Below are 60,218 nucleotides of genomic sequence, written 5' to 3'. Positions count from 1 at the left end.
TGAAATAAAAGAATTGACAGTAATAAATACAATATAAAACTTATTTAAAAAGAAAAAAAAATTATATTGATCAAGTAAATTATCTCTTTTATGCAATTGTTGAAGCATTCATATCATAAAGAGTTAGGTTGAAAGATTATACAGAAATGAAGTTTCTTGTATTAAGAATTTCCATTGAAGTCTTTACTTCCGCTGAATCCTCTGCTGTCTTTCTTCATCCGACTCGTTTCTATTTTCGTTGTCTGTTGGCATTCGCTACTTGATCCAGACGGATTTAGCCTATATTCACTTATCGAATTACTGTACTAATCACTGCTGTATAAAAATTGTCACGCGCCAATTATAAGATTGGGAAGAAAAGGAACACGGAATAGGGCGTGAGGAGGGAGGAAGAAAAATGACCATATCTATTAGTTTTTGCCAAGAAACTACAGAAGGATGAATATTATAATTTTTGACATAAATAAAAAATGTTTTTTTGTTCACTTTTATAACACATGGATGTACCTTAAGTTTGTCTCATAATTAAAGGATGTTTTTAGCCAAAAACTCGAGAAAACGAACTCTTCAAACTATTTGGAATAGGGCTAAAGTAATATTAGCGTTCGAATAAGCAGTTTTTTTTTGTACTTATTAAACTTCTTCTTCACTAAATAAATTTCTTTTTATAAAGATCTTGTTTTAATCTTTTATAATGTTCTAACTCATAAAGTATAATTTCAAAGTTCGTAACTTTTTTTATAATTTTCATATTTGCAAAGTACATCAGTTTGTTGTTGGATTGGACATACCTAACTAGAATTTGATCCCAAATTTTCAAATATTCTTGGCAAGTTATTTTTTGGTGAAGTTGGCTACAAATTCTTTTAAAAATATTTGACTGTTTTAAAAATTATCATTTTATACCCTTAAGTTCTAAAAATTATTAAAAATATTCATAAGTTTGTATTGTCATTTTATAATGAACATGTTCCATTAAAAGAAATTTTATAACATAATTGATAACAATCAACAACAACAAATTAACAGTATAGACAAGATCAATACATTAATCACATTAAAAACAAAATGTAGAAAGGAATAGTTTGGTTATTTATTAATAAATAGATATGTTATTTAATAGTGTTGGCTAACCACGTTAATGGAGTAAGTTGGTAGATAAATATTAGTTAGAATTATAAATGATGATTTTTTTTATAAAATATAAAAGTTTGGGTAATTTTAAAATTTTTAAAAAACTTCTCAAGTTCCCAAGTTCTAGTTTTTTTAAGAACTTGGGAAGTTGGATATTTGTCAAATATATTCGTCAGATAATGACAAATTATATGACCAAACACTAATTTTCAAATTTTTTTCAAAAACAATTTAGAACCAAACGGCACCCTAGAGTTGGATTGTTGGCAAGCAGGCCAAGCCCAATTTGATCTTCCCAATTACTAGATTTATTTGATTCTATAACGACCTGTTCCCTTTGTTACGGGTGAGGCAATAGAGAAGAAATATGAGCTAGAAAACTTTGGATAGTGACTTCGGAAAATTTAAGCCTAGGCTAGACTTGATCAAATTCTGAGTTAAGTGAGGTCTAGGGTGATACTGATATGGATGGGGATTGAATCTTTAGTTGATTGGGTTAGTTGATAGACAAGACGTTACGAAGCATGTACGACTTTACAGAATCACATTCGGGTGAATAAAACTCCCGGAATCGATCTTGGCGTGAAAGATATATTTTAAGGCGTCTTGGGACAATGGTGTGTTGTTAAAGGGAAGACTTTGAGACTCTTTACGAGCTCTCTGTCTCCACCTATCCCGCCAGGGCGGGGCCTCCATAGCGGAATAGTCCCGCTGTGGCGGGATAGAACGCGACTTAAGTTGGAAAAAAGTTCCATAACAGATTTATTCACTTCCACTTTGTTCTTAAGAGACCAGAAGCGACTTAGGGCGAATTCTTATTGATTCCCATCACAATTTGTGCCAAATGTAAGTAAATCACTCCCTAAACTTGTAATTTCATTCCTAGAACCCATAACTATGGTGGGTGATTATTGGGGAGGATTTTTGACTGAAACTAATAGTGGAAAATAGCCCTAGAATGGGGGTTAGGATCATGGGTTTGGCCTAAGAGGAAAATTATGTTATAACTCATATAAATTAGGCCCTTGTATTGATCTGTTGTATGTTATTACTGTTTTAGACCAAGAACAAGTTGAATGAACCCATAAGGGAAAAACTCTTGCACTTTAGAGTTGTCAAAGCTTGACTTTGAGGTAGGTGATGGTTTGTTTCTTGTATGTGATTAATATACATGCTAAATTACTCCACTGCATGTATATATATATATATATATATATATATATATATATATATATATATATATATATGAATAGAGAAGAATGCAGTGACCTATGTTAAATTAGTACTTACTGGCCATGACTTGTAATGAACCTATTCTTGATAGATATAATAATTGACTATTTACTATGATTGTGTCTGACTTGTATACTTGGATTGGGTGTCATATTCTGACACATATTTGAATCGGGTGTCACGTTTTGACAAATAAATAAGTGATTGTAGGTCCCACGAGAAGACTCTTATGTAAAATTGCATGATATTGAGACTGTTGAACTGTGATAATGTTGAGCACCGATTAGGAGATGAGATTGGTTAAGTTTGTTCTGTATAATTGTGCTTATGGTGCTGTATTTACTTATTCATGTCTCGCTTATTGTCTAATCGCGTGATCTTATCAGTATCCTATTGACTTTATGTACTTATATTACACTTGTTATATCTTTGTTGAGTATAGGGCATATTCAAACGGCTGTTGAGAGACCTAGAATAAAGGACCGTTAGCTGCTTGAGTTCAAAGAGTGAACAATTTCTTTCAAGTTGTTGTGGACTCTCCTTGTTATAGTCTTTCTTTCGGGACTTGGACTCTGAAACACTGTCTTTACTTTATTACTTTTTGGGGTTGCACCCCCTTTTTCCTAGACTTGATGTTTTGCTAGAATTTTCGCACATTCGACTTCCAGTTCCTAGGAGTTAATTTCCACATATATTCGAATTTATAACTAGATCTTTCTGATTTTATGGGAATTAAATATTATTTATTGGTTAAACCTACTTCCCCATCTTTAAATTGCTTATATCTGGTGAATGTTGTGAGTTTGGACTGTACTAATGATACTTCCATCGAAGGATTAGTATGGGTACTAGTTACGACAAATTGGGATCGTGACAGATTCACCGTCTACGTTTTTTGAAAAATATTGTGGAGTACCACAAAATTAACATGTCCAATAAATTGAAGGACAACTGAAAACGAGAAAAAACTTGTATCTTCAAAATGTGTGAGAAGTTAGTGTCCATTTTCTTTCAATTTTTATGAAATACGTACATTGCAAGTGTGTTTTACATTAATCAATAAAATAATATATAAAAATAAATATATTAGAAATTAATATTAAAATAAATATTATTTTATTTTTATAAGTAGCAATTGATATTGAAATTTCTGGACCTAGATAAAAATGACAATTTTGTGAGTAATTTTTTTACTTTAACAAAACAAGATAGATTAAATGTCTTCCTCTTTATAATTTATATTTAAAGTTGCACAAAATAATTACTACTCCCTTCAATCGAAAATAAGTGAATTCCTACTATTATCTTTGTTCAAAATAAATATATTTTCAAAGACTAAAGAAGTCATTAATTTAGGTCCAAAATGACCTTTTCTTTAATATAATTTTAATTAAATAATTTGAATAATTTTTTTAAACATGTGCCGGTCATCTATTGGTTACAATTTAATTATTTAAAATTAATTATAAATTAAAATTTCTTTAACATAATTTTAATTAAATAATTTGAATAATTTTTTTAAACATGTGAAAGCTATCTATTGTCTATAATTTAATTATTTATAAAAAAAAAGGGCAGCCCGGTGTACTTAAGCTCCCGCTATGCGCAGGGTCCGGGGAAGGGCCCGACCACAAGGTTCTATAATTAATTATAAATTAAAATTTATTTAACAGAATTTTAATTATGAAAAAGGGCCTAAAATGCCCTCGAACTATTGAAAATGGTACAAAAATACCCCTCATGCCCTTTTCCGTTAAAGAAAATGTCATTTTTGGATCTAAATGTGGATGTCAAGGGCATTTTAGGCCTAATAGATGGATGATGGACATTTTTGTATCATTTTTAACAATTTGAGGGCATTTAAAGCCTTTTTCCGTATATTTTATTGAGCAAAAATATATAATAAACTAAATTTCAAACACAACTATTTTTTCTTTTTTAAAAATATCAATAAAAGAAAAGGATAATATTATGAAATGACTTTTTAATTAGTGTAGTTGATTAGCTTTCTTAAGGTAATACACAAAAGTGTATATATGATATGTGGCTTCTGAATCTACACATCACGATATGGTAAATACAATCGCTAGAAATATTTTAATGACAAGTAAATGTTAGTACATTTCAACAGGTTACTTAGTTTGAATTGGATGGAGTGTCTTTTTAAGTCTTCCCCATCCCTAGAGAAATTATGTGAAACACTACAAAGTTGAAAATCCTAACTATCTTAGGAAACAAAATTTTTAAGAAGTTAGTAATAATTTTATTTGCATTTTATGCAATATACAAAGTTCAAGAACCGATAAATTGCTCTAAAATGAATTACTTTTATGTGTCACATCTCAAATATTTTAATATGTGATAGTAATAATTTTTTTGTGCGTAGACAAAAAATTTGCATTAAAAGATCAAATTTATTGAAGACTAGATCAACATTTTCCTATAGAGAATATTAGATATGCATATTTAAGTTTTCGAATTGAGAGAAATGTGATAACTTGATGAGTAACTTCTTTACTTGAACAAGACAACATAATATCAAAGTTTATTAGTCGTCTTCTTCTTCTTTTTTACAACTTATATTTACAGTTGTACACGACAAGTACTAATTTGTTAAGTCTTTTTTATTCTTTGAAAATTTTTATGAACAACACAAAATTAATTAATACGCTTAACAAGTTGAAAGATAGTTGAAATCGAGTAAAGTTATCATTATTTTGCCATTTATAACAGTTAGTAGTCATTTTATTTATGTTTTTATGCAATATACAAGAATTCAAAAATTGATAACTTTCTCTAAAGGAGATGATCTTTTATGTTTTTTCTTCTAATATTTCAATATGTGATAGTAATATATTATTTTTTCTGTGAATTTTTTTTAATATTAAAAGTCGATTAGGAAACAAGTAACTGATAAATTAAAATTAAAACTAGTGCAATGCATAAAATTAAAAATCTTTATAAAATTAACTTTTGATTTCGATAAAGCTACTCAAAATAATTGGCAAGAGATTAATGATTACGTGAATTGCGTAAATAATTTCAATTAACCTATCTCATGTAGAAGATCAGTTAATGACTATTTATACCGAACCAAATAACTATACTAATTCATTATATTGAAGATTATATTAACATTTTCTTGTAAAGAATATTAGATATGTATATTTTTAGTTCCTTATCCGTAAAAAGAGTGACAACTTGATGAGTAGCTTCTTTACTTTGACAAGATAAGATAATATCAAAGCTTCTTATGTCTTTTTCTTACAACTTATACTTAAAGCTGCATAAGTCATTTTACTTCCTCCGATAAGTAAATTTTTAGCCCTTTTTAAATCTAAACTAAACGATTATTTTTTAAATTTTTTTTAGAAAGATTAATAATTATTTTTTCTAAAATTATCCATTTCTAACTATTTTTTCTTTTAGCTATTTCATATTTTTAGTGGTATAAATAAAAAGGGAGTATTCACATGAATTGTACTAATTGTAAGTTAAATTTATAATTTTATATATTTAATATTAGTAATCATTGACAGTAAACTTCATGGAGAAAAAAATATTCAAATTGCTTCATTATATGCTAACAATTATAAATTTAAATCTCAACGTTGTTTATTGTACTTTTAAGAAGAGCAAATGAATAATATAGTCAAACGATCATTTAATTAATGTTTAAATCACTTTATTAAGAGTGTGCTACCCTATAAAAAATTTATTTGAATTGTAGGAAATATTTTGTTGAGTCTTCTCCATCTTCTAAAAAGTTTTATGAAACACTACAAAATTAATATATTTAACAAGTTGGAAGGCAAAGGTGAAATCATAACTATTTTGAAAAATATAAGAGGTAGTGCTCCTTTTCTTTTCATTTTTATGCAATATATTCAAGAGTCTAAGAATTGTTGTCCTGCATTACCTTTATATATATATATATATATATATATATATATATATATATATATATATATATATATATATATATTATGAAAGAAAGGTAGCGGATGTTTTATTTTTTATGGGCCCTATTTAATTGGTTGATGTAAATCCTTTTCTTTTCTATAGAAGTTCGGCTATAAATAACCTACTTGTTTTGTGTAATTAAACACATTGAAGAAGCATATTACTCCGTTGCCTCTTTCTTCCACTGCCACTGCTCCTCTTCATTTCTTTCTTTAGTTTTAATAGTGAAAGTTTTGAGCCTAAACGCGTCAAAGAATGTCGACGTAGATGTGATTGTACAGAATGGCAAAAGACAATTCAAACAGAATTACACTCACTTGCTAAACGTGAGGTTTTTAGACCTATAGTCCTAACCCTTGAAGGTGTAAAACCAGTTGGCTATAAATGGATTTTTGTGTGAAAATGAAATGAGAGAAATGAAATTGTAAAATACAAGGCACACCTTGTTGCACAAGGATTCTCTCAAAGACCCGGGGTCAACTATAAAGAAACATATTCACCTATTATGGATGAAATAACTTTTTGATATCTCATTAGTTTAGCTATACATAAAAATCTTAAAATACATCTAATGGATATAGTTACAACTTACCTTTATGGTTCACTTGATAATGAAATTTACATGAAAATTTCAGTAGGATTAAAATTGCCTGAAATATGTACTAAGTCTCGGGAGATGTACTCAATCAAATTGCAAAGATCATTATATGGTTTGAAACAATCATGGCGTATGTGATATAATCACCTTAGTGAGTATTTGATAAATGAAGGTCATATAAATGATGTCATTTGTCCATCTATTTTTATTAAGAAAATAAAATCAGAGTTTTGTTATACTCGCCGTTTATGTTGATGACATAAATCTCATTGGATTCCCTGAAGAGGTCAGAAAAACGATTAAATATCTAAAGAAAGAATTTGAGATGAAAGATCTTGAAAAGATAAATTTTTGTCTGGATCTGCAAATTGAACATTTAGCAGATGAGGTCTTTGTCCACCAATCTGCCTATACTGAGAAAATCTTAAAATGATTTTACATGGACAAAACACATCCATTAAGTACTCCAATGGTTTCGATCACTTGAAGTGGATAAAGATCCAGTTCGACCTCCAGAAGAGAATAAAGAACTTCTTGGTCCTGAAGTACCATATCTCGGTGCTATTGGTGTACTTATGTATCTTGCTAATGCAACCAGGCCTGATATAACATTTTCTGTTAATTTTCTAGCAATGTATAATTCATCCCTAACACGAAGACATTAGAACGGTATCAAACATATTTTGCGATACCTAAAAAGTATCATTAATATGAGTTTATTTCATACTAATAAAGGTTGTACAAACCTTACTGATTATATAAATGAGGTTATTTATCAGATCCATATAAAGCTCGATCTCAAACAGACTATCTATTTACATACGGAAGAACTGTTATATCATGGAGATCTACAAAGTAGTCTATTGTTGTTACTTCTTCAAATCATGCTGAAATAATATCAATTTATGAAGCAAGTAGAAAATGTGTGTGGTTGAGATCAATGAAACAATTCATTAAAAAAAATGCGTCCTGGAAAATGATGTCAAAGTACCCACAGTTATATTCGAAGACAATGATGCGTGTATAACTCATTTGATAGGTGACTTCATAAAATGAGACAGAACGGAAAATATTTCACCAAAATTATTCTTCACACATGATCTATAGAAGAATGGTGATATTGATATACACCAAGTTTGTTCGAGTGATCATATTGCAGATTTATTCACAAAGACATTACCTACATCAACTTTTGAGAAGCTAAGATATAAGATTAGAATGCGTCGTGTCCAAAATATCAAATGAAGTTTTCATCAGGGAGAGTAAAATACGCGCTATACTCTTTTCCCTTAACCAAAGTTTTATCCTACTGGATTTTTCTGGTAAGATTTTTAATGAGACAACACTCAAATCGTATTATCAGATATGTGTACTCTTTTTCCTTCACTAGAATTTTTTCTTCTGAATTTTTTCTAATAAAATTTTAACGAGACACAATATCTATGGGCGTTCAGGATAACTATGTACATTGTTTCTTGTAAAAATTTTAATGAGCCACATTACATGTGAACGTTCAATGGGAAGTGTTATGAAAGAAAGATAATGGATGTTCCACTTTCTTTATAGGACCCACTTAATTGGTTGATGTAAATCCTTTCCTTCTCCATAGAAGTTCGGCTATAAATAGCCTATCTGTTTTGTGTAATTAAACACACTAAAGAAGCATATTACTCCTTTGCCTCTTTCTTCCACTGCCACTTCACCTCTTCATTTCTTTCTTTAGTTTCAATAATTTGTTTTATAACACACACACATATATATATAATAATTTTGTATGTACAAATGAAAAAAATCACTTTAAAGAATGATTTGAGGAAGATTAAATCAAAATTTTCTTGCAAAGAATGTTAGATATTTATGTTGAAGTTTTTAGATCTTGCGGAAGGTGATATCTGCACGAATAACTCCCTTAGCTTAACAAGACAAAATAGTATCGGAGCTTCTTAAATTGTCCTTTTGCATTTTATATTTAAACAACAACAATATGCTCAGTGCAATTTCATTAGTAAGGTCTGAGGAGGGTAAAGTGTATGCAGACCTTACCATTACCTCATGGATGGAGGTAGAGAGTTGAAGTTGAAGATAATTATTATTTCGTTAAGTCTTCTCCATTTTCTAATTTTTTTTGTGAAACACTATAAATTAATATGTCTAATAAGTTGAAAGATAATTAAAAACAAGTAAAATCATAATGGTTACAAGTAAATTTTATGAAAAAATATTAATATTTATTTTCTCTCCATTTTATACAATATACAGAGTTCAAAAACTGTCCACTTGCTATAAAGAAAATTACTTTATATGTCATTTTTTGAATGTTTTATTATATAATAGTAATAATATATTTTGTTTGTGTAAAGAAAAAACTGTCTTAAAGGTTGATTTGCTAAAGCTCAAATCAACATTTTCCTATAAAGAATATTAGATATGTATATCAAAATTTCTGAATATTGACGAAGGTGACAACTTTGTGAGTAACTTATTTATCTTAGCAATATAAAATTATATCAGAACTTTTTAAGTCCTTCTCTCACAATTTATATTTAAAATTAAATAAAATAATTATTATTTTATTAAATCTTTCTTGTCCATCATCTGAAAAGCCTTATGGAACACAATAAATATCATAACTCATAAGATTATCATGTTTAATGACATGATCTCCCCAATTACAAATTTGATTAATAAGATATATACGATAAATTTGTTCAAAAAATAAATTTTATTTTTAGTATATTGCTGCAAAATATTTAATCATCTTCGATCATAATCTTCATGTGGTCATACTGTGGTATGTTAATCCGCTCAAATAATTTACTTTATAATGATCTTATTCCTTTTTAGCATATATAAATATATTTACATCATCTTCTAATATCTATTTAATTAAAAGAGTAACTTTTTTTTATTTCTTTCTCAATGTTAATTAGTTTGATGATCAGTAGATGACACATTTCATTACTAATTTTAGGTATATTTTTTGTTGTTGCTAATTTGAAGTGTTATTTGATGCTCAAATGTTGTAATAAGTCTTCATATAAATTTTATCTTTCTCAAAAATTTAATTGTCCATTATATTTATCACCTCTAAAAATATCTTTAAAATGATAAAATTTGAGAGAATATTAACATTTTTTGTATCTACTTTATGGAGAATGAAAAGATAAAATACAAAAGTTTATTATTTGAATTCAAAATTTGTTCAAGGATTATTTCAATTATTTCAGTAATAGTGTTAAAAAAAAATACCCGCATTTAATATTTACACGAATGAAAATGAAGATACATATTTTTCAAATTATTATTGAATTATAAATCATTGCTCTATGTAAATATCAATTGCAAGTAAATTTTGAAATATTATATTTTTAATTAGTCAATTAAAATAACTTTTATCCCATACTCATACTATTTATAGTTATCATTGATATATTGTAAGTCAGGCCCTTCCCCGGATTCTGCGCATAGCGGGAGTCTTAGTGCACCGAGCTGCCTTTTTTATTGATATATTGTAAGTACAATTATGTACAAACTTTTTTATACATAAAAGATTTCTAAAGAAATATATTGGTTGTGACCTTTCTTAGACTAATGTCTATTATAAGAAAACCTATAATTCTCAATTTCAAAATTCCACAATTGTTGTAAATTTGTGCAACTGACACCAACACTTGGACGCTTTCTCGTGCTCTGTGTAACAACCTTATCCACCCTCCCCACAAGGGTACTTTCGTCATTCTAACAAGGGCATTTTGTCATTAAACTAATTTATTCCCAAATAAACAGAATTAACTACTCTAAACAGATCTGTATTCTTATGTCAAATGCTGTCAATAACATTGAAGAAAGATCAAAAGACAACACTGTACACTAACTTCTTCTAATTACGTAATTTTGGTTGGGTCAAAATAATTTTTCTCCCAAACTTTAATTTAAAAAATCAAATTTCTTTCAACTTTTAACAATAATTATTTTTAAATCAAAGACTCTGATTTGAATTAGTGGACTTAACTAGTTCTCGTTTTAAAAAAAGAAAGTAAAAGCAATAAAAAAAATGATGTCTGCGTGTGTAGTCTGGAAACCCAAAGAAGAAGTAGCTGAAGAAAGTAATAAAGAAAGAAAGAAGAAAAGCAGCTTACTTCACGAGCTCCTTTGAGCACACAAAAAGATATTTATATATATGTTGATGAAGAACACGTCTTGCTCAATCAAAACCCTAACAGAACTGTAGGAGAGAGAGAGGGTAAGTACAGATTTCACGGGATTGAGCTTATCATCACTTGTTGTTTTTGCCGTCCTTGTCTTCAACTACCAACTATACTCAATCCTGTGATTCATCTTACTCCACGTAACACTTTTGATTCAATAATTTTTCCTTCATTTCAGATTAGTTTTTCTTTTCTTCTTTGTTTTATGCTGGTGATTTTTTATTTTATTTTGGGGCTTTTAGGTGGGTTGTAATAATGCGAGAGGTAGCTTGTTCAAGTTAAAAAGAGAGGTTGTGCCAAAGTATGGATCGGACGGCAGTAACAGTAGGACCAGGTATGGACGTACCGATCATGCACGATAGTGATAGATATGAGCTTGTACGGGATATTGGTGCTGGGAATTTTGGTGTTGCAAGGCTTATGAGGGATAGGCAGACTAATGAACTTGTTGCTGTTAAGTACATCGAGAGAGGTGAGAAGGTTAGTCGAGACTTCCCTCTTTTTTATTTTAAAATCAAGGTTTGTTGGATTTGTGAAGATTCAATATCTGTGTGTGTTCTTCCGCAATTATTACCTTTCAATTGCAGATTGATGAAAATGTTAAGAGAGAAATCATCAACCATAGATCATTGAGGCACCCTAATATAGTCAGATTCAGAGAGGTATTGTTTTCATCCAAGACAGTTCGTTTAACGAGAATGACTTAGGTCTTGAATGATTGATACTTGTAGTTAATCATGGGAAAAATTGGTTTCAGGTCATATTGACACCAACTCATTTGGCTATTGTAATGGAATTTGCATCTGGAGGAGAGCTGTTTGAGCGCATATGCAATGCTGGTCGTTTCAGTGAAGACGAGGTAAATATTTTTAAAAAATTAAACTTTGGTTGTCACTTTGTCCTGGATATATTTATAGGCTATTAGCTGTAAATTTCAGGCACGATTTTTCTTCCAACAACTCATATCAGGGGTCAGCTATTGTCATGCTATGGTAATTTCAGTGTTCTTCTCTGCTTTCAATGGGAATCGAAAATCTATTGAGTTTATGAAATTTTAATGATTTGCTTGGAATTGGTTCTTTTTATGAAGCAAGTGTGCCACAGAGACTTGAAATTAGAGAATACATTACTGGATGGAAGCCCTGCACCAAGGCTAAAGATTTGTGATTTTGGATATTCTAAGGTATTGTTATCTTCGCTCTACTATTTTCTGGGACGATTGTGCCACAAGGTGGTTCCTAACCTCCTCCACAAAAGAAAGAAAACAAATTATTGAGTATTGGAATAAAAAGGGTCCACATAGAGCAAAATGGATATTGAGGATTCCTATGCCGATCCAACTAGTTTTGGATTGAGGCATTGTTGTTGTTGTATATATACAGTTATTTCTCAATCCCGTGAAGTATTTGCTTCTTTCTTCTCTCCTCTCTTCATATGTCCTTCATGTCTTAATTACCGTCATTTTGACTGTTGTTGTATGCAGTCCTCAGTGTTGCATTCACAACCAAAGTCAACTGTTGGTACACCTGCGTATATTGCTCCAGAAGTGTTATTGAAGAAAGAATATGACGGGAAGGTACATCTTTTTCATTTTATTCTTACTCAGAGCAGATGGTTTCTTGTGTTATAATTTGGTCAAGTGGTGTGGTTGATGGAAAAGTACTCCTAATCTCATCTTCCTGACAGAAAATTCTAATTGCATAGTTTTGCCTACTCTTCTTAATAAATGACATCAGATTATATAGAAAACTTACAAGTATGTTTTGAATGTTCATTCTATGTTTACTTTTCCCCCTGTTCAATTTTTTTTTTTTGACCCCGGCATCAGACCAAATATGACATTAAAGAACAGCCCGGTGCATTACAGCTCCCGCTATGCGCAGGGTCCGGGGAAGGGCCCGAAAATAGAATTGTTTGCAAATGTTAAAAGGAATTCCACTTTTCCAGTGAAAACGTTAAAGTTTCAATGTCGTTGTTAATTTAGACGGTTACTAGTTAAAGTTCATGCCGACCTATTAAACTCCCATTGGCTCCTACCATATCTACTTGCAACCTTGTAACCTTTATTAGAACACTTTAGATGTTTACTAAATTTAATCATTTTTTGATTGATAAGATGTTTGCTAATTTATTTTTTTTGATCTGATATATTCCAAATTTTCTGCATTGATCTACTTATGAAAAAAAATATATTCTTGATGTTTCTTTTTCACCAGAAATTGTGGGTTATTTTTTCTGGATGTTCCTCTCTTTATTTCTAAACTGGAAAGTATTGGAGAGATAGACAATTTAGTCAATGTGAGGAGGCTAACTTAATGTTATTTTTTGGATAAAGTAAATGATATAGTGAACCATAAGACCCTAATGTGCAAAATTAACATGTCAATACTAATAATTGAGGGACTTGAAATAGTTAGGTGAAGTAATTTCAATCTTCAAATATGTGGTCAAACTTTTTGTTACTTTTGAACAGTGTCTTAGCCATTTTGCTTCTATTGTTGTTTGTAACAATTTAACAATGCTTAAGAAAACCTTTAGAGCAGTATTTATAGGTAGTAGAAAATTTCCCATCTTGTTACGGTTTTGATGATTTAACCTTTCCTTTTTGCAATCTATCTTATGCAGTTAACTTTTATATGCGTGATGATCTTTTTAATTGTTTTTCTTCATTTTCTCAAATTATTGCAGATTGCAGATGTCTGGTCTTGTGGAGTGACTTTGTATGTCATGCTGGTGGGAGCCTACCCTTTTGAAGACCCAGAGGAGCCTAAAAATTTTCGGAAGACGATACAGGTAACTTCTTATGCATATTGTTACTGCAAAATCCTCATTATCTGTCTTATTTGACTCAAATCCTTTCCTGTTATCCAGCGAATCTTGAACGTACAGTATTCAATTCCTGATTATGTACATATCTCTCCTGAATGTCGGCATCTAATATCAAGGATTTTTGTTGCTGATCCTGCAAAGGTAATTTCAGTGTCCTTTATTCAGATTTTCTTTGGTCATATTCTGTCTCAATATGATTTGAGAACTTTCTAGTAATTGTCGGTTGTCTTGTTCTAACACTTTGGTGCATTGTTTGTAATTATTTGAACTTCAATCCTGTCTTGGTCAGAAAGTTCTTATACTCAAGTCTTTCTGGAATTTCTTCCTCTTGCCCATCGTTTTTTACTTTTGGCCAACCCTCTTCGTTTCGTTTCTTATGTGAGGTTCCTTTATTTTGTTGGTTGAGTTGCCTGGTGAATGAGATAGTATTTACTTGTGATATTTAGATATTCATTTTTATCTTTCTTTTCAATTAATATATCATCATGCTCTCTTTTTTGCATTGCAACAGAGGATATCAATCCCTGAGATCAAGAACCATGAGTGGTTCTTGAAGAACCTTCCTGCAGATCTCATGGATAATACTACAAACAACCAGTTTGAGGAGCCAGATCAACGTATGCAGAGCATTGATGAAATCATGCAGATAATAGCTGAGGCTACCATTCCCGCCGCTGGGACCAACAGCCTCAATCATTACCTCACTGGAAGCTTGGACATTGACGATGACATGGAAGAAGATTTGGAGAGTGATCCTGACCTTGATATCGATAGCAGCGGAGAGATTGTCTATGCAATGTAAAAGATACGTGGATGTCTAAATTAACGGATCAAACATAACCAGTTTGAGTCCCACAGTTCTTTTAATCAGCTGGTTAATCTTTGGTATCCACTGTTTGTATATGAAATGCAAGTTTGCAGCAATTCAGGCTTTCCTCTCTTTGTTTTCTTTAGTGACTGTTGCTGTTATGTATTGCTTGATTTCACTTTCTAAATGTGTGTTCTTGCAAAAACTACTATGTAACGATATAATTTCACAGTAATGCTTACTCTGTAGCTGTAAATTTTCTTCTTTTACTAAATGTAAAATAGTTTTAACCAAATCTTGCATGCATTTGGCACTATTCTGTGAATTGCTTTTGCGAAATATGTTGCTCCATTGCTCTTGTTTTTTTCTAATCCTGAAAATTGTTTTCAAAGATATATAGTGGTAGATTCAGAAATTTAAGACTACACTCTTGATTTGTGTGATAGATAGTGATGGATTTAAAAATTTAACGTTACGGATATTCTCCATTGATCATTCCACTCATTTGATTTGGATGTCATCTACATGGTTAAGTAGGATATCATTGGTCCTCATTAGTTTAGACATCCTCCTCTTATTTCATGTTTCAACCATTAAATGACCTATAAATGCAATGTGAGTTTTTATCAACCTCCATTGTTTTGTAGATTTGTAATGTGATATATTCTTTCCTTAGTTATGATATTGGACTCGTCCTATTTAACAAATTCAAGTATTATTTTATTTGTTTGTTAAAAAATGTTAATAATAATCAAATAGTGTATTGAACAATGATAGAATATAGAACTTATCTATTTATTTATTACTGTAAAAAAAAAGGAAAAAGAGTTAATAATGCCCTTAAACTATTTGAAATAAACAAAAATGCCCTCCGTTTATAGTTTGGTCCAAAAATTTCCTTGCCGTCAATACTTTGATCCGGAGAAATGCTCAAAATATTTTGACCCATTAAATAACAATAAGAGCATTTCTGGACTAAAGTATTAATGACAAGGATATTTTTGAACCAAACTATAAACGGAAGGTATTTTTATTTATTTCAAATAGTTTAAAGATATTTTTGACCCTTTAATCCAAATTTCTTTTCTTGTTCAAAGTTTCTTTCTTTCATTGAAAAACAGGATTCAAATTAGGAAAACTATGTTAAGAATCAGTAAATTTCTAAACGAAAACTATATGTCTATTAGGAAACGAATTATAATTAACAAATCCTAATCCTAATCAATGTAGGAAACATGCATGTCAGCATCTATAAATACAGTATCTACTCTAAGTCACAGTTTTGCCTTACAAACCTAATCTCTTTAATTTCTTTCTCTGCTTCGATGGCTTCCCATTGCAGCAGCCGCTGTTTGTTGTTCTTGTTTTTACTCTCTTACTCTCTTCCTTCTTTCTCTCTCGCCAAAGAAGCTCTACTACTTGCTCCTTTTAATTCCATATACAATTTAGGGTCTTCTTCATCATCATCAGCCGTTAATCATATTGCTGCAACCCTCAATTTGCCTTCTCCACAATCATTCACCAAATTACAAGGCACCGAATTCTTCGACTCTGGTCTTAATTTTGCGACCCCTGGAGCTACCATCATGAAACCCTTTTTCTTCCTCAAGAATGGTATCACACCACCTCCTCAGTCTCATGAACTATCACAGATTGTCACATTCATGAAGTTCTTTTATAAACATTGCTTCAACTTTCATGACTGCGCCAAAAACAAGCTTCTTCAGAAAGCCCTCATCTTTATGGATCAACCCGGCGTCAACGACTACAAGCATACCTTCTTAAATGGAAAACCTATGTCAGAGGCATCCCATCTCGTGCCTGAAGTGGTGGAGACCATTAAGAATTCAGTTGAAAGACTCATCAAAGAAGCTGAAGCTACAACTATTATGGTTTCTGGAATTGTACCCATGGGCTGTTTTCCTGGTTATCGGACTCTGTTTCCAGAGGGCGATGCCATTGGCAAAAACAGATGCCACAGGGGACTGAATATGTTCTCAATGTTTCACAATGATCATCTCTGGCAAGCAATTCTGGAGCTGCGTGTAAAATACCCTGATGTTCACATCATATATGCAGATTACTACAAAGCATTCATGGCTGTTCTTAAAAACCGCGCGTTTCTGGGATTCAAGACAGAGAATTTGATGAAGGTATGTTGGGGCAGTGGAGCTGCTGCTACGTGTTCTGATAGGGCTTCTTATATACATTGGGATGGATTTCAACTGACCCCAGAGGCTTTAGAGAACTTGATTGATACGCTGTTCAGCGAAAAAGGATTCATATTTCCAGAATTCAAGTTTGGAGAAGAAACAACAGCAGCAGTGACAAGGCGGAATTAGAAACATGTCTTCTATTTTGTTAGGCATTTACTCTTCGTCTAAGACGGTTGTTTATATTCAGTTATGTCTATGGTTTTTTTCACTAATCTTTTGATACAAAGGGGCAGTCATATTTACAGGGTAATGCCCCTCTTAGCTTCTGCAACAACAAACTATACTTTTGACTCGTATCAAATAAAAATATCCTGATTTAATTCAAACATTATTCTAGAGATGATTTAAATGTTTATTAAGTAATCTGTTTATCCTGTTGTGTTATCTTTAAGCCTTATTCTTAAGCCTGAGATTAACAACAAAGGGTTTGACTGTCTAAGTAAGATTGTTTAATATAGTATTCCAATAAGACAGACTCGTTTGTTTCTTCCTTTTTGGGGCAAAAGCATTTAGGAACTATAGTAGTGTGACTTTTCATTTATGATTTGATGGCGGATAATTTAAGCAAACTCTTTACCAACTAATACTTGACTCTGGAATGATTATCCATTGTGTTGAACGCATCAGGTGATTTCATTAGTACACTAAGTTTAGTATATTCAGTATATTTAAGAAGATAAAGACTGAACACAACATTACCTGCAAACTTGTACATTTTTTCGTTATTAGTTCAGATATGCTCTACAATCTGAGAACATCTCCTCTCGTAATGTACTACCTTGCTCAACGCCTAAAGTAAATGCCACCTCCCAATCTAGAGAAAATGCAAGACCGGGGAAGGGGGTATTAGTTTAGTCTCACTTGTGAACATAATTTTTACCCGAAATTAACAATTCTCAGTCATGCAGGGGCATATCAAGTCAAGAGCAAGACATGGTCTTTTTTTTTAAAGGGAGAAGCACAAAACTCATAGTAATCCAATTACAATGAGAACAAAGTACAAGCAATAAAGAAGAGACACATCTTAAAAAGGATGAGTACATTGACAATTATTAACTGCTATACCTATTTTCTGATTGCATAGAAGCTTTTGTTTCTTCATTAGAACTAAAAACCAAAGCCTCCCTCAAAGCGAAAATCAAATATCTTCAAACTTGGTCGATCCAATAGCCACACAGTTGATTGCTGTGGTACAATTTGCCAAATGTAGTGATTTGCCCCTAATAAAAATAATTTCATCAGTCGACAATAGTGCCTTGCAAATATCTTATTTTCTAAACTATGAAAGAAACTTCCAATGGCAACACAATGATACCCAAAACAAAGAATTAAAGGCAACCAGTGTTTCTATTACCATTATTTTAGAACTTCATAACTGAAGAATTCCACATCAAAAGGTTAAGTCAATTACTCAAATGGTCAAATATTAAAGAGAAACCTTCATAATACAGACTATGATAAAAGGATTACAAGTATGCTTAAGCATACTTAAGAAACCACACGTTATTGGATGACCTTGTCATCACAACATTTACATTGTCTAAATGTATTTCAAACAGCCGTTGAAGTTGGAAGTTCAAATTGTTGCTGAACGAATTAAAAAGCTGTCAAGAGAAACCTCTTCTCTGAGTAAGCATTACAATCTAGACCTTACGTAGAGGACCTTCATTAAATTGGAAAGAACATAAAAAAGGGCACAAATCAGCTTAATACACTGCAGAAGGAATACGAGTTTTGTCTCTCAGAACTGTTTGTCATGCCCCGGGAGGGTACCCTAGACGTGGCCGACACTCAAAAACCATTGCTGGCTCTCAAGCGAACCACTTGACCTGATCACCCATCCTTCATTCATTCAATCAGCGAAAGACTTAAAATAAAGAGAATATTAGGTGGACAATTCAAATCAACAATCTAACTCAAGAGAGAAAGGCCATGGGTCAACAAATCAAACTCCAATCTATGTCATTAAAATAGTATGACAAGAACAATTCAAGAAAATAAAATACTCAATCGATCCATCACTATCTAGTCTATGAAGCCTCTATCACTACTATCTAATTGGTGCCAATGACAGGTTCATGGCTACCTCAAATCGGAATGGAAAGACTAAACTCGACGCAAGAATAACATAAGTGGTGTCCTCCGAATGTAGGGGAGGACTCCAATAAGCTGAGTGTGAATAGATCCTCAATGGTGTGCCTATTGATGATCTCTTAAACCTGTCTCTGCATCATGAAACGATGCAGGTCCAAATGAACGTCAGTACGTGGAATGTACGAGTATGTAATATGGCAGAATGAAACATGTGTCAAGATAGACAATACAGGTTCAAATATCTCTAGTCATAAAGATAAGAAAGACTCAATCAAGGTGTCATAAGTCTAAAGTAAGGACACATTTTAGAGAGAAAACAATCATATACAATCCAATCCAATCATTTACAATTCAATCCAATCCAATCATTTACAATCCAATCTAATCATATACAATCCGATCTAATCCAATCCAATCGTATACAATCCGATCCAATCCAATCATGTACAATCCAATTCAATAATATCCGATCCAATCCAATCCAATCATATACAATTCGATCCAATCCAATCATGTACAATCCAATTCACTAATAAAGTCAAAGGACTCAACTCAATATATATGCAAATTAGAATTTAGCAATGTTTTACAATCGAACTCAATCATCAACAATCTCAATTAACCAATCATATCATGCACAATCCATTCAAATTGAGAGTTTCTCTAACCGACAACTATCACCTATGAGCCAGTGATAGTACAACAAGCCGACGTTGTTGCCACGTCCGTTCATACCTTGCCAGAGTAAGAACGAATCAACAATCATGGATCCATAACCAATCAGGTCCTATCATGTTAGGACAGTAATTTGGGGAAACATCCGACTTTAACGATCCAATCCTCTCCTACGTTTGGCGACGTAGTTATTGGTTCGAGTATGGACTATACTCTTACCCAATTCGATGGTCAATACTCCTCCCAAGACTCAATATGCTCATATCTATCAAGTGAGTAAAATACTCATTTAGTCTCTTAGGACTTAGTTTCACATCAACTCATTTAGTCTCATTAGACCCTTTTCAAAACTGAATCAATCTGGTCTCATTGGACCTTCATTCACAATCAACTCATCTCAATCATCAAACTCTTCCTTTTTGAATTTGATACCATCTCAACTCAATGAATGCAGAAAATATTAGATGCATTTAAAACATAATTTCAACCCTTCAACTCAAACTCAAAATAGACATTTTTTATGTAAAAATGCTCAACTCGTTTATACTCAAAATATTTATGTTTAAAAAAAATGATAATTTAGAGACTTCTCAAACTCAACTCATGCTTAAACTCTTTTTAAATCAAAGATGAAAATAATCATTCTTTAAACTCAAAATGGTGTATAAATAGTTTATGCAAAAATGTTCACAAATTATTTATTTAAAACTCCTTCTCAAACAATCATTTATACTCATATGACTCCAATCAAATCAAATTATGCAAATCACATATCATGTAGTTACATTAGACTCAAATCTATTTCATCTCAAACATCATCATCAACATACCTCTTCATCAATCATTCTACCTATGTTAAAGATAATCATCATTCACATCATCATCAAACATCTTGCTCCAAAATTCCCATTTATCTCTATATTCAATTTTATTCACACTCACTAACAAAAATACATCATCTTCCTTTGAAAGCAATATTTACATAAAAACTATCAATCTCAACCTCAAAACAAATTATAACAAAAAGAAGTCTCATCTTGGGTTCATGTGAATGAATACATGAATCCATACTCTCAACAAAACTCAACTCGAGAATACCATCAATACATATGAATTTATATACAAAAAAATCATTGTAGTCAATATGTAATTACGGTTTGTGAAATAAATATGAAAAAAAATTATTCAAGAATTCAAGCCATGAAAATCATCAATCAATTAATAGTATGTGAAGATATTCTAGGATTTTAGGAAAATTCAAGAAAACGTTCATGGAGGGTTCAAGTCTTTCACAATTTCTATCCAACACATCTATAGGGCATATGAAAGAACTTAATCCATATTTTAGGTTAGCCTTACATACCTTAAAAGCTCCATAGTCTTGATGAAAAATCTTAACTTGAAGAAGAACAATCAAGAGACCCTTTCTTGAAATTCTTGGATTTGTTTTCTTGAAAACCCTATGGTTAGAATTTAAGATTTCTCTTAGCGATTCATGAATAGATGAAGAAGTTTGGTTTGGAAAGATTGAAATCTATGAAGGAATTACCTTGTTGAAGAATCTTGAAAAAGAACCCTAACTTGATGCTTTCTTGAAAATTCTTGAGCGTTGATGTTTAGAAGTGAATGAGAGGGTTTTTAATGAGGAAAACTGTTTTCTACAAGTTTAGGGATATTAGAATAACTCCCCAAAGGGTCATAGGACAAAAATACCCTTAAAAAATAAAGGGGGCGTCGTTCGTCTTAGGCAGTGGAGTCCGTGTCCTCTCCGCATCGCAGATCCATCGAGGACTTCTGCCAGGATAGATCGTCTCCAGTAAAATGGTCATAACTTTTTACTCCAAATTCCAAATGAGGCAAAATTGGTGGCGTTGGAAAGAAGACTCAAAGACCTTTAATTTGATAGGTCACGGGCCACCCAATTAGGTATACTTTAGGAGATATGGTCGTTTGAAGTTGACCCTTATACGGACTCATCGGAAAACTTAGCCGATAGAAATTCTTTAGAATCGACTTGGTGTTAGAGATCCCTTATGACCCTAAACCACATATAATACACTTCAAATACTTAAGAATTGATCCTAACTCATATACATAACTCAAAGTCACCGAGTTCGATCCTACACACACATAAAGAATGGTTCGAGTCTTAGCGGAAAAAAAATTTCGGGGTGTTACACTATTATCATTAATTGGAGTACCTTTTGTTCGGGAGACAGATTCAGTGCAGGCAGACTTACTACTACAAACAGATTGCATTCTAGATTCCCTTTGCCCCTTAAAATATGAAAAGAGCACATATGCACCTTACAATTGGCAAAAATATGTCTCAAACAAGTAAAACGGCCAGCAAATTTTTCTCCCTTTCTCATTCATAAAGCACCTTTGGTCCACGTATTGGCGCCTGTATTATTTTTCTTTTTTGATAACCAAAAGAAAGGTGTCTATCATTTTTTAGGGGACAAGTAGCAGCAAGTTTCAATATGTAAATGAATCTAATTATAGGAGACAAATATTATTACCGGTTCAAATACTTGTTGCCAAAAAGTTATAGACCCTTCTGTTCAGGATCAGCAACTAGTGAATTAGGCGTCGTTTCTACTGACTTCCTAGGCCTTCTGTACCAGAGGAAAGCAAACCACAAAGTTCTGAACAATGCCCCATTTGCAAGGTGTGGAATAAAAATTCGACCCCAATATGGATAATATGGTCCCGGCAACTTTAGCAGTGTGAAGAAAAGGCCAATGGCAATCAAATGCCAAGGAACTTCTGCAGTCTAACATTGTTAACAGAGCAAGAAACATGTCAGAATATAACCAGAATCCGTTCATGTTGTTTGAGAAATGATCTAATAGATGCATTTAAATTGGTAGCATTTGATATATTATTTATGTTGAAGACATAATTGAATAAAACGAAAGTGTGCTGAGTCGTTTGGTGTGAGGTACAAGGTATGATATAATAATCCCAGGGATAAAATGCATGACTATTTTATCCTGTGTTTGGTTGGAGGTGTTGGTTATTTATTCCACCATTTATACCTTAGTGATGGAATACGTTATCCCATATACATGGTGGGATAACTTATCCCGGGATAATTAATCCTGGAATAACTTGTTCCCAACCAAACGAACCCTAACAACTTAAACTTTAAGATGAGATGTTCACACACTTCACTAATTTACATGAAACAAAACTGTATCAGCACATGGAATTTAACCATCAACAATCTTCTACTGGAATTTCATGAACAATGTAGAGCAAAAAAGATCACCTTGAGATATGGAGATGACTCTAGAGCTGCTGACTTTAATATGCCAGCAATAGCAACACCAACAAGAAAAGGAAGCAGGGTGATATAAAGCTTCCGCTCATGTGCACAGTAAGACAACTCACTGATTGAGGTAACTACAAATACTGGTACATACAAGTATTTGGTAACTGTCAAAACAATGTCAAGAATAAGTTGAACAAAATTGTCCAGTGCTCTATTCCAAGGGAAACTCTTGACTGGTGCAGGAGTGTTGTCCCACAATTTCCCTGCCTGGTCTATCACGTTCTCCAAGTTAAATTTGTGAGGTTCATCTGCTTGTCCAGCTGCTATGCTCATATTGCATATTATTTTAGGTGTTGAAATCGGACGTGTTCCATTTGATCTGATGCTCAAAACGCACATATTAGACTTAGTCAACGATGGTAAAATCTGCCAAGATAGAAGGAGACTGTCATCCAGATTGAGTAAACAGAAGAAAAGAAGAAAGCGAGGAAAAAGATGAATAACAAGAACGACAACAATAACAATAGAGTAAACCAAAATGACTGACAACGGAAAAAGAAACAACAATAGCAGTTGTAGTAGTAGTGGGCACTGGACAACAAACAGCCACTAACCTAGTAATCTAAATGAAGGGCTACAAACTTTCTCAAATTAAGTTGTCAAACAAAAAGGAATGAAGTAAGTGTACATTCCCATTTGGATGTAAAATATAGAATTAGATGATAGCTTGGTTTCAATACAACAAGAAGCGGGACAAATAACTAAAAGAAGAACAAACAGAAGAGCCTATCAAGTTTCAACAACCAGCTCTACGTGGATATGAGAATATAGCAACAACAACCACATACCCGGTGTAATCCTGCAAGTGCGGATAGACTGTATTCAAACAATACAAAATTTCTCAACTTATGTCTAGAAATCCAATTCTTTAAATCAAGAATCATATACATGCTTAAATATTTCAAGAAACGCATAAATCTACGCTAAGAATTTAATGAATTAAAAAATAGCTTCTAAACTTATGAACATGGCAGAAAACAAAGTCTAATAATAATGGAAAAAAGAAAAGAAAAGAAAAGTGGGTATGTTGGTCACCTGAATAGCATTGGGGACTGGAGAATTGAGTTTGAGAGCCATCATAGCAGGGAAGTGGGTTTGTCCAGAAACACTCGACGAGTGTGTAACTGCCATGAAAGATAAGGTCTTCTGGGTTCTAGGAACTTGGGGAGGAGAGGAGTGGAGCCGGATCCGGGTACAGATGATCCATGGACCTCTTAAATGGGCCGTGTATTTATAGGAAATTGAATTTGAAAATAGGGGAAAAGGAATAAACATATTTATAATAAAAATTATATCAGTTCTAAATTTGAGGTGTCGTTATCTTTGTTAACGGGCTCATATTTAATAATTATTTTTAAAAAATAATCATAAATTGGCTTTTTAATTCAAAAAAATATCATGTGACTTTATATTTTGGGTAAGCAAAATGGGTGAGGTAATTTTTTAAAGAAAACATTGACATTTTTGTAACTAAAAAATCAATTTTAGAATTGTTTTTTTTAAATCAGTAAATATGAGTCTTATTACTAAAACGGGTAAATATGCTTTAGAGCGTGAGAGTATATATATACCACTTTTTATACAAGGAATATATTAGACTACGTCACAAAGTTAAGGAATATATTTGGGGAAAATTACACCTAATAAATCAATTGTGAAACTATTTATTCAAATTGGACCAAACCTAAACTATTTACCTTTAATAAACTCATGATCCAAAATATTTACCCTCTTACCCCACTTTTTTTTTTTAATTTCGCGTATGACGTCATGATGTCGTAATCATTACTGCTCCTTTTTGATACCATCTGAGTATATATATATACTCTCATGGTATCAAACGTGTATTTATGTCAGTACCCCTTCCCTTGTTCCTCTTTGATACCATTAGAGTATATTATACTCCGATGGTATCAAATAATTTATCAAACAGTTTCTTTTTGATACCATCATAGTATAATATACTTTGATGGTATCAAGAAAGAAGAGACACTGATTCAGCGAAATTACTTGATACCGTCAGAGTATATTATATATTCTCATGGTTAAAAATAAGGGGTATAAAAGTAATGTGGTATTCAATGGTAAATAATTTCCTTTTTTGGGTATAACAATAATTATCCCATATATTTGTCCCTTTTCCATGGAAAATAAAAGAAGTCATTATGAGCCCTTTAAGCCATAAAGTTCTTAAAGTCACTCAAAAATGAAAAGTTAAGATTTCTAACTTTTTTTTTTCTAAGTGCTTAAAGTCATTTTGTTTGACCATGAAAATTACTTTTATATCCCTTATATTTTAACTAAATTCCCAAACTACCCTTTTTATTCTTTTAACCCTAAAATTCAAACACTTATTTTCAACATAAACACTTTTATTCAAACACTCAACTGCTTATTTATAAAAATAACTTTCAGCACTTCAAAGTTCTAAAAGCACTTCATATATAAAAATTATTATTTTTTTAAGCCCATCCAAACGGGCAATACACATTTTCTAGTTTAGGCATTTTGAGCAATATTTGAGTTGAAGTTGGATTTTTTTTTGGTGAATCTTGAATCCAAATTGTTTTACCCAATTTCTTCTTCTTCTTATTCTCTTTATCTTTTCCTTAGATGTTGCATTGTTGAAGGAAATATTACATGGTTTGAACTTTGGTTTTGTTTACGATTATCTAGATATAGTTAATTTAAACTTGATTGGCTTCATTAGAAAAAAGGTCCTAGTTATTTGCCAAAAATAAGACTCTATACACCAACCAAAATGATTGAGTACAAAACTCCAAAAATCTTATTAAAATGCGCACTAAACATTATTTGGTTTTATTCAAATATGATGCCAGCCCCATGGGGTTAATGCTTTGAATGAACAAGACTAAACAAAAGGAGAGAAAAAAACGTGGATACAATACAGCACCCACATCCACCTCCTGTTCAACTTTATCTATGGCACATAACTTCATTCTGGGGTTTTGGCGTACAACTAGCAAACAATTATAGGATACAACCTGAAAACTTCTACAGCAAGCAAAACTCTTCTACAGCAAATCTTCATGCAGTCTCTTGTTGGAAAGTAACAAGACTTCACAAATACCTGCAAGGAAGATTCGATACAAAAGAAAACACAAATGTCAAAAGATGTTCAGGGCTGCCTTTCAAGGATGATCATATACGCATTCCAACGTATTGCTCATCCGTGGGGGAAAAAGAACTGTAACTAAACCAAAGAGTTTGTAAGGCTCTTCGGACCATTATTTGCTTTCAGTGACTAGATTGGCTAGGAAACACCCAGTTTCTTGCAGCTACGTGATCAGGTCCAGCAGAGTATGGACAAATTGTAAACATCTGAAGTTGATACTTGAATTTGAGCATCACATGCATAATTTGACTCATCAATATTCTTTTTTGGGGAAGAAATCACATAGTGTTTTGCCTCTGCGGGGAATTGAATCTGAGATCTCATGGTGCTCAATCCACATCCTAAACCACTAGGCTGCACCCCTGGGTGCAACTCATCAATTACATAAAACCTAATTCAAATTACAAGCACAAGAGAAAAAAGGATCTGAACGAGAAAAAATGATTATTTTGTTAATTATAGGAAACAACTGATGCAGAACAACAGGCAGGATTTAAATTGTGCCAGTACATACATACTCATGTTGCTTCACAGAAAAGCAGTTGCAAGATGAAAGCGATTTACCTTATACCATCAGGAGGATTTAACGACAAAAAAATTCTACGGAAACAAAGGCAGGCAACTGAGTCCCAAGTTCTCTGGAATTCCCATCATTAAGTTAAGATTCTGTAAGGCTTGACCAGAAGCTCCCTTAACAAGATTATCAATCTACAAAAGGCAATTAAGAGTTTAAATTTAGTAAGCAACACCTAATCTAACCAAAATATCACAGGCAGTCTATAAAAGCATGCTACAAAAACTTACAACAGATATTATTATTGCTCTCCCAGGAATCCGGTCTGGAAATACATTCATGAGGCAATAATTTGATCCTCTAACATGTCGAGTATGGGGAATTTCTTTGTTCTTCAGCAACACCACAAATTCTTCATGCTGGAGAAGGTGAAACACATACATATATCAATCATCCCAAAGAGAAAACATAACCTTTTTACTTATGCATATGCAGATGGAATGATATATCAGAACTACTTTTTTGGACTCTAAAGATGACAGGATAACTGCCCTCCACTCGCACAAAAATATATATCACAAACTCTTTTGGGGGGTGGGATGAAATGTTATATACAACAAGTCAACAACGTCCTAATCCCAACACTCGTTGGGTCAGCTATATGAAGTGTGTGCTATAAATTCTAGCCATGCTATTGTAGTCAAACTGGAGAGATGAGACCAGAGATCCGAGTGCAACATCATTAGCAACAGTAATCATGTGGGTGGGGTGGGCGTGGGGGTGGGGGTGGGTGGGGGGGGTGAACAGATGTCAGATTATTCAAGCATGGGCAGTTGAAAGAACTGGCTTGATCCAGAAGGTTTGATCAAATTTGTACGAGGCAGACCTAATAAAGGACCAGACTAGTCATACTTCTCTTTGAAATTAAAGTGCCAAAGCAGTCATTGACTCTAAGATCTAAGAAAATGCAGGTCTAGTCCCCTCACAGCTAAGTGCTTGGCAGTTTTTTGCATTAGCAAATTAAAATAAGTTTAGCTTTCTTTATCGACCTTCTTACGCAACAACCATTTCTTATCCGATTCAGAAAAAACTTTTTAAATTCTACCTTTAGATAGTATAATAAACTATTTAACCGAAGTGTAGCCATCACACAAAAGATATATTAGGTGGACTCCTTCAAGTTTCTCACATTACAAGGAGACCTCTTGTCGAAAGTTACATCTACAAATGGTATCTAAGAATCACAATGAGTAGCATGAAGCCTTTTAAAAAATGAGAACTCTTTCAAATTTGAAAAGGAAAAAATTATGGGATGTCATATCATAAGCAACCTAAAAATACATTGAGAACAGAATAGGATTGAGGAATATACTGACAGGAGAAATGGCGTTCTATTGGGCAAAGTACAGAAACAAAAATGGTAATGAAATCCATGAATTAAATGCTGCTCAGGTCATGCAGCAGAAAGTACATACCTCATAGTAGTTACCAAGGTGTTCTTTCAAATCCTGAGTTGTCACTCCTGGAGCCATTTCCACATAAATAGTCGATTGCATACCACGGCTCTGTATCAAAAAAAGTTATACAGGTAAAAAAAACACAACCTAAGAGAATGACCTGCTGAGCAGGGCAGCTAGACGAACTAGGACTGAATTCAGCTATTACCATTGGCATAAGATGTGGAGTGAAGCTAACGGTAACTTTTGAATTTGCAGCTTCTGATAATCCTTGTTCAATCTCTGGCACTGTAAATAAAATCAGAACTCTCACTAGTAAAATTACTCTTGATAAGAATTTCCGAAGTAAAACTCATGTGAATGGAGATTTTGTCAGCAAGAACTATCCATTTCGCAAACTTCTGAAAGCTTGAGGTACATTACATGATAAAAACAGGCAAATGGAGGACACCAACAATTGAACTTCACGCAGAGTCAAAGTCACTCAACTAGTACCATTAAGTTAAAAGCCTTTGAGCTTCTCTGACATAAGATTACTTCTAAACTTAGGTCAATTACAAAATAAATTGTCATAATCATCAAATAATGAGTACTGTTATATAATCATCAAATAGTCTTCCATTTTACAGCAAAATACCATTTCTACCCTTCTAAGAAAGAATCATGTTATTGCTATTTGAAAAGACAGATGAATCTTACCTCCTATATAACTTCTTAAAATATTATTTTATCCATTTTTGAATTGGTTCAACCTTCAGCTTGGTCTGATAGAGTATCATGTTAAGGTGAGATGGATCGTCAATTTTTAGAATTTCATCTGTCTTAGTTTAAGTGTCTTACTTTCCTTTTTGGTCTATCCCATAAAGAGTTTCTATATTTAGTAAGTTTTTCAATTCTAGCATTCTATCTGACAAGTTTAAGACCACAAAATTTGAAGTACCACAATCTTTAATTTAAGACCACAAGATTCAAAAGTCCCCCTTTATTTCTGACGAAGAGAGTAATTCTAATGTATCTCTTAAATTTGTAAATTTTTCCACTAAAAAATTAACAAACAATAACTTAGACAATTTGGATTAACAAATAAAGCTTCATTATTTGCACAGCTAAAATGGATTACTGACCATGCCGATGTCTGGTTATACCATAAGAATGTATTCCTTCGGCTATTTCAGTGTATAAATTAGCTTCCTTTGCACCACGGCCTGCAAGATAAAGTTTGAGAAGCCAGTTACTACTGCTAAAGTACTAGGAAAGGGTACAGAAAAGTACAAACCTGCTCCGCTAACCCCAGATTTTGAGTCAATAATTATGTTTCTTACTTCAATGAGGTTGGACTGAAAAAAAAAGAAGGCAGAATCAACCAAAAGTGAGCCATGGATAAAACACAGGAAAGGAAAACTAAATACAATGATACAGATGGTCGAGTTCTCAACCAAAAGGGAACGTCTTAAACAAAAATTGCTCTTCAGTGTATGAGCACTGTAACATTTGTGCATCAAACACCTTAGGCTGACGACAAGCAAAGAAAATCATGCCTCAAACTAACAAAAAACAATTTTCAGTTACATTTTGTAAGACGAGCAGGCATATGGGATAGCCATTTTTCTGAGAAAAAAGAACTTGCATCCCTGAGCTTACCGAGAAATCTCTTGCTAAATCAGAATCAAGACTGACACAAGGAAAACCATTTTTCTCAAGAAAGAGGGATCATAAGATTTTCAGAACATTGTAGCAGAAACTCATGAATGCACATATAATTTGTGATTGGATCAACTTCAGATATTAGAAATTGAAAGAAAAAGAAAAACCTCTAGTCAAAGGCACTTTCAAAGCCACAATACAGGCCTTCGAGTTCACCTATATTAGAACCTTATAATTTAGTCAGACACTCATTCAATTGGAATCTGTTTTCCACTAAATTATTTTACAAAAAGTGTTTCTAGATAACTAAAAAGTTTACGCAAACACTGAAATTGCTTGCCTAGGATGTCTGAAACTAGCTTTTGTGTAAAAATCAGCTGAATATTGTTGTAGATAGGATATTTCAAAGGTTAAAAGGACACAGGTAAAACTATGAGAAGAAGGCCAAATGAAAATTTATTTTTGAGAAGATTTCTTCTTCTTCTTATAGTTTAGAAGGGATGATTCATTTAAAATTCCACAAAGAAGGCCTATAGATAGATCCTTCCATTATCAAGAAAAATCTTGACAAACTCACGATGCATGCAATAAATATATGATTTGTTTTTTCAACTTAAACACAAACCTTTATCAAGGGAACAAGAGGAAGTTGAACAGATGTTGGATAACAGCCAGGATTTGCAACTAGACGTGCACTTTGAATTTCTCTCCTTGAAATCTCAGTCAAGCCATAGACTGCTTCTTTCTAAATGCATCGAAAGAAAAATCACAATATGGTGAGCTTATGTTGGCTACAAAGAGATATAATAGGAATACTAAAGGAAGAATTCTCTCATTTTCACATATGAGACTCCAAATTTTCTGGTTATGAGTCTTGATTGTACACCTTCACATAACATTATATACTCGTTTTTTTTGTTTGATGGGTGATATAACAGTATATATCTGCATCAAAAATGAAGTTCATTTTTTCTTTTTCATTTTTCTGGAAGGACTAAGGAGGGAGAGAAGAAATCAACAACTCTACCTGTAAAGCCGTTGCTTTGTGAGGCTGGCCATACCATTCCTCGTATTCAGCAATATCTTGCAGTCTGAAGTCCTACATGACCATCATGATGACAGTAAGTATAGAAAATGTTTGAGATGCAGAGTAAAGAAACTATTTTAAGTACATCGGAAGTAATACTGTATAAACTGAATGCCTACCGCAGAAAGATCAACAATTTTTAGATTTGTTGGGAGACTTCTGATAATTTCCTGTACAATGTAAGTAATTGACAAAAATAAAAACTTAAATGCAAGGCTCAGAATCTCCATAAGAAATTATGACAGAGAAAGTGAGACCACTCTTCCTTCAATATGACACTGATTGATTTTGGGAAATCCAAGAAGTGGAATAGCTACAAACCTGAGTTGTACCATGTGGTAAACAACAAAAAACGGCATCCACAGCAGAGAAATCTGCATCTTTAACAGCGACTAAATTTGGTAGATCCTATATGAAACCAATTCAAAAGTAAAGTCCACAAAGAAAGCACAAGAAAGAATGCAATCGCACAAATATGAAGATACAGACTTGTGTGACCAGGTGAGGGAAAACAGATTCAATTGATTGGCCAGCTTTCCTGTCAGCCGTCATCAAAGTAATCTGAAAATGTGGATGATCTCGCAGGAGTCTAATAATCTGCAACAAATTTTATACTTGTCAAGTGAAAATCATAGAACCAAGGGACGTACATGATACGTCTAACAATATGTGAAAACAAGAGCACGATGGTAACCAAGCAAAGTTACCCGAAATGACATGATATCACACTGCAGAAACAGAAGATTAACTTAGTCGGATTAATGGGTACAGAAAAGGGCCATTATCGTTCTAGCCCCATTTAATTTTTTAGCCATGATTAAAATCATAATGGGAGGAAATACAATTCTCTTATTCATCTTCCAGGATTTTTCGTCTCATATACAACACATAACCTCCAATGCTGAAAATATCCTTCTTGAGTATATCATGAATTAGAATACTACGTATATTCTTCCATTATGTAAAATCTCCAAAAACGATTGACTATCCAGACAAATTTTTAGAAGAAATGGAAGATTCATTTTCCATATTAGGAAGTATTCAAACTATCTGGATTGTTTCAATAGCACACAACAATCAGTAATGTAGTGGCAAAGGTTATTTCCAGTTGTACATTGAAGCACAAACCTCGCATGTGCCAAGTTCGGAACAACTGCATCTGCAGAGTCTCAAACAATGATCCAGGTTCACTCCTTTACCAAAAATCAAAATTTGTCTTTTATTGATATTTTAATTTTAATTTTTGGGTTTACATCTACGCATGATTGTTGAGCTTTGTTTTAAAAGTATTAGGGCAACATGTAGCTCTGATGTGTAGACAATAGCAACTTCTTAGAATGCGCGTGAGATAAATAAAATAAAAATATAAATAAGGGCAAGAAGCAAACCTTAATTTTGATCTCAGAAGAAACAATGAAACGCTCAAAAACTAGTTTTAGTGCAAGAGCAATAGACATTAATCAGACACCATCTTGCAAACATAATAACTGGATTGCTGTCAAAAAGAGTTGAACTTTAAAGACTCATATTTAGGCTTATTCTTTTCAAAATTCACAAAACCAAAACCAAAACCAAAAACCGAAATTGAATGTAGAGCTGAAGTGCGGCCATGGAGAAAGGGCTTGTACACACCTCTGAACCAGTGTAGCCACTAGCTCCTAGCACACCAATACGCAATTTGTCCAATTTGTTAGCTTTACCATCCGCAAACTCCAAGCTTTGAGCTGGTGATGATGACGCCATGGAAGTAACTCTAATTCTGAGCTTCCCTACTTTAGAAATCTTCAGTTGGTCCTACAAATCACTTCTCTAATCAGAAAGCAAACTAGAAAGGTCTAATTCATTTGAACTATCCAAAACAGATATAGAGAATTCATAACTAATTTTGGGGAAAATAATACAAAAGCGGTATTCAAAATTGATCGAATACAGACCTGATACTTCCAAAGGCAACCTCCATTGAGTGCAGCCAAAGAAGACATTGGAGATTCAGAGTTGGAAGTATGAACTTTGCAGAATGAGGAAGAGATGAGTAAAAGGGTATTTAGTTGAATGTGAAGAACAGAACACAATGGTCCGATGGATATATGGTTTGACCCGACTCCACCTACTACCATTAGATACGTGATTCGTGAGAGAAGGTGGGCATGAGTAGCGTGGGCACAGTTAGGTGCGGTGAAGTAATTTTGGTATTCGATTTTTAAAATTATTATATTAATTTAATTTGATATTTTGAAGTATGGTTTGGTAATTATAGTTTGTTCAATTTTGACTAATATATACTCGTATAATAGAGCATTATGACTTCGATAATTTTAAAAAAAAAATCTCAATTATATCATAGAACACATTACACATCTAAAAATATATATTCAAGAAAAGTACAAACAACTTCTTTTGTTAATCAATTACATTTAAAATACATTTTAAAATTTACTTTTTGGTAGTTTAAATGTCTAATAGGTCGCTATGATAGTTTAAATGTGTAACTAATTTTTCGGTACAACTTTGAGAAATTTATGTCTTTTCCATATTGTTAGTGTAGATAATATTTTACACCATCAAGTTATCCAAATTTGAAGCCCTAATAAGTGGGAAAAAAAAATGAACTTCAAATTCACAAAATTATCTCGAATAACCTTTCTTGAAATTCATGCAAAATTAGTAAAAAGTAAAAACTAGGGCAGCAAGGAAAATAGTTATACATGCAAAATTTTCATGTACATCTACTACAAGCAAGTGGCATATAACATACCACTACTTATTATTCTTTAGTTTTCCATGCGGTGCAGGTCTGTATTGGTGGTTCTACAAAAATTAAAGAATACGTATCCTAACAATACAAGTACTTTCATTGGTTAAATGAACTAAGAAAACTTGAAACTAGTGCAGTAAACATAATTTATTGTCACAACATTGTGATTTTACAGAAGTTACACTTGTAAATTTACAGAATGAATAAATTACACATATTGCAAGGTAGTACAAATTCATGGATTCGCTATTTACAGATTTCCATGATTTGTGTACACTATGTAGTGTATAAAGTACAGAAGGATATATAAACAAACTGCTAGCAAAAAACTAACACCATGTACAGATAACTCTTCCTCTTTTGAGTTGGTAAAAGAATCTTCACCGATCAAAGGTTGTTAGAGGGGAAGATGATCCTCTGTTTGAAATCCGTCCATTTTCATTTGTTCTTAGAGGAGAGGATTGTGGCATGAGCTCAGACAATCGGATCCGTTCATTAGTCATTTTGTTCTGTTGAAGGGGAGAGAACTTGTTACTGACTCATCGCTAGTTTGATACAACTAGTGTTTTGAGGTTTTCAATCAAGCAAAATGATGGAAATAATATGGATATTTGTTACCTTAAATTTGGCATCTTGCAGTTCTCTTTCCAGTGAAGTCAATCTGTTTTTGAGCTGCTCAAGTGCTTCTTCAGCTGCTGAGATCCCCATCTCAGATGTTGGTTTTGTTATTCCAGCAGCCTGCAGTATGTACTCCAAATGATAAAGAAACCAATCCCAAAGGACTAGAGTCTAAAACCAACATTACCTTTGATATTTTAGTACATAAAAAATGAAATTTCCTTACCTTTAGCACAGTAGTGCACAGACCAAGTAACTTCTGCGCCAATTGCAATCTTTCCTCTTCCTTTTCCTGTTGGACAAATTCCCAAGTATTTAAGTCCTAGAGACACACAAGAATTCTTCTCTTCCTAACATAATTCATGTCCACAGTCACATTGTGGAATTCCTCCTACGCACATCAAATGATTAACAACTAAAACATACAAACCTTCAACTTGTTCTCCAGCGTTTGCTCCTTGTCAAAATTAATGTAGGGGCTTCTTCCATTAGTTTGACGGAAGTGAGCCAGCTCTTCCCTAACTCGAGAAAGAATTGATTCAGTTTTCCGCAGCTTTACTATAAGGTCATCATTCTGATTTTTCAGTAAATTGTTCTCTTCCTGTGAAGAAGATATAGAAGCCACGGTGGATTAGTGCTGTAGCGAAAAATACCAACTACACTTTTATGATGTATATCTTCAGTCTGGCAAGTCCAAGCATGATAAAAAGGTACCTACCTTAATTTTAGCATGATGGTGGATGCGCTGTTGAAGGTTCTGCTGACCAGACAACTTCTTTATATCTGCTTCAAGTTCGATGACCTTCTTCTTATGATTTACATTCTCCATCTGAGAAAATGTCCAGTGTATTAGTGATTTTTAATATAGTAACAACCTACTGAGGTGTAATAGGAAAAAAGTTATTAACATCTCTAACCTTAATCATTTCATTTTCAGTTGTAAGCAAGTGATTCCGCTGGCGCAGTTTTTCTAGTGCAATCTGTGCAGCCACCATCTCTGATTGCTTTCTCTCGATTTCCTCAATCCATCTAATTATCAATAAAACTAATGAGAAATGCAACAAAAACAAGATGACTAAAATCTAATTGACAATTAATACCCTTTCCGCTCCTCTATAAACTCATTCAGCTGTTGCCTCAGCTTAAGAACCTCTTCCTCCTGCAAGCAAGCAATCAGTTACTAATACTAGATAAGTCCAGACTACATGCTAATGATATCATTATATCCTTACTAAGTTTACCTTGAACTGAGCATCAACGTTATGGAGTCGAGCCATCTCCATCAACATTTGCAGTTGCGGATTATCCAGCAGATTCTGGTGGGGTAACCCACATAAGCCAAACAAAAACATAGGTGAATTGTGAGGTCATACTAGAGAACTGAAAAAAAGGAAATGGCCTTTGGTTGTAACATTCTCTATCAAAGAAATATAGGTTATTAAAATTACCGCATAGTTATTCATGTCCAGTTTCACACCCAATAAATCGCGCATTACATCATGGGTCATGCTATCAGCAACAGCTAATTTTGAGTTCAGCATGAATATCTGCAATGAGTGTATGATCACAATTGAGTAAAGGAAATTTTACAAAAATTAGTCACGTTGTTTTAGGATGTAAAATACCTCTTTTTGTCTACTAGCAGCTAGAGCCTCAAGTTCTTGGATGCGATGTCTTTCTGCACTATGCTCCTCATCCCTCTCAGACATCAACTGCTGAACTAGGCCTATACCAATGCATTTGAAAGGGGAACCAGAACCCCTAGGCTTTGAAGAATTTTTTTCCAATTTGCTTGATGATAAAGTTGGAGCTTGGGTGGCATGGGGATCCACCATCTTCACTTTCTGTGCCAATGCTTCCAATGCCTTTAACTGTTTTGATATTAGGTTAAAATCATAAGTTAGCAACCAATCTCAATTCTATCAAAATCAACAGAAGGAATGAGGAATCACCTTTTCCTTGTACTCGCTAGCCTGTGCCTCAGCATGCAAATTTAGTTCTGATATATGAGCCTTGAAGTGAGCTAACTGTTAAATAAAATGAAATAAAGTTAATCTAACAAGTTAATGAAATTGAACGTCAACTGGCTGACTGATCTTAAAGAACAAAAAATTGTAGTGAAGATATAGAGGACCAAACTCACTTCAGCATCTCTAGAGATGATTTCTTCCTCAAGAAGTTGTATGCGCTGACAAGCTTCTTGAAGACTCTTTTCTTTTTCCTCTTGATGCCTGCATACATAGATATCAAAACGCTTAGAAACCTAAAGGAGTCCTATTTTTGGGAATTCATGTTGCACAGTATAGTTGTCAGAAACCTTCTCATATCAGCATCCCTGCCTTTTACATTGTACATTTGTTGCTTTATGGCATGAAGTTCCAGTTCCAGCTCTTCTCTTTGTAACCGCTGCCGCTCAGCCTCTCCTCTGACAAATTCAACCTATAAAGGGGGAAATCATGTTATTAAATAATAAACAAATAGATAGATAAATACATTTAGCTTTGCAAGAAGAAGTACCTCATTTTCTAGGACATTCACTGTGCACTCTAGTTCCTCAACAGACCTCTCTAACAATTTAACCTCCTCTTCTTTCTCATCAACCTGGAGTTTTGCTATCTCGGCCACCTGACATGAATAGAATATTGTTGTAAGAAAAAGGGGAGTGGAAAAAAGAAAAAAAAAGAGGGAAAACATTAGAGATCAATAACTGAAGAAAGTAGTTTAAAATACGACTTCACCTCTTTCGCTTCTACGGCAATTGCTTCACTTTCCTCTGCACGAGTGTGTGCTGTCTCTAGTTCCTTTTTCAATGTGAGAATTTCTCCATGGAGGTCTTCCCTCTCACTAGTAACACCATTCAGATTTCTCTTCAAGCATTCAATTGAATTGCTCATTTCACTAACAATATCACCAAAGTTGGTGATTTCTATCTCTAAGTTCTCACACACTTCCCTTTTCTCTAACAATTCCTCCTCGATGGAACATTTTTCTTCCATGGTGTCCTTGGCACTGGCAGCCAGCTCCGAGTTTTTGTGTGAAAGCAATTCTAAGTCCTTGCCCTTTTGTGAGATACCTGACTCCAAAACAGCTATCTTCCTTATCTTTTCCTGCAACTGAACTTCAAGTTCTTGACCTTTACAAACAGCTTCATCAAGCTCATTTTCCAAAGAATTTATAGAAGCCATCAAATCATCAATTTCATCTTTTTGATCCTTGTGGTTAGATGCCGATTCTTGTAACAAGCTAAGGTCAAATAGCATTCCTTTGATGATGTCATCCTTCCGTACTAACTCAGTTTGCAGGGAAGCACTTTGCATTAATATCTCTTCCGCAGAATTCTCCAATGATTCTAACTCTTCATAAAACATCGATGCCCTCTCAAGTTCTTCATATATGTTCAGTAACATGGTATCTAATTCAGCACTTCTGTTTTGAAAAACATTAAGTGCTTTACTCCCAATGCTGTCTACTTTGAGCACCATATCAAAAGTGTCATTGTTACCCTTCTCACAAGATCTGAGTTGGATTCTCAAGGAAGTATTCTCTGCTGCCAAAACATTGATTCTCTCGATCTCTGCTTTCTTGACCTCCAATTCTTGGAAAAGTTGGCAACGTTCTCCTTTTAACTCTGTTATTTCATGCTGCAGTTCTTCAATCTCCTTTTTAAGACAATTCATTTTCTTAATTTCTGCTTCTTTCATTTCCATATCATTCTGGAGTCTGCATGATGCTGCTTCCAGCAAGCAAGTTTCATTCTGCAACATCTGATTTTGTTGGTCAAGGAAAAAGATGCGACTTAAAGAACTCTCAAGGGCTGAGTCCTTCTTTTGCAATTCTTCAAGCAACTTCTCATTTTTAGAGCTAAGTTCCTGGACCTGGGTTGTCAGAACAATATTTCCTTCCATTAATTCACCAAGTTCACACTTTAACGTCTCATTCAAACAAGAAACTTCCATCAGTGAGCAAGCATCTTGCTCAAGAGCATTTTTTCTGGAGTGAACTTTGGCAATCATGGAATCCATTATACTAAGTTCAGCCAACAAATTCTGCTGCTTCCTTCCTGCTTCTGCAACTTCCTCTTGTAGGACAGAAACCTCAACCTCCTTGTCAAGTAAGATGGATGCAGTTAATGCAACATCTAGATTGTCAAAAATGATTTCTCTCTTCAACCCTTCGGCAACTTCATAGAAGTGCTTATTTTTTCTCTCCAACTCATATATTAGTATGGTCCTCTCTTCTAACTCAGATGACAAAATTAATGACTCAAAGTCTTTAGCAGAAAAGTCCATAGTCAAACTATCTTCCAGAGACTTCAAGGCTTCTTCTTTGTCTTTCAGCACCCTTTCTTGATCTATAAGAGATGCCAAGACAGTTTTGTTGCTGAGATCAATCTCTTTCATTAACTCAACAAGCTCAGATCCCATTTGCTCGGACCTTGCTAACATTGACTCTTCCTGGAATTGCAAATCCGATATTTTTTTCTCGAAAGAGCCAAGTTTGGAGGTGAGATCTCCTGCATAAGACTCTTTCCTTAATACACGATCAAAGTTGTTTTTAATGTCGGCCAATAATTTCCCCTTTAGAGTTCTGCACATTTCAAGCTCCTTCTGTGCTTTGAAGTTCTGATCCTTCAACTTAGATATTAATGAGTTTGATTCACTTAGCCCATGATTGAGTAGCCCATTTTCTACATTCAATCCAGTTGCAGCTTCTAAGAGAATGCCCATGTGACAAAGATGCAAGACAGACAGAGCACAGTCCTTGACAACAATCTCAGACCAGATCTCCTCAAGCCATGTCTTCATGTATTTAGTTGATGCATGAAGTTGAGACTTTATGATAAGGACATCAGATGTTACAGACTTGAGCTCATCTGTGGAAGTGGTCGCTGCCTGTGAAACTATATCCTCTAGCTCCAACACCAGCCTCTGCATCATTGCTAGATCTGACTCAAACTCATTTTCCAGTCTTTGGTAATGCATGTCTTTTAGATCATTAGCCGACCGCAAGCTTTGATTTTCATTAACAAGGATGTCTCTCTTTTCGGTTAAGCTGATCTCCTTCTTCTTAAGCCTTTTAATGTCAAGCTTTAAGGATTCATTTGCTATCATTAGCTCATTTATCATGATGTCTGCTTCTTTCATGGTGTCTTGAACCTCTTCAAATTTGGCTAGAATGCAGGAAGCTTCAGTAGCTTTCTGGGCCGCTACTGCCTTAGCATCAAAAAGTTCAGCTTCAAGTAGCTGCAGACAAGAATTTCAAGAGCAGATTAGACTGAGACCGAGTTATTGATTCTATCATACTTAATTTACTGGTTAGGAACTTGTCCTTTAAATTGAATTCTAATATATTTTAGGACGCATTATTTAATCCGCCAAGATGATTGTTCTCAAGGATTAAAAAATAGTAATAAACATTCAAAAAGAAGGATTTCTGCATTGGAAGTCATGAGCAGTAATATATGATGTGTTTCTAGTGATATGTGCCTACCTTTTTTTGCTCATACCAGGAGCTGGAGGACTCCAGCACAGCACCTTCAATTGTCTGTAATTTATTGTCTACTAGCTCCATTTTAAGTTCAAGTTGCTGTTCAAACGTATCCATATAGGTCTGTAGAGAAATTACTGCAGCAAGAAACTCTCCAATGCTCTCTTTACTCTTTTGCTCAGATGAGCACAGTGCTTCTTTCTCAACATGTAATCTGGCCATTTCAGCTTGCACTCCTTTTAAGCAATCAAGAGCAGATTCCATTTCTTTCCTTAGTAGAATAATTGTAGCATCTCTGTCCTTATCCTTCCAATTTATTTGAAAAGTATCCTGCTTGCTGGCTGATCCAAGCATGTTATTACTTTTGTCGAAGGAACAGTCTGGTTTTTCAGCTGTCCTATCTTCAAGAATGCATGACTCTAGGTGCTGGCTGTGTTGTCTTGTCTCACTACCTGTCTGCAACAATACGTTAAAGTTGGATTACATAATAATAAAACAGATCACGAAGAACCTACCAATATTCCACTTAAGAAGCAGAAAGACTATAATATATGAGTTACTTTCAAACATAACGGCACATAACTTACCCATGTTTCAAATTTGTCATCACTAGAAAAAGAAGCACGAGTTTCATGACTTCCACTTATTTCCACACACTCACTAAGTACTGTTGAAACACCTGCTTTCAGCTCTGTAAGTTTCTCAATTGCTTTCAACATATCATCTTCTTCAATTTCTTCAAGCTTTTGCCTTTGCTCCTCAAACAGCTGGAATCTCAGATCGCTGCATGTCTTTTCCAGAGTATGTAGTTCCATTCTCAGAGACTCATTTTGATTCTCTGCAGCGGCAACTACTGAAGCCTGATCCCAGAGAATAGCATCCTTTTGTCTGCTTGTTTCTAGAGATTCCATAAGCTGCAGGTCCTTCTGGTTTAAAGCATCAATATAGTTAGAATTCTGTTCCGACAACCTGTTAACTACCAAGAAAGCGACTGTTGCAGTGATCGACGCCTTTCTAAGTTGATCTTCCCCATGCTTAATCTTGTTCTCAAGTTCTGCGATGACATGTGCCTTTGAACTCAACTGGGATGTCAAAGAAAATAGCTCAGCATCCTTTTCAAGGCAGTCTAACTGGTGAGCCTCTGTCATAACTAAAGCTGCCCCTCTAAGAGATCTCAACATGGACTCCATATCATTTCTTCTGTTGAGAGCATTCTCCAGACTCTGGTTGAGCTCTTCAATAAATAACTCCTTTTCAACAATGTATTTTGTCATTCTGCCAAATTGTTCAGATATCCTACTTCTCCTATCTGGAAATGTACTGGAAATAAAATCCAATTGCTCACAGGCATCTTTGAGAGCCTCATGCCCCCCACATACAATAGCTTCGATCTCATTGTTAACCTGCTCCCATTCTTCAGACAAATTTATTAACTCTTTTTCTTTGTCATATACATTTTCACAAAGTTTTCGATTTTCTTCTGTCATCAGAGACAATTTTGCCTCCAAATCTTTAACTTCAGTTTCCAGCTCAGTTAACCTCTTTCTGCTCTCCATCTCTTTCAAACTGCTATTTTTAACTTCCTGCTGAAGAAGAAGGAGTTCTTCCTGCAAGCATACAATCACTTCAGCAGTTTCTGCCTCAGCCTGCCTGCTTATTTCATCCATCGCTTCCTCATTTGACACATGAAATTCAGAGTCATTTTGGTAACACCGATTCAACATTTTGGCCTTCTCAAGGGAGTCATGCATCTTTTTAAGCTTTGCTTGCAAAGAAGAATCATCACTTTCCAAGAGCTTAGCTGATGAGAGATCTCTCGATCCTTGATGAAATATTTGCTTCTTCAATGAAGAGATTTCAAGCTCCTGTTTCTGCACTACTTCAGCATAATGGCTGTTACTGTTTCTTAGATCTTCTACCTCTGTGATTGCTAAGAGATGTTGGGATTCAAGAGCTTCAATAATGGATTTGGCTTCCCCAAGTTCTGCGTGAACATCTTCACATTTCTTGGTCACTAACAGAAGCTGTTCTTTTGATGAGTCTAGGTCTTGCATCATGGATTGAGCATATTGCTGCAATTCATTGTGATGCAACCTTTCTTCTTGAACTATAACCTTCAGAATGTCCAACTCAAGCTGCAAATGCATAATTTCCTCTATGTGCTTTATAGTTTCTTGTTTCCTCGTATCTGCCTTCTCTTTCTCATTAGAAGTTTTTGATTTGCTATTAAGAGCCAGAGCTGCTGGTATTGACTCCTGAAAAGTTATGGTTATAGTCATTCACATCAAGAGCATGAACAAACTAGAGTTTTGCAAACAAAAAACTAAATTGTACAAAGAATATTCAGTGGGATTCGACAAGCAATGTGCATGGTCTAACATCTTGTGTATTTGTTTTGGCAACTTATGTCAATGGCTTTAATAACTGAACACTAGGTTACCCAAAAATTTTGAGGCTTGAGCTACTTCAATTAAAGTTTATTCTGTTATTTTGTGGCATTACTTTACACTAGCCGAATTGTGAAATATTCTCATCTCAGATTCATCACCAAAGTCCGGAAAAGCATCAGTTTAATTCAAATGTCCAAAGCAACTCCCTGAATCATGATAAAGGTGTCGTGTTCTCCCTTACTTCTTCCTCTTCTCTTATTTTCACTTATATAATGATAAAAACATGCTTGTTCAGAAGGAAAATTACCTTTATGACTTCAACCCTGCCATCGTGATCATTGTCAACAGAACTGATGCTATTTAATGAACCTCGTAGTTCATCTATTTCTCTGAGGAGGGTTGAGAGCAAGTTAGAGGAAACTACTAGTCGCAGCAATTTTAATTTCTATATGTTAAACGTCAACAAAGTCTGTAGAAGCTCAGTTGAAAAGGGTCACACAAACCTGCTGAGTTTTTCATTTTTCTCTAAACAACAGTTTAGGTTAGTCCGGCATTCCTCCAACTCATGTAAAGTCTTTTTTAACTGAAACATGAAAATACATATGAGACCAAGTTTATTCAATTTCTTCAAGTTAAGGGTCACCAGAGACCAACCTCTAAATGTAGTGTAGTTTGCTCGTCACAAACATGCACAGGCTCCTGCACCATGCAAAAGATTCTTGAACATAAGAAGACTTGAATTTGTATCGTTAAAGCAGTTGAAAGAGGAAAGAACACACCGTACAAGCTGTTTTATACATTACCTGAGATGGAATATTCATGTCCAAATGGCTGTGCTGCTTCAAGTTCCCATCAATATTGATAAGTAGCTGTACACATATATTGTCTTACCATTACAGCCTCAAACAAGTCAAAGAGCTAACACAAAAAAGGCACAGAATTTACCTGATCCCGCAAGTTAGAAACCTCACTCAACAGAATTTCTCTCTCTCCTTCTTCATAAAAATCTTGAAATCTACAAGCCCACCAAAAAGAAAAATTGTTGAAGAATAAAAAAACGAACTTCAATATTTCGGTTATTGGATATGTATGTACATTCTACCTCCGCAGTTCTTCTAAAAGCCTAATGTTTTCACATGCGAATCGAGTTACTTCTGGATTTCTATCAACCTTAGCATGAAGCAACTGAATTTCTTCAGTAAGTGCACTGTTTTCCTCAAATAAATAACTATCTGCTGGTATTAGTCCATTGACAAGTGACTCCATCCTTTGAATTCTCTCTTCTCTGAACTTTAGCATCATTTTGGTGCACCGATTATCTTCCTCCCTTTGACGAACCTAAGAGACAAGCATGCATGATAACCGTATATGGAAGTTAGTATCTTATTGAAAATGTCAAACCGAAACAAAGAAATGGGAGAGAAGGCAAGAAAGTGAGAAGAGGGTCACCAGACGGTTAAGCTGCTCAATTTCAGCTTCAAGTTGTTTGATTGAAGTTTCAGCCATCTGCTCTCTCCTTAAAGAACCAGCTAGTGTGGTCTCTAGTGATTTGAACTGAAAAAAAATTAAAATAGAAGCAAGAGGAATCATTACACAGTAGAGTAGATAAGCACTTGGATGAAGAAAGTGAGATCTGATTCTTTAGCCATGAAGATGCAAGAATGTAAGAACACCGGATCTCCTGGATGAAGAAAAGTGAAGTCTGATTCTCTACCCGTGAAGATGCAAGAATGTAATAATCAGAGTGAACCAAGCTGGGACAAGCAACAAACCAGAGTCTGCTGGTGTTATGATACTATGAGAAGTAACTATGTAATGAAGGTTTGAATAAAAACAGAAACAAGAAAAAACCAATGTTTTAAGAGGTAGGCTGAGAACATGAATTAATAGATTCAGCATAAAAATATAGTTCTTTTCTTCCTGTTCTCGTACTTGTCAATTAATCTTAATCGACTAGTCCAAATCAGTTGGGGTTGGTTATATGAATTCTCTAGTACATTATGCTTTATTCAAGTACACTTCATACTGACATTGAGTAAACTTGCCTTTTAACATAGAACTGAGTTCTCTGACCACACTTATCACTACACACCACACGTTTACTAGTTTACTTCTAACTAGTTGGTATAGCCAATATGGAACCTTTACTTCAATTGTGTTCTATTCCTAACTAAGTTTCATTGATTTTGAGAGATTTAAGTCTTTTTGAAGCAACTTTCATTGATGTGATTTTTAGGGTACAACTCATCCTGTTTTATCACCTTGAATCATCATATTATCACACCCATGAATTGATGTATTAAGATGTCTATGTAGGACAATGGACATGACAGAATTATCCCAAGCTACCTCCCATTTTCTCCTCCATGTGTACTACTAGCACCTCTTTCAGATATGATCATTTCTTTGTTATCTATGACTGCATATTTATCTTAACATATGCATTTTACGACAGTCATCTTTACTATAATATGCTATCAATGGTCCCACAACCGTTCTATGTAACTTATTTACCTACTTAGATATTTTTCTATCACATAACACATTGTAACGATCTTCTATTCAGTCATCTTATTCTATTATATGTTACATCTTCATCTATCATGCTATAGAAGACTGCTGAATTGTATGAATTTAGACACTAAATCTGCTACCTCCCACCAGCACGAGTACTAGGTAATTCTGTCCACTAAGGCTTGGACAAATGAGAAGAAATCATCTAATGTTTTTGCCTTCATTGATATTTGAGTGCTTATGTTGTGGTAACAGAATCGTGCAACTTTAAACCCTGATTAATGTAAAATGGAACTGAATTAAACATAGTTGTATTCTTCAGTGTTTGTACATCAGAAGATGGTGTCGCACCATCTAATATGATTACTTGAAAGCTTATTGAAAGTGTTGAGTCATACTTATGACTTGCAAACTTTCTTCGTGAAAGAAAAGAAACTATATGAGATGACAATTAACGTAAATAAAAGGAGCCTAAAAACAATATGATATACCTGTTTGGAGGATAACCTAATAATGCCCTTGGCCTCCTTTGTTATCAAACTACCATGCTGATCTGTCTCAAGTGCCTTTTCGTCATAACTGCTGTCATCTTCCAGTCTAGAGTCTCCTGAAATAGTTGTTTGACCAAACGATAAAGCTCTAGATATATTCTGACGTTTCAAAGAAGAAAGCTCCTCCTGTTTCAAAAATTCCACCAATCTTTTCCATCAGGTTTTAAGTTTACGCCAACTTCTACATTGCATAGTAAATATTTAAAAAGAGGCTTTCTACCTTTAGAAGTCTTATCTCATGTTTAAGAGCAGAGACATCTGCTGAAGAATCCTCATTGACGACAGCCTTCATATTGCAAAAGGAGAAAAGGAACAAAGTTAAAATATTGAGGCTGTTGGTTCACCACTTTTTCATCAGCTAAGTTATATGCTTACATTGTTCTGAATAAGTTTTGCCCGTTGAGCAAACTTTAATGTATTCAGTGTTTCAGCTGCACAGCTGAGGATAAAAAAATCAGCATAGTTGAATAATTTTTCACCAAAACTAGTCAGCATAAGATTAAGAAAGTCTAAAATAACACCAACCAGATAGAAGGGCTGACGTTGGATATAATCATTGTTTTTGAGTTTCCACCCAGTGAATCCTGCATTTTATACTGTTAGAAGGACCTGATATACTCGAAGTTTAAAAACTGGATAGAAAATGTGTTTTAAATTCACCTGAAGTAGAAACGTCAACTTCGAATCCCTATAAGGAACATGCCTTGGCCTCCCATTGGCAACATCAACCAGAACCATTATTACATGACTGCAGAATGAAATGCTCTGTCAAGTGAATGTGAAAAGACCAGGAGATGAGCAAGAGTTATTAGGGAAAATCATCAAGGAAAAATACCCTAGAGTTGATAAAGATCTGTTGATGCTTGCAGCTTCTTTCAAGCGTTCACCCTCAGCACCAGAAGCTTTTTGCCTGTAATAGGCAACGGCCACATAAAGATGTGTAAATTATCTGTAGTTTTTTCTTTCCTAAGTGAAACGTGATGTATTTGCTCTTATCCATCAAGGAACTACCTTTCTGAACCAGCAAGGTCAACAAGATTAAGCCTTGAAAAGCGGAAGTTATCAGTAGAGTTCTTTTCCCACCTACTCTCAATTATACAGGTAAAGACACTGTGCGAGCGACTGCTCTCTCTGTTCATGTTTGTTGCTGCAACTTTCCTGTTTAAAGAACCCTGAACAGATATTTGAATTTTATTCAAACTCATGAGAATATTTTTATGCCACTTACAAAACTTGCCTCATGCGTGTGCTATGCAAAGTGTAAGATATTATTGAAGAAAATCAGTATCTACAGATATTGTCACCTGAGTCAAGAGCTTAAGAATGTCACCCACAGTTTGGACTTCAAATTCGGAAAGATTTTCAACATACACACCTTTTGTGATATCCTCTCGCAACTATAAGAGAAAAAAATATGAATGTGAACCTACAGCAGTAAGTTGCACCTTATTTTTAGGTCAAAGTTCAGACAAATTACCATTAAATTTGTGGATGAAGGATCAAGGAGATCAGTGATTTGTTCATTATAAATCTCTAGAAAAGAACATTTGCAGCTGTATTGTAGTCTTTCATCCCTTCGACTTTCCTCTTCCTGAAAAATAAAGATCAAAAGTGACTTCACCTACAATTCCTAAATTAGAAGTTGTATTAGGAACAAAAAGCAACAAAATATCCTACGTACTGCTCTGATCCTTGCAAACAAGAATTCAAATATACGCGGTGTCATTCCTCGGTTGGGGCTCGGCCTGATTTCCAATTCTTCAATCTCACCAAGCATTGTATGGGTCTTCCCACTACCAGTCTGCAAGAAGAGATTATATCCTAATTTGCTACTAATTTTTGAGTCAAACTTGGAAATCAAAAACTTGTGAGTGGAAAAGAATAAGAAGAGGTGTCACTGATTTGAGAACTAGAATGATAATGGACAATTATCATAACCACACTGTTCAGTTGCCTTAGCGTCCAAGCAGTTGCAGATTATTTCAAAAAGAGTTGTCATTAGAGTAAGGATACACTCTAAACTTTACACGCCTCGGGGGAAGCTTTTTTTTCTATTATAAGTGTTGGTGGATATCTAAGCATTCAATTGATCAAGTAACTGGCTGAATACAAATCACATCCTGATCAGTGTTATCAAAGGCGCGCTTAAGCCCTGAAGCGAGGCTCAAAACGTGTTTAGCGCTTTGCCTCGCTTTATGTGCGCTTCAGTGTGGTCATCAAGGTTCTAAGGCAAACTTTTCCTTGCCAATGAGCCTCTTTTGAAGAAGTGACACTAAACAATTGATATTTCACTTTATCATGCCTTTTTTTCAGTTTCTTTGGTCATATATTTGTCATTCATATTTATAATTATTGGTCTTGGACTAAACATATATATTTGTATCTTTTTCTCCCTTTGCGCTTTTTTTCATTAAAGCTCACACTTTATTTGCGCTTAAAGCTCCAATGGACCTTAGAGTTTTTTTGTGCTTATCGCCTTTGATAACACTGACCCTGATCCCTAGAATTACTAAAACATGGTTGAGATATTCTACATCAATTTGTGGAGAAAAATTATCTACATGTTTTGCATAGACAATGAAAACTTAATGAACCCATCAACAAACTTTGTTTAAGCATGTGGTGTAACAACTTTAACATTAGTCGTGCACAAGTTCAGAAGCAGTGACACAATAGTTTTTCATCAAATATCATGCCTAACCTGTCCATATGCAAAGATGGAGCTATTATATCCAGATAAACAGTTCTCCACCATCGGTAAACCAACCATCCTAAAGAGTGTTTCCTGCACAATTAAATTGCATAATTTTTGGTATCTTGTAGGGCCACACATAGTCCAACAATAAATGATCATATTGTTCCAAGTTAAATGCTAATTACACGGACCTGATTGATTGTTTCACATGCCACGTGATCAAATGTGAACCGAGTTTCAGGCTGTCCAATCCAAGTGATGCATTGGGCACTTTCCTGCTTCAAGCACCTAGTGTACCCTTGAGTACATCTCTCCATGCTGTTGAGAGGACGCACTCGTATCAAAACCTGTGGTAATTCAATTTAGTTTAGTACTTGATCACCAAAGGATAGGTTAACACAATAATCACCAAATAAAGGTCCGCCTACCTGTACATTGTGCTCCAACCAGAATGATGGATTTTCCTTGAGGTCAAAATGAGGAACTTCAACTGTATCAAGAACAGTCGACGAATTACCACTGATTGGAATTCCCTTATACAATGCTGCGTAGTTAGCCGCCCTTGCTAAAGGCCTAGAACTACTGGCTAAAGAAAATGCAGGATTTGGAGGCTTTGTTACACTTTTAGATGGTGTGTTTTGATTAGAATGACTATCCGAATAGTAAGAATTTGCCCTCCCTATTGTCCTAGTGGACCGAGGAGTAGCATTGCCAGCTACTGTCCTCGATTGACCCCCACAAGTACCTGCATCCATTTTTCCTTCATCCCCCACTTCCACAGAATTCGAGCTGGAACCAGCTTTCTGCACCCACCCATATCGACCTTTTGGAAGACTTACATGTTTTTCTGGAGTTTTATTGATATCGGAATATCTACTAGCCTTAGGTTTAGTAGGGGTCTTATCAATTTTAGTAATCCTAACACCCCCTTGTTGATCTACTCCACCTTTCAAATTTCTGGTAGTTTCTTGAATTGTGTTTAAAGGAGGCCTTGTTGAGTCTGTACTGGTCGGAGGACCCATTGAATCCCTCGGATTCACAGGTACATTCTCAATTTCCTCCGGTTGGGTATTATTCTTACCACTGTTCCGGCGCAAGAACTTGAAATCCCTCAACATTCTGTAACAACAAAAACATATCCGATGTAATTCCACAAGTGGGGTTTGAGGAAACTCAAATCTCCAAACAAAACTAAAGAAAAGAAACTAGTGGGAGTTAGTACCTGAAAGAAGTGTTGAAGAAGAGAATACCAAGTCCTCTAAATGTTGAAATTGTTAAGTTTCTTTCTTGAGCTGAATTTGGAATTCAAGAATATTGATTTTTGAATATCAAATCTTGAAATGGGAACTCATTCTCGAGTAGAGAATACCTCTCTCTCTCTCTCTCTCTCTCTCTCTCTTTCTCTCTCTCTCTCTCTCTCTAGATGTTGTGGAGAGTGAAGACTGTTGAGTTCTTGAATCAAGATTTTCAAATATGAATCTGCAGGGGACAGAGATGAACGGTTATGATTTAATCAAGGTTTGAATTGGCGCATTGGGTTTTGAAATATGAAAAGGGGTTTATTCCCGAAATTGAAGAAATAAGAGGGGGGGGACTTTGAAAATAATTATAGTCCTACTAATGATTCCTAACGGCTACAATTTAAATTTTTGTTATAAAGAGGTGGGCCTCCCTTTTTTCAAATTTATTCTTTCTTTGCCCTTCTTTTTTTCTTTATTACCTTTTGCTCCACACTTTTTTTTGGTTTTTACTCTATTAGGAATGATTGGGGTGCCAAAATTAACCATGGTTCTGCTGCTTATTTGAATGTTGCGCAATGTTATCATGAGTCTCACAACTCTTTTGGAGTTAATTTCCTAAAATTCATGGAACATAAGTAATAATTAGTTGGGTTGCCTATTTTAATTCAATTGCGTATCATCTAAAATAAAAGGAGATTTTTGAAGTATTTAGTAGTTTTTTGATAAAAATAGTAATAGTTGAGTGATATTATTATTTTTTAAAAAATAAAAGTGATTTGTGTAGCCAATTTTCAAAACATGCGTGATTATTTAGGAAAATAATATAAAGTTTAAGCACCAAAAAAGATTCACAAGCATATAATTCCTTCTTAATAAACCAATTATTATTTTTTAAATAATGAACAAGATTATAATTTTAATTAAATAAATTTAAATAAGTTTATTATTTAAAAAATAAGGCTTAAATGACATGGCATGCCAACTAGGAGAGAAGGAGGTTTTTGAAATGTTTAGTATATTTTGAGGAAAAAGATAATAGTTGAATGATATTTGTGTCCTAAATAAAACAAAATTGATATTTGAAGGCAATTGTCAAAACTTGGCGATCATTCATGGAATTGACTCACGTTTTTGTTACACAAAAATATGAATTCAAATTTATAGACTAAAGAAATATAAGATTTGTCTCTACTTTTTTTTTATCACACAACTAATATCAATAGAGCGAGACACATGGTACAGGTTTTTATTTGTAGTTTTTTATTGGGAAAAGGGTCATATGATGTCACGATCCAAATCGGACCGCGAGTGATACTCATACTAATCCTCAGGTAGGAGAACCAATACTATACCCCGAACTAACATTCCAACATAAATATAGGCATTTAAAGATGTGGAGACATACTTTTAGAGCCTGTTTGGATAAGCTTTTTTTAAGTTGTTTATAAGCTGAAAACTGCTTATTATAAGCTAAAAAAAAATGGGGTGATCCAACTTATTTTATTTTTTTGGCTTATAAGCTGAAAACAACTTATAATCTATTTTAGATAAGTTAGATCAAACAAATCTAATTATTTTTTTGGATTTATAAGCTAATCCAAACGGGCTCTTAATAATAGTTTTAAAAGTGAGTTTCATAAACTCAAGAAATTAATCAAACAAAATAAATAATACAGAAGTTAAACCCTAAAACCTGAAAGTCATTATATCAATACTCTTAACTAAAGGTCTAAGATAAGGGGATGCAACCCCAAAAAATAATAATATAAAATAAAGTCTGGGAATAGTTGAAGTTCGACGAAAAAGACTAAGACTGAGAAGAATCCATGGTAGTATGAAAGAGTTGGCTCACCCTTGGATTCTGCAATCATTGATCTCCTAACTAAGGTCTGTCAGTAGCCGCCTAAAGATGTTCTGTACTTAACAAACAAAGAGCAAGCCACACGGCTAGTCGAGTAAGTGCAATATACACAAGTAACCACAACATAGTAAAGATAGTCATATACAAAACACATTACCAATTATCATTTCATAAGCAATATATAATTTCACAATGTCAATCTTAAATACAATAGTCAACAATTGTCCTCTCATGGAACCTATATCTAAACTGCTAGTGTGTTGGTGTGACATTCGATCCAATAGTTAGTATGTATTGACGTGGTACCCAATTCAATATGTGTCGGCGTGACACCCAATTTTATAGTATCGGGGTGACACCCAATCCAACAACCATAATCAACAATGAATAGTTTACACACTTGTGCAATCAAGTATCAGGTTCATTGCATGCATTAATCACAATAGTCATTTCATTAGTTCATCCCATCTTTCCCTATTCAAAAGCCTAGTTCTTCCACATGAATACCATATGACAAAAAGAAAGATCGAATCTGATTGTAACAATGGAGAAGTTGGAAGACTTTGGAATCTAATTTGAAGAAGGAAGTCATTTGTGGGAGGCCTCTTCAGAGGTAGATAAACCCTTCCTACTTAGTATGGCTTAGGAACGATGTTGGCAAATGATTGTTGAATATAGTTACTCACCTCACAACCCAATTTCCTCTGTGGGGTGTATACCACCCGGATTGCTTCCCAGAGGACCAAACCTGGCTGCTGGGACAAGCTTGATATACTGTCTTCCCTTTATCAACAGACGATATAGTCGCATACATGCATGCTATGTTATTACGGTAGTTAACAGGCACATATAATGCAAACGAAAAAATAAAGCATTACTTACCTCAAATCAAGCCTGAATGTTCTTAAAGAACTTGAGTTTTTCCTTTCCAAAGTCTCTTAGCTTGTTCTTGATCTAAAATAATTAAAGAACACAAGCAATCAATGAACAATGACCTAAATTATCTGAATTATATCAAATTACTAACACTTAGCCAAGTTCATGATCCTATCACCCAACTAGAGCTTTTTCCACCATTAAATTTAGGCCAAAACCTTTCCCTAAGTTAATTCCTATAGATTCTAATGAATAAGAATCAAATTATACGTTAGAGAAATGAATTACTTACCTTTATCGAAGAATTTGGTGGAAAACTAGAAAAGAATGGACCTAGGTCACCTTTTGCTCTCCAAAAATAAAGTTTGCAGAAAAATAACGTTTTTTGGACTTTTCTCCATTTTTTCCGCTATTGGACTGCCATAGCTGGACCAACCCGCCATAGCGGGAATAATCCCGCTATGACGGTTTACAAACTCGAAATTCGAGTCCCAAGCCCCTATTTAGCAACACACCATCAATCCTTGACGTCCCAAAACAACTTTTTCACGTCAAAATCAATTATGAGAGTTCTATTTGCTCGAATTTGATTCCATAAAGCCGTACAAACTCTTTAATGTTTTGGTTATCAATCAAATGATAGAATTTAAAATTTAATACCCCATTCATTACTCGATTACCCCAAAACTCACCTAACTCAGATTTCATCCAAGTTTGGCCTAGACTCGAAATTTTCAAGTTACTACTCAGAAGTTTTCTGATCCAAATTCATTTTCCATTGGCTTATCCATAACAACGGGAGCATTTCGTTACATATGCCTTTGAACATTTCAAAATGGGTTAATTTTTCTTTCGTTACATTCTTGGTTCAATCGAACTTATGAAGTTCTTTAGAAACTGAAGAATTTCATTTTAAGATTGAACTTGTGTATATTATGATACAAAAATATAAGTGTAGACACATAAATTTATTGGATTAAATTAATTTTCATTTGGGTTGAATGATCAACTTGGACTTTACAAATTAATTAGTCCATTTTAATAAATTCAAGTCCAAGGCATATTGCACCTTGAAGTCCAAATCCATACCATGTGTGACGTTTACTAGGCATCCAAGACCAACAAAATGACGCCATATGTCCAAATGATGTAGTAGTCCCATTAAATTCAAGAATCAATCACAATCCGGCAAGTGTCAAAATAACATATTTTGGGGAATCATAAGCAACTTTGTCCACCCTCTACAACTATAAATTGGTGATAGACATGACTAAGGCCACCATTCATATTTATCTTTTTTCTCCTTTTTTGACATTTTTCTCTATTTTTTTTAATTTTTTAATTAAAGAATTAATCATATTATATCCTATTTATGAAGTTTCATTAATTTTTTTAACAATCATATTAATTAATTGTGTTTAAGTTATTATATTAATTATTATATAAATTATTGAAGAATTGAAAAGGCCACTCCTTTCTCCTTTCCTAATTTCTTTCAACTCTTTTTTAAGTTTCCACTTTCTATTTTAGATTTTGTGATATATACACTAAGATTAAAAAAAACAAGTGATGTGACATTTTTTTAGGTCAAGAAATTTATTTTATTTTATTTTGCTTCTTCTAATTATAAATTGACAATTTTTTTTTATATTTTAAGTATTTTTTATTTATTTAATATATTTATAAGGAGTAACCACTCATAACTATCTCTTCAATTTCTACTCTTAATTTTATTCATAACTCTCATAACTTTCATATTCATAACCCCCAATCTTTAATTTGTAATACCTTATGGTGTTCCTCTATTATGTCTATACAAACTCATATTTTGTTTCATGAAGACTCCCATTCAAAGTTAATCTTTCTCTTCTCCAGCACTTTGGCTTGTGAATTATAACATATAACAAGAAAGGAGTATATGAAGACAAAAAAAAATTCATTCTCAAATCTTTCTCTTTTATTTTTATGTATTTGGTTGTGCTTTCTTAATTTTAGAATATATTTATTTATATATTTGTTATCCTCCTCCTAGCTAGTGTGTGTATATATATATATAATCAAGAAAATCTTCACGACAATCATACTAAGGTGATGAATCACAGACAAAAAAAAAAAAAAAACATATAAAGCAATGGAGCCATCATAGTATTTTTTAATTCCTCTGAAAGGAGGGATGACAATTTGATTATTTACCCATGTGAGTGGTTGTATTTTTAATGCATCATTTTTGTGTGGTTGGTCGAAAAGTCATTTTCGTCTAACACTAATTTAATAATTATAAAGTGTAGCGATTATAATATTTGTTAGATTGTAAGAGATTATGATTTTGAATTGTCAGTACTCTAGATTTTCATTTTTATTTTGCAGATGTGTTGTATAGTTTAAATTTCTTTCCCCTTTTTGATATAATTATTTTTGAATTGGTATACTGGAATAGAAATATTATAAATATCATACACTCGATTTCTATTTTTATTTTGCAGATGTGTTGTATAGTTTAAATTTCTTTTTCCTTTTTGATATAATTATTTTTGAATCGGTATATTGGAATAGAAATATTATAAATATCATACATATTGCAATATCAAATTAACAATTGTATATTTCTCTTGTGTTTTATGTTATTATAATTAAATAATTTATTTTATTTATTCATAATTATATTTTAAAAAAATCTTTAAGTAGTAGCATATGATGAGGACTTTGATATAAATTTAGAAAGCGGAACATGGTGGTGGATCTACTTGCAAAGGAAGGTCTAAAAGAAAACTTTTTGAAGCATAATAAAAAATTATTTTTGCTAGAGATTTCTTTGCTTTGGCTTGTAATAGAATTATAGCTACACCTACTGGCAACACTACTTTTTTAGTTCTCAACGATCCTATGTTTATTATGAAGCATAATTTATATAATTATCTATTTTCAACCAAAAGAATTCTGATGATCAGTTTTATATTTATTTTTTCTATAATATCATTGTTTATTCTTTTATGTATGTAACAATTTGTTTTTGTAACTATTCTTTTCTTGGTTGAAATTTATTTATAATTTTATTTTTTTCCTTTTTATTACACTATGAATGTAAGAGGATATATTTTTTGGGGGGAATTTTCGCATATAACCACTCAAAAATATCTTAATTATGCTCCATAACTATAGTTTACACATTACAATTTGTAGCTATGGTTATAACAACGTTTGTATAATCCGCACAATATTTGTATATATTTGTATAATTTGTTATACAATTCACAGTTTTTGTATAACGTTTGTATATTTCACCATATAATTCATGCACAATATTTGTATAATTCGCTATATAATTTCTAATATTCGCATATTTCGCTATATAATTCGATTCACGCACAATGTTTGTATCAATCGCGCGAATTATACAAAACTCAACTGTATAATCGCGCGAATTATACAAAACTCAAACTGTAATTACAGTTAAATATTTACCGCGAGCTATAATTAATTCAAACTATAGTTATGTTAGTTAATTAACTAGTATATATTTGCTTATGCGTAATTTTCCTTCTTTTTGTATGACTTAACTACATAACTATAAAAATCTATGTCTATATATTATTTAATTGTGATTTTTGTAGCCATGTAACACATCTTATGCAGTCAAATCATTTATCCTTTTTATTATTATTATTTAATGTCCTCTCTTATTTTTTGTTGTTCATATTTATTTTTATAAAAAAATTTAATGCATAATAATTAATGTATTTAATGTCTAATAATATTATACATTCAAGTTGTCAGTAACTCATATCTTTATTTTCTTTATAACTTCTACTCTTAAATATTATTCATAACTCCTATTTGTTTCATTTTCATAAATTTTAAAAATATTTATTTAATGTGTAAAAGACTATAGTAAACATATGTACTAATAAAGCCACAATGTAAAAGTTTAAAAGTCCTTTTTTTAACAAATCAGTGTATGCATAGAGGATCGTACTCCTACAAAAGATATAGAAAATTAAAATAAAAAATAACATTTTCAACTTAATACAGTAGATTATTATTTCAAAATATAACCTCTAATTATTTCATCTACTTCACCACTCATATATTCTAATTTTTTAATTTTATTGTGTACATATGAAAGATTTGTACGTTAAAATAATTAAATAAAAACTCTATTTTACGTATTAAAGAAAAATGAATGAACTATCATATCCAGAATGAAGACAAAGATCTATATTGTATTCAATGTCACTAACCTAAATATAAATATTACATAATATTTCATTTAAACTAAGAAATTATATATATATATATATATGAAATATAATAATTTATTATTTTTTCTTATAACCGTGCGATACGCCTTGGAGTAACTGGTAAAGTTGCTGCCATGTGACCAGGAGGTCACGGGTTCAAGCCTTGGAAACAGCATCTGGCAGAAATGCAAGGTAAGACTGCGTACAATAGACCCTTGTGGTCAGACCCTTCTCCGGACCCTGCGCATAGCGGGAGCCTTATTGCACCGGGCTGCCCTTTTTTATAACCGTGCGAAACGCGAATAGCTTCTAGTTAATTTTTTTTTAGAGATTAATGAAGTGTAAAAAAATGCGTCTCCATCAAAAAGTAATTAATAGTGTATCGAGAACGAAGTGCCTCTCCATCAAAAAGTAATTAACTTAAAGTAATGCTAATAAAAGGCGCAAAATATGAAAGCTTTACTGGTAATATTAATTATCGCTAAAAGTAATTATTTTTATTAATAATAATATAAATATTTATTAGCACTCTATATAAATATTATTAAAAATTTTAACGATCCTATACAACGTTGATGTGTATACAACTAATTTATTTAATCAAAAAGACAAAAAAAAATATTTTTTGTCCTGGTAATACTTCGTATGTTGGTTTAATATATTATATATCGTTATTTTATTGCCAACACGATAGATAGATAAGGTTGTCAATATAAAACAAAAAAACAGTAGAAAAAGGTCCTCGACACTCCTATATTATTTGAGAGGGAAATATATATTAAAAATAAAAAGATAACGGGTTGTTCCTTGCCATTATTGCTATTTTGCATTTTTTTTTAATAAAATAAAATAAATCCCCTCTAGGGGGTTTCCAAAATTCATACTTGGCAAAAGATTCCTATGATCTACAAATCATGAATGCATCTTAAATTTTATAATAAATTAGTCTTGGATTATTTAGAAAAAATGTTCATTGAATCAAATTTTTTATCTAAAATAACGCAATTATAATTACATAAAATAGTCATTCCAATCACTTTCAAATTCAGTGTATTTTTTGTTTCTACTTTCCCTTTCTTTTGGACTTCTTCTGGTCATTCATGACTTCTTCTCTTCCTCCTCCTTTCTTCCTTCCTTCTTTTTCTTCCCTATTTTGTCCTTGTTTTCCTTCTTCCTCCTTCCTCCTCCTTTTTCTTTCATGTTCAAAGCTTCTTTAAAGCTCGATTTTAAAATTTGACATGCTGCAAACGCGAATCATTTCGAGTGAATTGTATATTAAAAAACTCGAAACAATGATAAGAGTTTATATCTATCTTTTAGACTGTTTAGAGATGATTTTGAGTTGGTCGGAATTCAAAGATTTAATTAGCCATTGAAGCTTCTTCAAATATACACTATTTATGTATCTGATATATATAGTATGCACTATTTATTCAATATCGATACATTATATATATATATATTAGATCCTTTTTGTTGATTATTTTTTTCCCTATACATATTGGTACGTATCTCATTTTTTTCCTATCATTTATACTAAAATGGTGAAATTAGTTATTACACATAAAAAATAAAATAATTAATTTCATAAAATATATTTATCCATCTCATCCCACAAATCAAAGAACCCCATAGTGTCTCCTAACTGATCCCCTGCACCTTCCATAGCCCAATTTCCCACCACCCACACATCCCTACCCCTGTAGTGTTCGAACAGATCATATATAATAAAAAATATTTTGTAAGAAAACATTGTCATGAGTAGTATTTTCCTTGGTACCAAACTCTAACCAATGTCTTCTAGAAATTCTATCGTTTTAAATTTGGACAAATGATACCAAATATTCTTAAAGTATCCACAAAAAAAAAGTATCGATCTTATCCTGTTTTTGCTTTTAAAAATGTCCGTCACAATCAAGTCCTATAAAAATCAGTATTTTGTTGTCACCATGACACTTTTCTCACTAACTACACCAAAAATATATCTACTGTACAAACAAAAGATTTTGTTCTATAAAATTTAATTTTTTTTAATAAAAGATTTTGTTCTAAGTGATTTTCTAATACAAATTGGACATACTATTTTAAGGAAATTATTTCCATCAAGTACTCGAATTTAATGGAATATATTCTCTCAGGATAGAACAATCTTACTCATCGATATATCTAAAATAAAAGACAAAAGGATAGTGTGAACATGTATTTATTGTGTCTTATCAGAAATATCACAACCCTTCTTAAAAATCACAATCTTTTAAAATAGTCGCAACTCTTTAAAATGATCACACCTTTTTAGAAAAATCATAACTCTTTATTTCCATTCACACCTTTTAAAAACCAACAATTACTATACTATATTCTTTTAATTCTTTTAAGAGTAATGCTAAATGACCTAAAAAATTTAGCCCAAATTTGACCAAAAAGATAAAAAGACAATGATAACCTTTTCCTTTCAAAATAAAATTAAATCTTTACTATTTCCTAAACTCTAAAAACAAGTGGAATGTAATTTTTTATGCTAAGTGAGTTAAAAACTCTCATTAATTGTGTGAAAAAATTATTTATTTAACTTTATAATGAGGGACCACCACATCACTTCACCTTCTTTAAATTCTTCCTAACCACTTCTTTTTTTCTTCTTCTTTCCTCATCTTCATACTGTCTTTCCTTTTTTTCTTTTTCATCAAATTATAAAACTAATTCTATTAAATACTAATAAAAAATTCTTTAAAATATTTTTGAATAAATTATAAAGCTCATCTAATTTTGAATTTATCATATTAATTTTGTTATTACTATAATTATAATTATATAAAAGTTATCCTGTTTTTAAATTATCAGGCAAAAAAAATAATTTAAAGCTTTTTTCCTTACCTAAAAAGGATTCAAAATTAATTTTTATCACACAAAAATTATTTTGTTTTTAATTTTTGGCCACTTAAAAGTCACTCAACTTTGACTAAATTAACTAAAAATAAATTGCACATGAATTTTAATATTTATATAAAAAAATATGACATTAAGCTCCAAAATAAGTCAAATACTTCATTTTGTTTCATACTACTTGGCTCTATTGACTTGACATACTCTTTAAGAAAATTTTAATTAGATGTGTATTTTACTAATTAATTTTATTGATGTGGTTTGAAACTCTAGATTTGACCAATATTACTTTATGTAGTTATTTAACACTTAGAGTAGTATGAAAAATAAGAAATAGAACTCTCTTGATTTGTAAAAATGGACAAAATAAATTGAAATATACATTTTTAGTATAGGGACCAAGTAAAATGAAACATTAAGGATAATTTTAGAAAAAACCCTTAATATTTCGCTTCATAACACAAATCTTGTTGGTGTATGTATACAATATTACATTTTTTTGGTAATTTGGTTTCTTTATATAATTTAAATGCACTATAATTAATATTAAAGAAAATAAGATGTGTTATTTTCCCCTTATAGTAAATTTCATAAACACCTTTTTAAAAATAAGTTTTTGCCTCATAAAAATATTTTAGCAGTAGTAATTATTTAGCCTTCATAAATTATTTTAAACAAAATAATATAGTTAAAAAATATTTATGCTTCAGGTTATAAACAAAATTGTAAAAATAATTAAATGATATAACTACAATTTTTTTATGATACAATTTTGACATAGTTAAAGTTTACTTTGAATACTAAGAGGTTATGACAATAGTTACTTTAATAGTTATGTGACTCTCTTGGGTTGCTGTTAATTAGGGTCAATAATTATGAACTATATATATGATTTTTATAATATCTATAATATGTCAATATCTACTATATCTAAAGTGTTTTGAGTTTGACTATAATTATAGAAATATTTTCAAATTATATTCAAAAAATATTTAAGTATGTAGTTTAAATTTATTTAAACATAAGAATTATTAAAACTACTTATCTAGAGTTCATATTAATAAAAAATATAATTAATGATTAACAAGTTATCAAATCAGCTTAATATCGGGGTGCAAGACTACAATATTAATGTGTGACTTTCTTGAGTTGTTGTTAACTGGAATCGACACTTAT

General features: G+C 33.0%; 5 protein-coding genes across 9 annotated transcripts; 2 read left to right on the top strand and 3 right to left on the bottom strand.

The window, feature by feature from the left end:
* The first annotated feature begins 10,983 nt into the window (after positions 1–10,983).
* LOC129885522 (serine/threonine-protein kinase SRK2E) lies at positions 10,984–15,029 on the top strand. 2 transcript variants are annotated; one of them, XM_055959818.1, is made up of 10 exons: positions 10,984–11,171; positions 11,379–11,616; positions 11,724–11,798; positions 11,894–11,995; positions 12,075–12,128; positions 12,227–12,319; positions 12,620–12,712; positions 13,825–13,929; positions 14,008–14,106; positions 14,477–15,029. In XM_055959818.1, the coding sequence occupies exons 2-10, from the start codon at positions 11,440–11,442 to the stop codon at positions 14,765–14,767; spliced, it is 1,089 nt and encodes a 362-aa protein (XP_055815793.1). In that variant the 5' UTR covers positions 10,984–11,171; positions 11,379–11,439; the 3' UTR covers positions 14,768–15,029. The 2 variants fall into 2 exon arrangements, with proteins under 2 accessions (XP_055815793.1, XP_055815794.1); XM_055959819.1 differs by having other exon boundaries at positions 11,158–11,276.
* Positions 15,030–16,437: 1,408 nt separating this feature from the next.
* Positions 16,438–17,201, top strand: LOC129885521 (GDSL esterase/lipase At5g03980-like). Its single transcript, XM_055959817.1, has one exon. The coding sequence runs from the start codon at positions 16,438–16,440 to the stop codon at positions 17,113–17,115; it is 678 nt and encodes a 225-aa protein (XP_055815792.1). The 3' UTR covers positions 17,116–17,201.
* Positions 17,202–17,904: 703 nt separating this feature from the next.
* On the bottom strand, positions 17,905–24,338 carry LOC129885520 (uncharacterized). 3 transcript variants are annotated; one of them, XM_055959814.1, is made up of 4 exons: positions 24,131–24,338; positions 23,033–23,461; positions 22,281–22,534; positions 17,905–18,209 (listed from the first exon to the last, which is right to left on the bottom strand). In XM_055959814.1, the coding sequence occupies exons 1-3, from the start codon at positions 24,224–24,226 to the stop codon at positions 22,307–22,309; spliced, it is 753 nt and encodes a 250-aa protein (XP_055815789.1). In that variant the 5' UTR covers positions 24,227–24,338; the 3' UTR covers positions 17,905–18,209; positions 22,281–22,306. The 3 variants fall into 3 exon arrangements, with proteins under 3 accessions (XP_055815789.1, XP_055815791.1, XP_055815790.1); XM_055959816.1 differs by having other exon boundaries at positions 23,033–23,414; XM_055959815.1 differs by lacking the exon at positions 17,905–18,209 and adding an exon at positions 18,906–19,214.
* Positions 24,339–25,881: 1,543 nt separating this feature from the next.
* Positions 25,882–33,042, bottom strand: LOC129885519 (probable N-acetyl-gamma-glutamyl-phosphate reductase, chloroplastic). 2 transcript variants are annotated; one of them, XM_055959812.1, is made up of 14 exons: positions 32,868–33,038; positions 32,566–32,727; positions 31,423–31,530; positions 31,255–31,341; positions 31,053–31,103; positions 30,874–30,945; positions 30,472–30,591; positions 29,479–29,539; positions 29,327–29,407; positions 28,411–28,490; positions 28,221–28,310; positions 27,036–27,164; positions 26,796–26,939; positions 25,882–26,186 (listed from the first exon to the last, which is right to left on the bottom strand). In XM_055959812.1, the coding sequence occupies exons 1-13, from the start codon at positions 32,913–32,915 to the stop codon at positions 26,832–26,834; spliced, it is 1,197 nt and encodes a 398-aa protein (XP_055815787.1). In that variant the 5' UTR covers positions 32,916–33,038; the 3' UTR covers positions 25,882–26,186; positions 26,796–26,831. The 2 variants fall into 2 exon arrangements, with proteins under 2 accessions (XP_055815787.1, XP_055815788.1); XM_055959813.1 differs by lacking the exon at positions 25,882–26,186 and adding an exon at positions 26,193–26,593 and having other exon boundaries at positions 32,868–33,042.
* A 775-nt stretch (positions 33,043–33,817) lies between these two features.
* On the bottom strand, positions 33,818–49,384 carry LOC129885518 (kinesin-like protein KIN-12D). Its single transcript, XM_055959811.1, has 38 exons — positions 49,166–49,384; positions 48,372–49,062; positions 48,135–48,290; positions 47,950–48,033; positions 46,930–47,049; positions 46,726–46,839; positions 46,553–46,645; positions 46,260–46,420; positions 46,084–46,158; positions 45,909–45,996; positions 45,774–45,832; positions 45,624–45,687; positions 45,469–45,534; positions 45,189–45,374; positions 43,633–43,737; positions 43,286–43,521; positions 43,129–43,198; positions 42,987–43,052; positions 42,838–42,882; positions 42,687–42,766; positions 42,491–42,572; positions 40,381–42,048; positions 39,797–40,249; positions 37,045–39,549; positions 36,824–36,931; positions 36,624–36,745; positions 36,450–36,537; positions 36,259–36,333; positions 35,932–36,177; positions 35,755–35,853; positions 35,548–35,622; positions 35,407–35,465; positions 35,224–35,335; positions 35,025–35,135; positions 34,737–34,907; positions 34,533–34,598; positions 34,307–34,426; positions 33,818–34,197 (listed from the first exon to the last, which is right to left on the bottom strand). Exons 2-38 carry the CDS (start codon positions 49,059–49,061, stop codon positions 34,069–34,071), a joined length of 8,847 nt encoding a protein of 2,948 aa, XP_055815786.1. The 5' UTR covers position 49,062; positions 49,166–49,384; the 3' UTR covers positions 33,818–34,068.
* Positions 49,385–60,218: the final 10,834 nt, after the last annotated feature.

Source organism: Solanum dulcamara, chromosome 4 (genome assembly GCF_947179165.1).
Source record: "Solanum dulcamara chromosome 4, daSolDulc1.2, whole genome shotgun sequence".
NCBI lineage: Eukaryota > Viridiplantae > Streptophyta > Magnoliopsida > Solanales > Solanaceae > Solanum > Solanum dulcamara.
This window is presented reverse-complemented; position numbering and strand designations above follow the sequence as displayed.

What these genes read in the sequence shown, in the direction of transcription:
- LOC129885519 (XM_055959813.1), bottom strand. Translation starts at nt 32,915, where the DNA reads ATGTCTTCTTTGGCTGCACTCAATGGAGGTTGCCTTTGGAAGTATCAG. An exon ending in ACAAAGCAACGGCTTTACAG is followed by an intron (nt 30,592 to 30,873) that starts GTAGAGTTGTTG and finishes CGATGCATTTAG; the next exon opens with AAAGAAGCAGTCTATGGCTT. An exon ending in ACCTTGGTAACTACTATGAG is followed by an intron (nt 27,165 to 28,220) that starts GTATGTACTTTC and finishes CACCTTCTCCAG; the next exon opens with CATGAAGAATTTGTGGTGTT.
- LOC129885521 (XM_055959817.1), top strand. Translation starts at nt 16,438, where the DNA reads ATGAAGTTCTTTTATAAACATTGCTTCAACTTTCATGACTGCGCCAAA.
- LOC129885518 (XM_055959811.1), bottom strand. Translation starts at nt 49,061, where the DNA reads ATGTTGAGGGATTTCAAGTTCTTGCGCCGGAACAGTGGTAAGAATAAT. An exon ending in GACCTTGCTGGTTCAGAAAG is followed by an intron (nt 46,159 to 46,259) that starts GTAGTTCCTTGA and finishes TGCCTATTACAG; the next exon opens with GCAAAAAGCTTCTGGTGCTG. An exon ending in CTGAAAATGAAATGATTAAG is followed by an intron (nt 35,136 to 35,223) that starts GTTAGAGATGTT and finishes ACATTTTCTCAG; the next exon opens with ATGGAGAATGTAAATCATAA.
- LOC129885520 (XM_055959814.1), bottom strand. Translation starts at nt 24,226, where the DNA reads ATGGCAGTTACACACTCGTCGAGTGTTTCTGGACAAACCCACTTCCCT. An exon ending in CAGTCCCCAATGCTATTCAG is followed by an intron (nt 23,462 to 24,130) that starts GTGACCAACATA and finishes CTATCTTGGCAG; the next exon opens with ATTTTACCATCGTTGACTAA. An exon ending in AGTCATCTCCATATCTCAAG is followed by an intron (nt 22,535 to 23,032) that starts GTGATCTTTTTT and finishes TAACAATGTTAG; the next exon opens with ACTGCAGAAGTTCCTTGGCA.
- LOC129885522 (XM_055959818.1), top strand. Translation starts at nt 11,440, where the DNA reads ATGGATCGGACGGCAGTAACAGTAGGACCAGGTATGGACGTACCGATC. An exon ending in GTCGTTTCAGTGAAGACGAG is followed by an intron (nt 11,996 to 12,074) that starts GTAAATATTTTT and finishes TGTAAATTTCAG; the next exon opens with GCACGATTTTTCTTCCAACA. An exon ending in TCAGCTATTGTCATGCTATG is followed by an intron (nt 12,129 to 12,226) that starts GTAATTTCAGTG and finishes CTTTTTATGAAG; the next exon opens with CAAGTGTGCCACAGAGACTT.